A 72,089-nucleotide genomic window follows, 5' to 3' on the forward strand; every position below is an offset into this window, starting at 1 on the left:
CCAGAGGTCAGAAACTACCTTAGTCAGTCGCCTTTGGACCCTTTCCAACATCTCTTCATCCTTCTAAAATCCAGGTGACCAAATCTGGCACAATAGTCCATGTGTGGCCTAATCAAAGCCTTATACAATGGAACAAGAATCTCCCTACTTCTACACGTCAGTGTCCTCCATGTCATTCCCAGAAGTCTTTGTGTTGTCTTCACAATTTTGGCGATGTGTCCCCTAAATTTTAGATCCTTATCCACTATCACCCCAAGATCTCTTATTTCCTCTACTTCCAACAATATATTCTCACCAAGCATAAATTCTGCATCCCATCTTTGTTTTCCAAATTTTAAAACCTTACATTTTGCAACATTGAACTCACATCCCCATTTGCTTGCCCAATCACTCAATTTATTCAAGTCTTCTTGCAAGGCCACAACATCTTCACTACTCTTTATGGTTCATCCCAACTTTGCATCATCTGCAAACAACTGAATATCTCCATCCAAATCTTCGCCAATATCATTAATATACAAGTTAAATAGTAATGGCCCTAAAACAGACCCCTGAGGCACTCCACTAGTGACTTTTCTTTTCCTGGATATTGCACCCCCATACACAACTTGTTGATACCTCTCAGATAGCCAGTCTCCAATCCAATGCACTAATATAATATCCAACCCCATCTGCTCTAGTTTGACTGTCAACTTATCATGAGGTACTCTATCAAAAGCTTTTGCGAAATCCAAGTATATTACTCTGTATCCTTCTCCTCTTTCCAAGAAAGCAGTCACTTTATTGTAATAAGTAAGTAGATTACTAAAACATGACCTCCCTTTAGCAAATCCATGCTGTCCATCAAAGATTATACCATTGTTGTCAACCCAACTCTGGATCCTAGTTCTCACAAGCTTCTCCAACAACTTAACCACAACACCTGACACACAGATAGGCCTATAGTTTGATGCTTGAGTTCGATCACCTCCTTTATGAAGTGGCACAATCTTGCCCTCCTTCCACTCTTTAGGAACTTGACCAAGTGCAAGACTCGTATTAAAAAATATGTCAAGGCAGGTGTCAACTCTCTGGCACATTCCTTCAGAATATGCGGTGATATATTATCAAGTCCCACAGCCTTATTTACATCTAGTTTACTCAACTCCCCAAACACCTCTTGCTCACTTACAGTCAGTCTCTCCTCCCCATCATCAACTGCTCTTAATCTCTCCATGAAGTCACATTAACAAGATTGAAAGAGCTTTATGAACTGCTCATTAAGTATCTCCACCACACATTCTGCAACAGCTGTCTTTATACCATTTCCTCCAATCAATGTCATCCTTCCATAATCATTCTTTCTTTTGCTGGCTACGTATCGAAAGAATTCCCTAGGATTCTTTTTGGCTTCATTAGCTAACTGCTGTTCATACCGCTCTTTAGCTACCCTCACCAACCAAGTCACCCTTCTTGCCTGGTCTTTGTAGACCTCATGAAATTGGTTACTTCCACTTCACTTATGCTGCCTCCACAATGCCCTTTTTCTCTGTATTGCATACTTAATCTCTTTATTCATCCATCTCACACCTACCTTATTTAATGTTCTCACCCATGGTATACATTTGGACATTGTATCTACTAAATAGTTTTTGAAAATCCCCCAAGCTGCATTGATCTCTTTTCCAGCTAACTCCTCATTCCATGCTACACCCGCAAGCTGTCTCCTGAGCCCTTCATAATCACCCCCCCCCTTGTAGTTCCACATATACCCTTTTTTCACAGGAGTCCTTGCACTGCTGGCAACCACCCAGGTAACCACCTCATGGTCACTTTCACCAATTGGTGGATGATTTGACACCTCATTTATAATTACATTCTCTGATGAGATGACCAAATCCAAGACCCTCAATCCTTGTGTGCTTTCTATTACATACTGTCTGAGGTAGTTATCCCTCAAAAACTCAAGAAACTCATTTTCTTTACTTCCAGTTGCTATCTCTTCATTCCAGTCTATATTGCCATAATTAAAATCACCCATGATGATCACCCTTTTCTTATTTGCTTGGCTTATTTGACTATACATTTCACTATCACCACCATCCACATTACCAGGTCTATAACAACATCCCACCAAGTATTTGATTCTATTCACCTCTATCTCACACCATACTGTCTCAAAACCACTGGCCCTATTTCCCTCTTGCATCTCTACCTTGTATGGACATAATTCTTTCTCTATCATCAATAGCACTCCCCCTCCCTTTTTACCCCTCCTATCCTCACGAAACACATCATACCTTTCCATCTCTATTCCTGTCAGGATGTCGTCCTCATCTAACCATGTCTCACTTATTCCGACAATCTCTGGGTGCACAGACGCAATTAGTGCAACCATTTCATCCGCCTTGTTTCTTATACTTCTAGCATTGGTATACAAACACAACTCATTTCTGGATCTACAGCTAGTTCCACTGATACCACTCACTCGATGTGATCTCTCCATGCTAGACTGGGGCCATTTCACTTTCTGCTTCTTCATTTTAGAACCCTTTTCAATTCCAACTGTTTCCTCTTGATCCCTGGTCATCCCATTACTTTCCTGCCTACACATGCTCTCACCTCCTCTTGGAGCATCTACTTTTCTCATGCTGTGTATCCCTGTCCACCCTGAGCCTCCCCATTTCCCTGCTCCTCTTGCACACTCATTCTCTCATTTTCTATACTCTTACTACTCACTTCCCCATTCATTTCCACTTCTTCAATCTCTCTTGTCTTACTCTCCTGCTCTTCCACATCACTCCCCTCTCGATCTGATTCATTTTCTCTATTCACTTCTCTACTTTCCAGCAGCAATCTCTCCAAGCGACTCACACCATAACCACTCAAATGCAGTCCATCGCTCCCATACAGCTCACTTCGTCCCTCAAACTCATTCCACACATTAACAAACTGTACTCCCATCTCCTCACACATTTCAGCCAGAATATCATTCATAATCCTTGCTCTCTGCCTCATTTTACCACAATCATACCTAGGCAACACACTGACTACTCTTCCTGTCACACTATTCTCTTTTATCTTTCCAAGCAGTCTCCTGACATTCATTTTGACATGCTCTTTGTTCTCTCTCAAATCATTTGTACCAATTAATACAATTAACTCTTTTGCTCGCTCCCGCCTCATATTCAATGCCTCAATCACTCTACTCATTTTACTGCCTATTTATTGTCATGTCATATGATTCACAGGTTTTGTTTAGCTTATTGATCAACTTTTGTAGTTCATTTGGGGTTCTTGCAAGAAGGATGAGATCATCTGCATATTTGTTATTATTTATATTTAAACCATTGACATTGATTCCAGGCTCATTGTGTATTGCCTTCTTTACAACTTCTTCTAGATATATGTTGAATAGGCATGGGGATAATGGGCATCCTTGCATTACTCCTTTTTGGATCTCTATGGGTTCTGTTGTGTGTGTGTCCTTTTTAATTATTGCATTTGTCTTAGAGTAATATTTTATCAGAAACTGTATTATATATTTGTCTATTGCTTTTTCTAGTAGAACTTTAAGAAGTAATAATTCACTAATAATAATTGCGATGTGTTTTTTGGATTTTGATTTAATTTTTATTTATTTATTATTGATAATTTAGAACCAGTACTTTTGAGATGGAGTTAATTTGTTCTAGTTTCATTGATTAATTAATTTAAAAAATGCACATGAGTCAATTTTAAATTGCTATTTTTTTTTTCTCTCTTTCTCCAGGTGGACAAGTACTAGTCATTGATTTTCTTTTTTTTTTAAAGTTAAGTTTGCCTGGGAAATTGTGACTCCCTATAAATCTTGGCAGTGTTATTATGAGTTATGCAACCACAGTAATAAAGAAAAAAAACAGAAAAGAAAAAAAACTTATTTTGTAAAAATATTCATTTTGTTCTGAATAACGCACAGTTATCTCTTAATAAACATATTCATTTTGTTATTTGTAGAACTGAGTGGCTTCTGTAGAATATCATAAAAACTTGGGTTTGTTTTCTTTCTGAACTTTTTCAGAACAATAAATATTTTAAAATGACCCCCTTTTTTCCCCCTTTAGATTATAAATATTTACTTCATTTTCCCATCATTTATATTTGCACTTTTATACTTATTAAAATAGCTGAAAACAAATTTAACAAAAGTTGATTTTGTTCCTCCTTTAAGCTGAAATATAATCATTACAGATTGGATGTTGAACATTATCTCATTCTGGTATGTAGAAAAATAAGACACAAAATGAATTCGTAGTATAAAAAAATAGAAAATAAAAGCAACCATTTAATATCATATTATACAAAAATATAACAATCACGAATAAAAAATAAATTCATAATTACAGTAGATAAAAATCTATGCCTGATGTCTGCAATTGACTATTGTTGTCAGTCCAGAGCCAATTTCATGCTTAACTTTTCATCAGTATGTTTTTGGTGAGCAATCTAAATCATCAGAAAAATTAGTTCACGTTGTAGAGCCTTTTTAAGAATAATAAGCTACTTGAAAAATATTAAAATGTGGATAGCAAACATTTTATTTATTTGTTGAGACATATTACTATAATATTGCTAAAAGAAAACTTATTTTAATATAAAAATATTTTTAAGGCAAAGCTAAAATTATTTCATTAGTTTATAATTTGAAAAACCACCATTCTGTTCTGGTATATGATGATGGTTCTACCGCCATAAAATTTTGCTGGTATAATTGAGATAGCAATAGCATTTCTTCTCAAAGTATGGGTTGGCCAAATCTAACTAGGGTTTAAGAATTAAATTTCTGTACTCTTTTTTTTTGTACATCTGCCAAAATGTAAGGTTATTATTTGCCCATATAAATAATCTGTTAAAGTCAAATGGCAGGTGAATATTTCAGCTATCCCTTATCACTGTATCTTTGCATCATCAGCAAATAACTAGATATCACTCTGGAGACTCTCATCCAGCATCACTAATATATAATTAAAGAAGATAGAAAATACAAAAGAGAGATAAGGAGAATAATAAATTTTTAAGTAAACCTTTAACAGAATTAAAAAAACATACTAACATCAAGAGAAATAAACAAAAATATCAGACTTATAAATGCTTTATTTCATGTACTCTTTTCCATAGAACAGAAACATGGACAGTGATTATGGAAGATATATTTTTTTTTATCTGATCCACATACGAAAGGTCACTAGACCTACAGCACATTAGGGCTGTGTGTGTGTGTGTGTGTGTGTGTGTGTGTGTGTGTATGTGTGTGTGTGGGCAAGAGAAATGGAAGAAAGAAGGTGTCTGTTCAAATTTTGCTTGAACAGCTGTAGGTTGTATTTTTTGGGGAAGGCAGAGTGGGGGAAACTGTTCAAAAGGGCAGAAGTAGATGGGATGAAGGAGGAGGCAGTGAAGTTGGTTTGGTGAGTTTCAAGATGGACTGTAAAAGGGTATTGGTTAATAGTGGCTCTTGTTTTAATGATTTTGGAGCAGGATGGAGGAATAATAGTGGCCAATTCAGCAGAGTGCTCTCCATGGAAGTATCTGGAAGAGGGAAATTGAACATCTGTGAGAGAGGGATTGAATTGGGTATGTGAGAGAGGGATCATTAATTAGCTGAATTGCCCTTTTCTGGACAGAATCGAGCAATCTTAGAGAGGATTTTGGCGCTCCATCCCAAATATGGGAGCAATATTCCATGGCTGGGTAGATTTGGGTTTTGTGTAGAGTTAAAAGGTGTGAAGTAGCATCTTGTGCAAAATGTACACCAAATTTTTTTTGTGACTGCAGAAGCTATATTTGAAATGTGGTTGTGCCAGGAAAGATTAGAGGTGCATTAGGAGTGATGCATTCAAGATGTGGACATATAGAAGAGCACTGAAGATCTTGTAAGTCAAAACGAAGTGAAATGATGAAGATTGAAGACTACGAGTGTAAAAATGGAAATAAGAAATATACTGAAAAAAGTAAAATATCATATATACACAATTTTGAAATATTTCATGTAACCTTTAAAGTTTGATAACAGTATGACTAGCTAAGCTTATAAGCTGAATAGAACTACCCATAAAATACCAACAGTAGACTGTTTATTAATTTTTATATACAAATTAAATTATTGTAGATTGAAATTTTAAAATTATGTACTACTGTCATAATATCCTGTACACTACTTCAGGGTATATAATAGGAAATTGATGAAGATGATGAAATTTTTTATTATAAATTTTACAGATTTGAACAGATATGAACTATATCATATCTGTTCAAATCGGTTCAATTCCAATTGAGTTATTGGAAGGAATAGATGGAAAACGAAAATAGGAAGAGTGCTTAAGGGTCAAAGCTGTAAAACTGAGAGGAGACCTACACATAGCCTTTAAAGGAATGCGGAGAACCGACCAGGGCTTCTGACCTAATGTCCAATCCTCACCTTCTCGTGGTGCACCCTGTTGGGTATCTACTTGGATACTGAACGAACGAGGATGGGCTGGCAATTTGGGATTTAGCTGACCAAATTGTATTCAGCTGACCAAACTGTATTCTTATTGGTTAAACCAAAATAAAAAATGATGGTACAACATGACAAAATTTCATGCCGGCTAAGGCGTCGCCCAGTTAAACAAGGCCCCCATTGTTTTCGCCAGGGAACCAGGGCGAACAGCAAAAAGTAAGCTACTGGAACAAATCTGAAAACACACCCCCAACTCAATATCACCGAGTTAAAGATTGATACTATCAACATAAGAAGCCTGAATGGCAAAGAAATGGAGCTAGCTGAGGAATTAGATAAGTACCAGATCGACATAATAGGGGTGACTGAAACAAAAAAGACAAAAACTGGTGAGATCTTTCTGAGCAATAAATACAAAATGTTATATTCAGGCAATAACAATCAAGGAAAAGAAGGAATAGTTATAGTATTCAACACAAAATAAGGCTAATCTTCTTGAATGGCAGTGAGTCTCAAGTAGAGTAAACTGTGCAAATATGAGAATGGGGAACAGGACAATGAGACTTATTTGTGCCTATGGTCCCACAGAAGGTTCTACTAAGGCAGAAGTGGAGGAATTTTTTGAGGCTTTAGAAAAAGCAACTTACACAATGAAAAAGGAAAAGTTGGTCCTTGTTGGGGATCTAAATAGCAGAGTAGAAAATGATTGTGAGACATACAAAAATATTTTGCGAAAATTTCGAGAAAAGAACAAAGCTAATAATAATGGCAAATATCTGTTGGATTTCTGCTCAGGACATGGAGTGGTTATTACTTACACCATAAAAATGTGCACAAATTCACATGGAGAGAAGAGGCAAGAAATAAGAAAAGTCTCATTGATTATGTTATTGTTGATAGTGATGTTTTCTCCCTGGTACAGGACACCAGAGTGTACAGAGGACTTGAAATTGGAAGTGATCGCTATTTAGTCTTCAGCAGGATAAAATTGAATTTCATATTGAAAAGAATAACATGTAAGAAAGTTTTAAAGCGAATAAAAGTTGAGCAGCTCTCAGATGTGAACTGTAGACTAAATTACACAAAGATTATTGAAGAAAAAATGAAAGAGGTTGAGAACAGCAACCAAACCTTGGAGATTTGGTGGCAAGCCTTGAAGAAAACACTGATTGATTCATCCAGAGAGGCGTGTGGTGAGGTTGTCTGCAAGGATAGAAAAATCAGAACTCCATGGTGGACACAGGAAGTTAAAGAGGCAGTGAAGGAAAAGAAGAAAACATATCAAATGTTGGTGGTAAATAAGTCAGCTTGTGCTCTTAGGGAATACAGAGACAAATGTAAGAAAGCTAAACCCTGTGTAAAACTAGCTAAACAAAAGTCATGGGAGGACTTTGGCAAGAACATTGAAAATAAATATCAAGAAGGTGGTAAGATATTCTGGAGTTTGTTGAAGAAGCTTAGAAATGGAGGAAAGAGTGCTGTAAAAGGAGTTAGAGATGATAATGATGACATGAAAACGGGGGGAAAAAGATATCCTTGAAGTATGGAGTAATTACTTCGAAAAATTGCTAAATGAAACAAGCAGTGATAGCACAGTGGTAAAAAACACTCAATAGGCATACAGTCAGGAATACATATCCATACATGAAGTAGAAAGAGCCATCAAAGGCTTGAAATGTGGAAAGGCAGCAAGAGTAGATGATATTCGACCAGAAATGCTGAAGTATGGTGGTATAAAAGTCTTACAGTGGCTGCACTGCATAGTTCAGAAAGCCTGGACAGAGGGACGAATTCCCGATGATTGGAGTAGAGCTTCATAGTACCCATGTATAAAAAGGGAAATAAAACTGAATGTGAGAATTACAGAGGCATTTCATTGCTGAGTGTTCCTGGTAAGATATATGCAAGTATACTTGAGAAACGGTTGAGAAGGATTGCGGAAAAGAAGCTTGGTGAAGAACAAACTGGATTCAGGCCAACCAGAGGCTGTCAGGATCAAATTTTCACTTTACGGCAGATAGTTGAGAAAGCATGGGAATATAAGAAAGATCTGTATTTAAGTTTTGTCGATTTGGAAAAGGCATATGACAAGGTGTCAAGAGAAAAGCTATTCAATATGCTACAGTTATATGGTGTCAATGGGACATTATATCAAAAAATACTTAGTCTTTATTTGAGTTGTAAGTCAGCAGTTAGAATTGAAGGAAGTACAGGAAGATGGTTTAATGTTAAATCTGGTGTGAGACAAGGATGTACATTATCCCCTCTGTTATTCATTATCTATATGGATCACATTATGAAGGAAAGTGGTATTAAACATGATATCAAAATTGGAGATGTTAATGTCAGCTCTTTGCTTTATGCAGAGGATGTTATACTTCTAAATAAATCCATCACAAGTTTGCAAGATTCTCTGACTAAATTGAATAACTGTTGTAATAGATATGGTATGAAGGTCAGCAATAAAAGACAAAGACAATGAAAATAGGCAGAATCATTGAAAATGTCAACTGTGTTGTGAATGGAGAACCTGTGGAACAAGTAAAACATTTCAGCTACTTAGGCACGATTTTTAGTGAAGATGGTAAATTAAATATGGAAATAGACAACAGAATCAACAAAGCTGGTATGGTAGGAAGTCAATTGAATAAATTCATATGGAATAAGAAAGAAATTAGTCGGAAAACTAAATTAGCTGTATACAAGACAGTGTTCAAACCAGTTTTAACTTATGGATCTGAGTTCAGAAGTAAAACACTTGACCAAAGACTAGAGACTGCAGATATGAGAGTCCTGTGAAAGATTTGAGGCATGAACAGATGGCATCAATGGCAATATCATATTAAAAATGAGAATATTAGGAAAGAACTTGACATTGTCAGCATCCAGGAATGCATTAGCAGAGTAAATCTCAGGTGGTATGGTCAGTTAAACAGAATGGGCGAGGAAAGATTAGCAAAACAAGTGTTCTCTGCCAAGTTGGCTGGAAAACGAACCAGAGGAAGACTAAGATATAGGTGGATTGATACAGTACAAAGTGCCTTAGACGATAGAAATATAAGATCTGGTAATGTTGGAGTCTTGACAAATAACAGACTGATTTGGAGGAAAATTGTAGATAGGAAGTTAGTAATGATCTAAATTTTTCATGTAGTACCATCATATCCTGTACACCCCTTGAGGGTACATGGCAGGAATTTGATGATGATGATGTACATGATTTGTAAAGGATCACTGAATCTGAACTATATGGAGGGCAAAAGCCCAAGATAGGACTCACTGAAGATCTGTTATACTTCTCCTGAATAAAGATGACAATTGAAAGGATGCATAGTTTACTATCTTCCTTTACAATAACATGGTGCACATGAGAATTTGTTCAGAACTTTTTGTAGTTTGTTTTAATGGCATTTGCAATAGTCAATCAACTCTACTTGTTTGATATTGACAGCACTGAGTAACAAGAATATGAAAATTGCAAGAGGCAGTGAGTAAAAGAAGAGGTAAGATTTTTTCATGGAGAGTGCTAGGAGCATGGAATGTATTGCCTGAGAGGGTGGTAAAAGTGCAAATGGTGGATGAGTTTAAGGCATGGCATGATGGACTGTGCTGACTCCCAAGAAGTCTTGTAACTCATCTTGGGTGTCAAAAGGTTCAAGAGTTTTAGATTTGGTCATAGCTTTATGGAAGTCAAGAAAATAACATCAACAATAATAATAAAGAATATGTTCCAGAAGACTATCTGTTTTGTGCTAGCTATATACACTTATTTGTTTCTTCATCATTCTTGTAGGAATAAATGTATTACGATATGAAAATTCTGTCAGATGCGGAGAGATTTTTCACGATAAAATGCCAGAGGAGTGTTTGCTTGAAGGAACGATAAATAGTATAACTATGGCATTTAAGCGAAGTGAAAGGGTGAATGAGATGATTGTGATGATGTGCACTAACAACTTCAGAGGTAGTGTGAATCAGGTGGCAAGAGAACTGAGGTTCATGCTTGAGATTGTATGGAAGAAGACAGAGAGGGAAGATATGAGTGTTTTTCCCAGGTATGATAATGCACAACTGTAGAGAAGAGCATCAATAATGAATAGTATGATAGCCAGAATGTGTCAAAAGAAAGGCTTCAATCATGTGGATACTTGAAGGGCATTTGAGAACATAAAGGAACTGTACACAAGAGATGGCTTGCATTTGAATGAAGGACGTAGGCATCTGGAGAGAATGTTGTTCTCTGAACAAGTCTGTCAATGCAAGGAAACTAAACTCAGAGTGGATGGTAGCAGGGAGGGGGAATACATCATGTAATGCTAAAGCCAGTGGAGTCTGGAGGAGATAATGATAGGTATAGAAACAGAAACAACACCTTGATTCTTTATACTGATACTAGGAGTATCCAGAATAAACAAAGTGAATTGGTGGTGCTGATAGTATCAGCCTGTCCAAAGATTATTGGGATCTCTAAGACATGGTTGACGGAAGATGATATACTGGCAGGAATAAAAATAGCAGGATATAGCATTTTTCAGCAGGATAGGAAGGGCAAATGCAGTGTTATAGTACTACTTATGTTAGGTGAAAAGTTACATTCTCTCACAGTGGAGGATTTGGAGAGCAATGGCACTAATAGTTTTAAAAGTATGTGGTGTGAGGTAGAGGTGGGCAGGACTGGATATTTAGTGGGATGTTGCTATAAGCCAGGTAGCATAGAGGGCAAAGAGCAGGAAATGTTTAGGCAGTTGAGTTTAGCGAGTGCAAAAATAATGATTGTTGTGGGAGATTTTACCTATTGCAGTATAAATTGGGAAGAGGAAACTGCATGTAGTTGTAAGGGAATGGAATTTCTGTAATTCTTGAGGGACAAATGTCTTAGAAAACATGTAGTATAAGGAACACAAGGTTCAAGAGTTTTAGATTTGGTCATGGCTTCAGAAGATCTGATTATAACTGAGATGGCATCTCTGCCCCAGTTGGAGAGAGTGATCATGTGGTTTTGACTTGGAAGATGAATAGACATGCAGGAGTATCACAGAGAAAGGAATGCATATGGAATTATAAGATGGGTGAGTATAAGTCTTAAATAGCTCAGGGCAGTTCCATGGATGGAAGAATTGGAAGGATGAGACATCATTAGTGCTTCAGAACTTGGGAAGGAATATTTATTAGCAGCAATAGCAAGTTGTATACCGTGAGTGAAGAATTGGACACAATTTGGTGTAAAGGGGATGACAAACAATATCAAACAGAAATTGTAGGTAAAAATGTGATTATAGAAGTGATATAGGGAGAGGGGTGGAGAGAAGATGCATGAAGAATATAAAACTCAGGCCAGGATAGTGACTAGTATGGTAAGGAAGGCAAAACTGGAATATGAGAAGAGATTGGCCCTGAGATCCGAAGAAAATCCTAAGGAATTCTTTCGTTATGTGGCCAGTAGGAGGAGAAATGATTGTGGGAGAATGACATTGTTGGATAAAAATGGGAATAGAGTGACTGATGAAAAGGACATGGTGGAGTTATTCATTGAACACTTTATTGGGGTATTTTATCCTGGAGAAGTAGGTTTTAATAATAGAGGAATGGGGAAGGTTTAAGGTTTACAAATGCAAGGAGAGTGTGTTTTTCCAGTACTGAATACTCAGGATGCCAATATGGGATTTCACCATGGGTTTTGAAAGAATGTGCTAAAGGACTGACTGCACCATTGACATGGCTTTTCAATGAAAGTCTGGCCACAGGAAAGCTTCCCAAGGAGTGGAAGGAGGGTAAGATAGTGCCATTGCATAAGGGTGGTAGCAGTCTAAAAGTATCAAACTATGGACAAGTTTGTAATTCATCAGTATTTGTTAAGATTTTTGAGAAATTAATGAGGGAATCATTTACAGCAATGGGTAGATGAGAGTAATGCTATCTGTGAGTCAACATGGATTTGTAAGGAGCACTTTTATTTTAGTAATCTGGTTGCCTTTTATAATAAAATGATGAGCAGTTGATGAGAGAAAGGCATATTCTGCCATTATTTTGGATTTTACAAAGGCATTGGAAAAGGTATCACATGATAAGGGATTGGCTGTCTCATAGGATTCAGAGAATTGTGTGTGATGGAGTGATACCAAGGAAGCAGAAGGTTACAAGAGTCCTTGAGGGCTCAGTACTGGTACTTGTATTGTTTAACCTTTATATCAATGACATTGACAATGGATTTCAGGGGGATATTCAATTGCTTGCAGATTATCTGAATCTGGGAAGGGATATTAGTAATAGTGCTGATGTGATAGCCCTATAAGAAGTTTTGAATAAACTGGACAAATTGGAAAATTAATAGGATATCAATTTAATTCAGCTAAATGTAAACTATTGAAGTTTGGGATACATCAATGGGAGGTTGGCATAACTCTGTAGGAGGAAGTGAGGGAGGTAAGGGATGGGGTGATGATTGGTAGAAACCTGAAATTCTGCAGATATATTGCAAAGGTGGCAAAGGTAACCCAGAGGATTGCTGCAATACTGAGAAGGATGCTAACCAGCAGAGAAAAAAGAGTTGTCATTCCATTGTATGAAGCTGTGGACAGATTACACCTGGACTGCTGTGTTCAAATTTGGATTTGAAAGGGATAAATTAACTACGGAAAGTGCAGAGGCAGAGAACAAGAATGATATCAGTACTGTACAATGTTAGTTATAAGGAGAGGCCGAAGGAAAGTGGACTGCAAAATTTGGTGAATAGAAGAAAGAGAGGTTGATGTTTGAGACTTTTAAACTTTTGAGAGATAGCTACACTGGGAAGCTCTCTCGTTTCGTGGAACAGAGTAAAGGAGTGAGGATAAGGGAACCATCCTGGAAGTTGCAAAAGTAAGTGGTGAGCAAGAGGGTAAGGAATAGTTTCTTTGTATGAAATGTTGTTGAACCATGGAATGCATTGCCTGATGGAGTGGTGAGGGCACGAATGGTCAATGTGTTCAAGGAATTGCATGATAGATTGTGTTTTCTAGTGTGGGCCTCCCACAATGGGTCTTGTGACTCCATGAAGGTCCTGAACAATAATAATAATAACAATGAAAACTTGAGGAATATTATTCTGGCTTCTATATTGAGGAAATTCTTAAGGTGCAGCAATGTGTAAGCATCTGCATGAAGGAAGATTTTTTTTTTTTGGTTTTCCCTCCATACACATATGCAAGTTATCAGATACACTCAATGGAGAAAACATTAATGATACAAACCTAGCTAATAGCCCGTCGGTCCTCCTCTAGCGTGAATAACAGCCTGTACTCTCTGAGGCATTGATTCCACCAGATGCTGGAGGTAATTCCAGCCATGCCTGTTGCAGCATTGTCCCAGATGCATGGACCTGATGTCTCACTCTAGCATCCCAATTCAACTGGATTTAAATCCAGGGACCTTGGGAGCAACTAGATGGTCCCACACTCAAATGAATGTTCCTTGAACCATGCCTAGGTGGTTGCAGTCCAGTGAGGAGGAACATTGTCCGTCTAAAACAGACCATCGGCTGTAGGATGAGCAAAGGTCATGAAAATGTGCAAGTGATTAGGCAGCACATTCTGATAGCTTGCAGTGTTTAAGGACCTCTCCAGACACACTAAGGGATCTAATGTGTTACATGAGAAGACTTTCCAAACTATCACAGAGTCACCAACATAGTTGACTTGGCATGACAGAGCCATGGCCTCATGCTGTCGATGCTGCATCCTCCACACCCTCCCATCAGCTCAGTACAACTGATAATGGGATTTATCAGACCATCTGATCCACTCCGACAGAGGTCCATTGTAATAATGAAATACAGAACCTAGAGATTTTTTATGAGTTATGAAAAACCACATCAAGTAAATGCTTTCCATTTTCGACTTCACAAAGACAGGCCCTTTCTGTGATATGTTCCATGATAGCTGGTAACATTTCTGGCTGCAGTGCCCTTATTTCTGCACGAATGCTCTCCTTCAGCTGTTGGATTATCTGGGACTTGTTCACATACACCTTTTCATTTAGCTAACCCCCCACAGGAAGAAGTTGGGAACCATCAGATTTAGAAAACATGTGATGGGCAATTAATTGCAGATCTTTGCAAAATTATTTCCTTGCTAAAAATATGCCTAATCCATCGTGGCTCAATTTTGGTTTGTTTTGGGTTGTGAGCTTTTCCATGATCAACTTCTGAAATGTTCCTTAGAATACACCCAAAAAAAATAAATAAAATTAATAAAATAATAATCACTAAAGCTATTCACATTTGAAATCCTTTTATGACTTATGGGCCACTCTGTACCACCACCACCATATTATCTCAGCTGGGCAACATCCTCCTCAATACAAAAGCAATCATCTATGTTGTTTTCACAACAATTGAAATATGTTCTATGAACTTCAAATTTCTATTGACTATCATACAAAGATCCCTCGTCAAGAGTATGCCGATTGTCAACTATGATCTCAAATTTCCATTTAACTTTATTAAATTTAAAATCCCTACTCATTTATCCATTTTCAGCTCACGAAGAACTATAACATAAAATTAGCACTAAATTAAACTTATCAATAAATTATATTCTTGTTTAATCCTTTATCATAGTGTAAGCAAACAAAAATTTGTGTGGCCTTAATATCCCATAATGCAAAGCAACCATCCTTTTGGGTATGTATAATGATATGCATTATGGAAGGGCCTCCACCCAAACTGGTTTCAACCTTTAGTGAGAGTTTCATTGGTTCAATATCCTTGGGATTCCAAAAACTACTGAGTGACCAAAGAAGGCCACTCTATCATATAAGCTGAAAAGCTCTTAAAAAATTTCAACAGTCTCATAGTTCCTCCTGAGCAAAACCTCAACCTCCACAGCTATATGGGTCTTTTGCCATGGCAGCCACAGCAAAGGTAAAAACCTGGTACATGACAAGCATTGTTTTGCATGACAGCAAACAAGTCTGCAGTGCACAACGGCCTATCACTCTTTCAGATAACCATGGGGGGGTGGGGGTCATATAGGGAGGCTATATCAAAATTGACCATGATGTCAGTGCCTCTGAGGATCATATCTGACAAACAAGATTTGAAGTGCAGAGTTTTTTTTTTTTTTTTGGCTGCATATGGAGCAATACTTATGAAATAAGTATTTCTGCCCAACGCATAAACAGAGCTTCCATGAAAAAGTGACTAGAGAGGTCTGCCTAATTAGACTGCATTCTTCCGCATATAATCAAGAATTCTTACGGAAGTTCCAGGGAGTCCATAGACTCATCGAGGGAGAGTTTACTCTATAACTCTCCAGCACTCAATCCACCAACTACAACGAACCACAACTATACCAACGTCATCTATCACTACCACTAGCAGTATTTTCACAGACAATAACAAACATCCATTCCAACGGTGGGATTCGAACCCAAACCTTTTTTTTTGGGGGGGGGGTGGAAAGCAGATATGCTAACCACTCAGCTAACCAGACAAGATCTATTATTATTATTAGAAGTTGTGTAGGAAAGAAGTAGTGGTTTGAAATGAAAAACAATACCAAGTTTTTTTCGAGCTAGATATGAAAGTTAGGCAAGAAGAGAAAAACTGATCTTGACTGGAAATCAGAACATTATCAAAAATAAGAGAGAGTGAACTGGGATTTCAGTGCTATCACAACACAGTTATTCACTAGAATATCTTAACTCCACTTGAGAATGTTGAAGAGATCAGTGTTTAAAACACTGGCTATGGAACATTTCAAAGCCAGAATCATTTGAGTATTATAAGTATCCTTTCCTTCATGCTTATATGTTGATCAGAATACATCTTAGAAATTATGGAAACTACCATGTTAGAGTGAAACTTCAGTTTAATATAAACCAGAATAATCACTCGACATTTCAACCTTCACATTAAGGTCATCATCTGGAGTATACACATATATACAAAGAAACAAGCTGCATTACAATCTACATGGCATGCTAAAGTTACCGGTCAACTGTTAAAACTATTGGCCTGACCTTGACCTCTGGTGAAAAAAAAAACGTACTACATCAAAGCTAGAGTCCTGTTATTATTATTAAGTTACAAAATTAAATTAAGCCAGAGAGCAACATGTTCACACAAAAAAGTTACTCATATAAGTATACATATAAATTAAAACAAACCAGTATGGATAGTGGCCAATAACTGGTGAAAACTTGCTTAGAGCCTTAAAGTCAGTGTTTGCTGGAAAACTTGAAAAACTAAGTGGGCTGACTGTGGGACATTCAATTTCTTGAGATTTTTATGCTACCAATATTGTTAAGATTAGGGCAGTTAATCAAAATTTCAGATGCTTCTTTAGCAATTTTGGTGAAGCAGACCTCTCAGATCACACTCTTAGCACTCTACACCAAACTGATTGGAAAAGTACTTGTTCTTTACATCATACAAAAACCTGGTATGAATGGAAATTTAAAGAAGCCTTGAAATTTTGATTAACTGCCCTAATCTTAACAATAATGGTGGCATAAAAATCCCAAGAATTTGGATGGCACACATTCAGCCCACTTAGTTCTTCAAGTTTTCTAGCAAATCCTGACTTTAGGACTCTAAGCAATTTTTCATTGGCCACTATCCATACTGGTTTGTTTTAATTTATGTGTATACTTATATGAGTAACTTTTTTGTGTGAATATGTTACTCTCTAGCTTAATTTAATTTTGTAACCTAATAGATGATTATAATAACAGGACTCTAGCCTTGATGTAGTAAGTTTTTTTTTTTTTCACCAGCGGTTCAGGCCAATAGTTTTAACAGTTGGCCAGTGACTTTAGCATACCACGTAGATTGTAGTGTAGCTTTTTTCTTTGTATATATATGTATACTCCAGATGATTACCTTAATGTAAAGGTCAAAACGGCAAATGATTATTTTGGTTTATATTAAACTGAAGTTTTACTCTAACACAGTAGTTGTTTCCTTAATTTCCAAGATGAGAGCTATAAGGTTTGTTGAATAAAGAAGAGAAGTAGAGAGAGCACACTCATCAGCAAAACTATGAATAGAATTTAAAGTTAGAGTGAGAGACACATTGATATATAGAAGAATGAATGTGGATAAGAATACAGAACCCTGTGGTACTCTGGCATTGATAAAGTAATCTAATGAGGAAGCATGGCACACAATGAATGAACAAAGAAGAAACTTGCAGTCCAATCACAAAGGGAAGAAGGGAGACCTATAAGATGGTAACTATAATCTTGTAATTTACATGTTTGGATCACTGCTTGGTTTCTACTAGATCCAAAAATGTTCACCTTCTCCTTGCCATGTGGTAATTTAATATAATCCATTTATGAAATTAACAGCACAGGAGGAATAAAAGTAATTGTTATAGAAAATAATAACAAAACCTTAATAGATTTTGTGCCATAAATCAACTGTGAGTGAATTGAAATTCCAGTTTCCTTGTAATTCAACACTCATTGCACTGCTATCATCTGCATATGTTTTCTTCTTCTTCACTGTGAATGATTCTAAACATCTCTCAAACTGTTTTTCAAATACTGCAGTTAATAGATATTTCTCTCCTTTTTTGGTAGCGATTGGTATTAACTTTTCTATACCAGCTTCAGACCAAACATATCTTACTTCTCTTGTAAACTTGATGAAGGGTTTTACTAAAACTATGCTGCTTTTATATTTCTGATCTTTATCAGTTACACATACTGTTATAAAAGTAATTAGTAAGAAATCATCTAGAATTTCTAATGTGAAGGTAATCTTATTATCAGTAAGCATGGGGCAAATGGGAGAAATCAATTTTTGTATATTGCTAATATTTGAATTTTGAAATGGTTCTGTCAGTGAGCTTTCTTTATGACTGTTTATCTCAACACACAATATTTCATATGGAAGATATGTCCTTATAATTTTTGACTTGCTTCCAATTGATGGTAGAGGGATGAACTTGGTTTCAGGATTTAAAACCTTGCACATTAGAGGACCAATTTCATCAAATGTAAACAATTTTGTTTCTAAAACAAGAGCAAGTTCTTTTGCAGACATTAGGCCAAATCTGATGTTAACCAATACATCCTTCAATACAGTGTATAAGTTTTCTTTTGTTTCATTAACTCCTACCTGTCCCAAATAGTTCAGTCCCCATTTATAAACAGCATCAAAGAGACAGTATTCTGACTGAACCGTTAATGTATTCCTTGTAAGGAAATAATTGATAAGATCTTTGTGACAATCTAAGAAATCAGATGACTTGATGATGGTCTCTGTGTGTCGATCAATCATTTCCAGACATTTGTAAAGTATGTGAGGAAGATCCATACGTTTAGCAAATTCAAAAACTCTACATACACATTTGTTATCAAGAGTTGTATGTTCTAGCAAAAATTCTTCACTCTTCTCTTTAAGGATTGATATTTGATATTTGTCTGCAATATAAAATACCTCCATGGCTGTGTCTATCGAGGGAATGGAAACCTCATCTGTATACAAGTACCTGAAAAAAAAGGAATCAGCTTCAGTGACTCAGGAATGGAGAATTATTTATGAAATATAAAAAAATCTGGAACTTAAATGAAAGTAATAAAAATCAAAAGGGTAATAACATCATTATATAATGTAGAACGCCTTACAGCTATAAAATGAATATCTTTTTTTTTTTTTTTTTTTTTTGTATGGTGGTCTCATCACACCAGGTGATTAAATTCATCTCCCACCCAAAGAAAATCACGAACATCCATGCCCACAGCAGGGATCTGAACCTGCAGCCTGTTGGTTGGAGAGGCAACCAGACTGGAAAACTGATATCATATTCATAATATTGATATTATCAGTTTGATAATATCCATATTATCAATACATAGCCTCACCCAGCCAAGTCAATGCCATCTTCCTGTGGTATAGGTTATTTCCACAAATGAAATTGTGGTAAGGCAGGTGTGGTCACCTTAAAATCATACCTTCGTTAGTTGAAGGAGACGCCAACTAGACCTTTAGGTGGTAGATGACTTGAATCACCCAGTGAAATGCCACTGCCTGTTGACCGGAGTTGTGAAGTGACTATTGCCATTTCATCTCTAGAATAGGGTCTCTGGTTTTTATCCCCTCCCTTTCTTCTTACATGAAGTGTGAGTGCAGGCCTTGCTGGACATGCTCTTTATACTGCAATTATTCAATCAGGGAGCCAGTTCTTTCATTCAAGGATACAGCAGGTTCTACACACTGACAACCACAGTTCATAGAAAGCAACCTGTTGGTAACACTTCAGGAGATATCCTGATTAGCTCATGAATAATCCTACTGCTGCTTACTCAGCCAGGCTGTGCACTTGGAGGGAGTTTGAGTATAGCATCTTGCAGGGGGCACTGTAATGGCTATGCTTGGTTGGGGTCAGTGCACGTGTAATGGAGGAGTCAGGTTCACAAGTCCTTGATGTCTACTGCATGCCTCTACTCTATAAGTTTTCCTAACCTTGCATTAACATGAAAGACACTATAAAAAATTATAGTGTCACCGCATTTAAAAAATCACGAAAAATGTAAAACAAAAAATGCAACAAAAATTTAAAAAAAAAAAATATATATATATATATATATATATATATATATATACACCAACAAGATTCCATTATATAAAAACAATGACATGCACTACTGCTTACAGATATCCAAATCTGATCTGTTATACATTACTGCACTTCAACTGACATCCACTATAACAACAAATCACCCAAACTTTCCATGTTGCATCATGCATGATATCTTGGATAAGAAGGGTGGAATGTGCATTTGTCAAATTATTATTATTATTATTATCTGAGACCTCCAGGGAGTCAAGGACTGATCGAAGGAGGCTATAAATTAAATATCCCCTTAATTTAAATAATAATTATTATTATATATTATAATAAAGATTATGATTATTATTTATATTATTAATTATTACTAATCATTATTACCAATAATTATTATAATATATATATATAATAATGTCCACAGGGTTAGCCTAGTGGTTATGTGCTTCACAACCATATGCCTAAGAAAGGAGTGTCCTGAGTTCGATTCCAGTCGCCAATGTGGGGAATAGCCAAGTTAACCGGTCTTGGGTTTGGACAGCAAGGTTTTTCTCCCCAGTTTATCTGGGGTTTTTCCTCCTGCAAGCAGGCAAACCGACACCTTATCTTCAAGATGGGTATGACTTAGAAGGGCTTAAAATAGCTCTGTAACAGGCCAGTAGGCCTAACACGTAGAAGGGAGAAGAAGAGAGAAGATATTATAATAAAAATAAAGAAAAAGTGAAACTTGAAATAATCAAATAGAAATCCTAGCTGGACTTCCTTCTTCCAAAACTTATGGCATGATAGTAATGAATCTAAAACTGATATAATGCTTACTACTACTAACCATACAGCTTAAGATATAACATTACAAGAAATCCAACAAGCAATACAGCAAAGCAAACCAAGAAAATCCAATGGAGAAGATGGAATAAATATAGAACTTATAAAATGTATAGGCATTCTATTCATCAAACGAATTTTAAAATTATTTAATAATATCTAGCAGCAAAGAAAATCCTAGAAAGTTGGAATAAGGCAATTATCATTCCAATATATAAAAAAGATAAGTGCAACTGCAAAAACTACAGAGGAATAAGTCTTCTAAATACTGGTTGTAAGTTATGTACACAGATATTAACTTCAAAACTTAAATCATATGTAAAAGATAACTTTGCGAAGAACAAAATGGCTTCAAAAATGACAATCGTGCATTGACCCAGCTATTAAAAATCTTAATAGAAAAATATTACGAATACAACATAGAAATGCACATAGCATTTGTAGACTACCAGAAAGCCTTTGACAAAGGAACAAACTGTGGCCCATACTAATACTCTAAACATTCCAAATGCTTGTGCAATAATTAACATGTATCAGAACAACCAAATAGTTCTAAGAATAAATGAAAAAGTTACAGAATGGAAATCAATAAACAGAGGGATCTGTCAAGGATGCCCAATGTCACCACTGTTATTTAATATCTATATAGATTAATTAGTAAAGAAATGAAAGGAAAATATAAAGAAACTGGCATATAAACTGGATCGTGGAAATATACTTAATACCCTTTTGTTTGCAGATGACAAAATAATCTTAGCAAGAAGTGCAGATGAGCTCAAAAAATCAATATATGCCTTAAACATAAGTGCAAAAAAATTTGGAATGCAGATATCAACAGACAAAACAAAAATCACGGCTTTTAAAGGACCATTTCCAGTCAGAAGTAAAATCATGATTGAAAATAAAATTTTAGAACAAATTAATTGCTTCAAATGTGCTATATTGGAGGACTGTATTGAAGCTGACATTGGACATCAAAATTGCAATTCGTGTATAGAGGCTTAAGTGCTGTGAAGACATAATGTTGGAGGTTTAATGGATTTTTTACAACACTCAGAAAGGATTAAAAAGAATTTAATACTTCCTATATTTCGTCCTAGTCACTAGGACATCTACGGGGATTACAAAAATAACTAATGTAACATAACACAAATATCATACAATACTAAGCCCAACCACGTGGGTGACACTAAAGTCCTATCTAGGTGGAGCACCCTCTAAGGGCGGTTGTAGGTGGCCTGGAATATAAAGTAGGATCTCTGGTGATGAGTGTTTCCCAAATTTTCGGAAGCTTAATGCAACCGTATTTATTAAGATTTGGTTGATTTCTAAGAGCTGCTGCTGCTTCTAAGAATAGTCTCTCTTTCTTGAATTTGCTGTGATGGAGCATGGTGGTTTTCTTCCATGATACTCTGTGGGTGGTGTCCAAGACATGGTCAACCAAGCCTGAATGACCATAGTTGTGTTTACAGATGTAAGACTTGTGTTCCTCTAAGCAGATGGATGCTGATCTGCCTGTCTGTCCAAAGTACGCCAGCTTACAGGAACAGGGTACTTTGTAAACTCCAGGCAGAGAGAGAGGAGGGAGCTTATCTTTTGTAGAACGGATAAGGGTAGTAAGTTTGCGGTGGGGTTTATATGCTTCATGACTTATTTTTCACAGTATTAACAACACCACAAACACTTTTATCAACAAAGATGTTTTATTAACGCTAATATTTCGCTGATTTTCAACTCAGTATCATCAGAGCACAACACACATGTAAACGCGACAGTGAGTGAGTGAAACAATATAATTGCAAAAGACAAAAGATCTAAAGTCCTATTTTTGGCGCCCTCTAACGGAAAAAAAAAAAAACAGCAGTTATCCAGGAGTTTTTCTTAGGATAACCGTCTCCCAAATTTTTGGCAAATTAATGCAACCATATTTGTTAAGGTTGGGAGAATTCTTCAAAGCCATTGCTGACTCAAAAAATAATCTTTCAGATCTATAACGACTCCTAAATAGCAAATTCGTTTTCCTCCATCTAATCCTGTGTGAAGGAGTGTCCAAAGCGTGGTCTGCCAGTCCCGACTTGCCATAGTAATAGTAGCGAATGTATCTTTCATGTTCTTCCAGGCAGATGTTCACTGATCTTTCTGTTTGTCCATAATAGGCCAAGTCACAGTCACATGGAACTTCATACACTCCTGGGTGTGCTAAAGGGTGAAGTTTATCCTTTGGCGAGCGGATCAGAGTTGCCAGCTTGACATGAGGATTGAAGGTGGTGCGAAGGTAATGTTTCAACAATACTTTGGCTATCTTTTCCGATGTACCTCTGATATAGGGAATAGAAATGGTCATGTTGTATTCTTGTGTATTAGGGGAGGGCAGAGTAATGGGCCTATGTAGTATTTTATCTATTTTGTAGGGATTGTAGCCGTTGGCTAAGAACGTATGGCGCAGGTACTGGAGTTCAGTGGTCAGAGCTGTATCGTTAGAACAAATGGCTCTGTGTGTGTAAGTGTTTTTAAAATGCCGTACTGTTGGACTGGATGATGATGTGATTGTTTATGTAGGTATCTTCCTGTGTGTGTAGGCTTTCTGTAAATAGAAAAAGATAGTGATCCATCTGAAAGGCGGGTGACTAATGTGTCAAGAAATGGTAAACAGTTATTTGATTCTTTTTCTACTGTGAAGTGAATTTTGGGGTGTTGGCTGTTTAGGTAGGTGATAAAAGCATCCAAAGTGTCTTGTCCATGGGGCCAGATGGCAAACACATCATTTACATAGCGCAACCACACTTGTGGCTTGTATGTAGCTGTGGTAAGTACTTTGTTTTCAAAGTGTTCCATGTAAAAATTTGCTAACGGGGGAGAGAGGGGGGAACCCATATCAGAACCCATATTCTACAAACATATCTGTTTGTAGAATTCCCCCCCCCATGTAAAGTAACCTGCATTCATGGTAAATTGAAATAATTCAAAAATATCTGGGGGAAATTTAGACTTGATTAAATCAAGAGTGTCTATAAGTGGTACATTGGTAAATAGGGAGGTGACATCGAAACTAACCATTATGTCTGAATTTTTTAGGATTAGATTTTTAACCAGTGTTTTGAAATGGATTGAATTTTATACAAAAGTAGAGGAGTTGCCAGTAAGAGGGGCAAGCGACTTAGCTAAATGTCGGGCCAGTTTATATGTGGGACTATCTATGCTATCAACTATGGGGCGTAGGGGAATATTAGTTTTGTGGATTTTTGGTAATCCATAAATACGGGGTGTTTTAACATGAATTGGTTTTATTTTCCTGATGATTTCTTTGGGCTATGATGTCACTTTTTTCAGTAATTTTCGGACTTTTTTCTTTTGCGATATCGTAGGGTCTCGATGTATAATTTGATATGTGGAACTGTCACATATGAGATCTTGCATTTTTCTGTTATACTCTTCTTTATTCATGATAACTGTTGCATTTCCTTTATCGGCTTTTGTAATAATAATATTTTTATTATTATATAACTTTTTTAGGGCAGTTATTTGCTTACGTGGCATATTGCTTTTTGGAGGCTTAGCCTTGTTTATAATACTTGCTATGTCTAGTCGCATGTTATTGGCCATTGCTGGCGGAAGATCGTGGATACCCTGTTCTACTTTCATCATCATTTCGAGTTTAGGAATTTGTTTGGGCACGACGGCAAAGTTATGTCCTAAACTGAGAGCGTTCTTGGCTTCTTCAGTGAGTGTTTCCGACGATAGGTTTACGACCACGTGGTCTCGTCGAAGTTGCGGTCGGGACTTCGTATGTTGGCGCTGTTGTAGTAGTTCAAATTTCTTTAGGTGCTTGCTTTTAACATTTGTGAATTCTTTTTTTCTCCCATTCCCGGTCCTTCTCGTCAACAAGAATTTAAAAATGCCATCACCATATCTTACATCCGTGGCACATCCGAAAAAATAGCCAAGATTCTAAAAAAGTACAACCTACACACAGCATATAAACCCCACCGTAAACTTGCTACCCTTATCCATTCTACAAAAGATCAGCTCCCTCCTCTCTCTCTGCCTGGAGTTTACAAAGTACCCTGTTCCTGTAAGCTGGCGTACTTCGGACAGACAGGCAGATCAGCATCCATCCGCTTAGAGGAACACAAGTCTTACATCTGTAAACACAACTATGGTCATTCAGGCTTGGCTGACCATGTCTTGGACACCACCCACAGAGTATCATGGAAGAAAACCACCATGCTCCATCACAGCAAATTCAAGAAAGAAAGACTATTCTTAGAAGCAGCTCTTAGAAATCAACCAAATCTTAATAAATACGGTTGCATTAAGCTTCCGAAAATTTGGGAAACACTCATCACCAGAGATCCTACTTTATATTCCAGGCCACCTACAACCGCCCTTAGAGGGCGCTCCACCTAGATAGGACTTTAGTGTCACCCACGTGGTTGGGCTTAGTATTGTATGATATTTGTGTTATGTAACATTAGTTATTTTTGTAATCCCCGTAGATGTCCTAGTGACTAGGACGAAATATAGGAAGTATTAAATTCTTTTTAATCCTTTCTGAGTGTTGTAAAAAAATCCATTAAACCTCCAACATTATATCAAAATTGCAAATTTTCTAAAGATAACAGGAATGATCGATAATATTTTCAACTATAACTAAGTTCAAAAGCATATAAGAATAACAGTTTATAAAGTTTTGGCAAGACCTTCTCTACTATATGGAAATGAATTATGAACCATAAAAATTGCAAAAGAAAGAAGATTAGAAACTAGAGAAATAAAATTCCTGAGAAAGAAAGCAGGCTAAGCTCTCTGAGAGAAAAAAAAAATGCAGAATTATATAAAGAACTGAAAACAGACTCAGTATTGGACAAAGTATATGTATACCCAGTGCCGGCGCTAGGCTGGATGTCACCTGCCTGCAAAGCTGAAATGGGCACTCCCAAACAAATGGCAATTTATTTATTTATTTTTATTTTTTCATAATCATGTGGAAAGAATTTACAAGAAAGAAATTAAATTACACATTTGTTCTTGAAAACATTTTATTAATTAAAATTTAAAAATTTCCTAGTTTTGATATTAACAAAATTATTTATAATATTCTTAATGTCTAAGTTTTCACATATATCACTTTCAATAGCTATTAATGCTAGCCTTTCAAGCCTTGTTTGCAACATACTAGTTCTTAAATAAGTCTTAATTAATTCAAGTTTCGAAAATGAACGCTCACCTTGTTCTACTTCCAGCATCCTCCAGCGGCGAAATCAGCGCAGTAGTAAATCATATCTACTACTTATCAACAGTAACCAGAGCAAATGTAACTGAATTTTATTGTTTTCATTTCAAAACAGAAACCACCCCAATGAAACGGGCCATTATAGTTGTCAATCTTAAAATTCTATATCACACTACACCTGGTTAGAATCGTTAGAATGGCTAGAATCGTTAGAATTACTTACATTGGCGACATGACGATTTCACAGAGTTCTGCACCAGTTGAACCGAGCCAAACAACTACTAGTGCTTCAGCAGAATGAGACTCTAAGGTCCCGTAGAAAATACATTACAGGATAGGGTAGTTGCACAGGGCTGCTCTGAGCTGAGCGAAATAGTGTGCTTGCTGCCTAAGAAGGTGCATTCATGACAATCTTAGTGGGAGAAAATCTGATCTATTTTTATGCAGAATATGTAAATTTGCAGCTTATATCTTGATTTACCTAATTATTATTACTTAATTTGTTTACAAAAATTTAAAGAAAGAATGAAACTTCATACTAATACTTCGAAACGGCACCAACCTTGTAGTGGCACCTGCCTTTAATGCAGGCCCACTTCCGCCGACCTTGTGAATACCAAAAGAAGTGGAGTGAACATATCGAAAGAATGGACAATTCAAGACTACTCAAAAAATACTCCAATACCACCCAGTTGGAGAATATAGAAGTCAGGGATGACCAAGGAAAAGATGGAAAGAGACCAGAACAGGCTACTGGGCCTAAAACCCTGAAAGGATGCTGATGGTAATAATAATAATAATAATGAAAAGGTATACCATGCTGAGGTTTTAGAACAAGGTTTAGTGATTATGTAATCCTTAACTCATCCATGTTACTACAACCTTTTGTGGGTGTGATTCACATTAAAAAACAATAAGAATAAACTAAAATATGAAAACCATTAGTGAAACAACTCACGTAACCATAATTTGAAATGCTCCTGGTGTTACATCAGGAACTGTTATATCTCCCTTTTCCTTTAATGGACCATACAGCATGGCTGAGAACACAGGACTTCCAAGGGCAAGCAGCAATTTATGGACCTCTGCAACTCTTTGGTTTTCTCCTTCACCAACTATGAATGTTACATCAGAAAACTGTGGATCCTTCAACAAGGACTGAAGTTTTTTTGGAACTGTTGTCATGACTATCTGAAAAATTAGTGAAACAGATCTATATAACATCATCTCAAAACTTTTAAAAGTTTATTTTGTTAAAACTTATTTTCCTGATATAACACTAGACATTCAGCACACAATCAGAAAAACATATTTCCCACTAATGAATGCTTAAGGATACAGAGAATAGTTATCATAGATAGCTGTATAATAATATAAAATATGATATAATTCGGAGTCTTAAATGTCATTCCTAGTAAATTGGGTGATCTCTGCTGTTGGGCTGAAGATCTGAGAATAAGTACCTCCCAAATTTGGGGCAGTATTATATCAGGTTTGGAAAGTTTCTCAGGGATGAGGCAGATTCAAGTAATAGCTTCTCATATTTGTAAATAATGTAATTTGTAAATAATGATCCAACTAGAATGAGGTATCTTCATTCTTCCTACCCATATTGCCAACAACATCAGATTGGATGTAGCCAGTGTGTTTACCCAAGCAAAAACACCAAAAATCAACCTCTCAAGGAAAGAATATGAAGCTCTGCAAGAAATTAAAAACAATAATAGAATAGTAATTACCAAAGTGGATAAGAGGAATGCCACTGTGGTCTTAAACCAAAAAGATTACACAGGTAAACTTTCCTCCTTGCTCTTATTATCATTATTATTATTATCCTAACACCTCATGGAGTCATAGCTCCCTTTAGTCATACATACAGCTCATCATACAATGCTTTAAATACATTCAAATTATCTGCAGGATGCCACACTATCAGGTAATACATTCAAATCATTCACAACTCTCTATGCAAAAAAACTACTTCTCATTCCCTTGTTCACACCCTCCTTATACAGCTGTTATATCTCCCTTTTATCTACCCCAATCTCCTGCATTTTATGGAAAACTCCTTCAACATTAATCCTATAACAACCTCTTACCAACATGTACATCTCTATCATATCGCCCCTTTTCCTCCTATCCACTAGTCTCTGTAAATTGCATCTTCTCAACCTTTCCTCATATTCAACATTCCAGAGATTAGAAACTACTTTAATTAGTTGCCTCTGAACCCTTTCCAGAGGCAACTAACTCTTCATCCTAAAATTTATATTTCATCCCCTTCTTAATGGCATTCATTCTCAGCTTTCAAGGATGTCCTCTTTTCCCCATCCTCTATAAAAGAAAAAATTTCATCAAATGAAATCCTGTATGATCCTTTCAGAAGTTTGTAAGTCTCAATCATATCACCCCTCTTTCTCCTGTTTTCTAGTGTCTGAAAAAAAAAAAAAAATCTGTGTTCATAATCAGTATTCTACAATCCTGATATCATTTTTAATACTCTCTCCACTGTATCTGAATCACAAAGGACACCAGGAAATCAGACTTGCACACAATAGTCCAAGTGAGGTCTTATCAAGGCCTTGTAAAGAGGCAAAATGACATCCTTATCTTTACATGTCAAAGTTCGTTTCAGCATTTCAATTATCTTTTGAGTTGTCTTTGTGATCTTTGCTGCATGGCCCCTGAACTTCAACTTCCTATATACTACCACTCCAAGATCTCTGGCCTAATCATTTTCTTCTAGCATAATCCCACCAATATAATATGACATTGGGTATCTAATCATGCCAAAGTGCATGACTTTACATTTACTGACATCCATATTCTGATGCCCACAACTCCATCCTATTCAGTACTGCATATCAGCCACATTCCTGATTACCCTACCTATCTTTGCATCATCAGCAAATAGCTGTATATCACTTGTCAAATTCTTCCCAATGTAATTAATGTACAGATTGAATAACAGTCCTCTTAGAATATATTCTTTAGGTTTTAGATCCTTATCCACTATAACCCCAAAATATCTTATTTCCTCTATCGCCACCGTAGCGCAATTGGAAGAACGACGGTATATTGCGCCGTTCGATTGGAATAGGCCTAAGTTCGATTCTCGTCGTGACGGGAGGAATCTTTATCTGGATGATTTCAATCGAAGGTGAGTTAGCCAATCTCATACGGAGGTAGCAGGGTTTTTTCTCCCGAAAACTCGGGTTTTTCATCCCGCATACAGACAAATCAGCCCTTCAGAACACACACAATTTACAGACAAAAAATACTAGTTGTTATGGTGGTGGAGGTGGGCGGTAGATGGCGTTGATGGAAATGATTCGTAGTAGAGGTTCGGTGTAGTGGTTGAGACAGTTGTAGGTGTCCTCCTGCGATGAGTCTTCAGACTTCTTGGAGGTATCAGGAATAATAATAATCTCCTACAATATATCCCCATGAAGAGTAAATTCTAGATCCCATCTTTGTTTTCCAAATTTTAAAACCTTACATTTTTTCACATTGAACTGGTATCCCCATTCTCATACCCATTCACTCGGTCTCTTCAAGTCTTTTTGTAAGGACACCACATTTGCTCTACTACTCATAGGTTGTCCCAACTTTGCATCAAATGCAAAAGGTTGTATATCCCATTCAAATCTTCCCCAATATCATTAACATGCAGGTTAAACAACAATGGCTCTAAAACAGACTCCTGAGGCACACCACTAGTGACTTTTCTCTTCTGGGATATTGCTCTCCCACCCATACACAACTTCTTGATACCTATCAGACAGCGAATCTGCAATTCAATGTAATACTCACATTAAACAAATATGTCAAGGCAGATGTCAACTCCCTGGCACATTCCTTGAAAATATGCAGTGATATATCATCAAGTCCCACAGCCTTATTAATATCAAGTTTGATTAATTCCTCACATACCCCTTTGACACCTCACAGTCAGTCTCTCCTCTTTCTTACTTTGAGATCTCTCTACCTCCATTTAGACTATGATTCCACCACTACACAGATCAGAACACTTCACAGGATCCTTAAAAGGGTTGCCTCTTGGCCTTTGGAAATCACCAACTAAAACCATATAACTCTAGGATATCCCCCCCATCCCCTGGGTATATGGTCAACCAAAAATTCATAAACAAAATGTGCCATTGCTTCCCATTGTGAATGGCAATGATTCACCCACATGCAAATTAGCCAAAGGCAGCACACATTACACATAAAAAATCACTCAGCCCACTTTAAAGCCAGTATAGAAAACCTCACATTCCAACACATCGACATAATGGCCAGTTTTGATGTCACCTCTCTATACACTAATCCCACCCTAGACCTCATATAAGCTATATTTCTTACTGATATCTCGGTCCTGTTTCAGTTGACCATGAATTGAGGCTGTTCCATTTGTAAAGAAAATTCTACAAACAGATAGAGGGGACAGCCACAGGTTCTCCCTGGCCAATTTCTTCATGGAGACCTTTGAAGAAAAGCCTTGAATTCTGCCCACATAAACTCATAGATGATATAAAAAGGCCAATGTCCTAAAGTAAAGTAAAGAAATACCGTCAACAATAATTCCAATACAAATATTCAGAAAAAGATCAAGACAAAAACGAATACTAAAAACAGGAGAAGAATAAAAAAACTGCAAATACCATCAACATTCATAACAGTAACAACACTGAGTGCATGAAAAGAAAAAACTGAATTATTAACTGCACATAATTTATTATGGAAAGCTACAACAGAAAAATAAAATTACAAACATAAAAAAAATAACAGCTATAAAACATAGATAATAAAAGAAAACTGCCACAAATACTGTTACTAAGAATAAAAAATAAACTGCCAATGTGCAGCCATCAAAAGCCATCTTCACGTTTAGAAATGCAGTGACACCAATACATCCTCCTTTCAGAAACAAAAACACTTATAATATTAGAAAACCAATACAGAAATGCTGGTACCAAACACTTCTGGCTTGCGACTCTCAAAAGCTGACCTGACCTTTCTAAAGGCATTAAAACTAACATATCACCACCCTTTACAGAAATAAAAGCCTCCACAAACACAAAAAAGCCAATATCAAAAATGAAGGAACCAAGAACCTAGCATCTCTGGCCTGCAACCTTTGAAAATTAACTTGGCTATGCTATCCTTCCTGACACACCTACCACAATACCAGAAATACTAGCTTTCCACCCTTGAAAGTTTACCTCACTTTTTAAAGGCAGTAAAACCAATAGTATTATCATCCCTTACAGAAACAAAAACAGTCACAAATATGAAAACATCAACATCAGAAATGCAGGTACCAAACACCTCTGGCCTACAGCTATCTTGAAGGATAACTTATTAAAGTCAGTCAAGCCAATATATCAATCCTATGGAAACAAAGACAGGTGAACAGCCTAAATGCAGGCACCAAAAACCTAGCCTGCGACCATCGAAAAAGAAAAAAGGCTAATAGCAGCGTATTCACCTTAAAAATTAATTTCTCCAATTTCTAATCACAAAAAAAGCAGACACCTTAAGAAAAATAAACACAAAAGAACAATTTATCACATACCTCTCAAAAATATAATAATAATAATTAAAATGAACACACAATCACTACAAAACAAAAAGACACACAAACCAGTACAATAAAGAAACACTGCTACCAAAACTACAAAATGAATGCTTAAAAAAAAAAAAAAATCGAAACATAATAAACGCACAACTCATACATAATATATTATGTATGTATACTGAGGTATACATACGTAATATCTGTCATATTAGGATACATGTATTCACAAAATAAGCATGTCCGTAGTGCAGTGGTTAAATTCTAAACGAATAAGTTCCAGGCTCTTAAAATAAGGATCATAAATGTGACTATTATTATTATTATTATTACATGACACTTCCAGGGAGTCCAGGAACACATCATGAGAGGGCACACAACTCTACTTCGCTAAATACATCTCATCCTCTCCACTACTACTTAATTCTCCAACTACGACACCACTACCATCAACTCCATCTATCGCCCATCACCATCAACAAGAATATTTTTTGTCTGTAATTGCATGTGTTCTGAAGGCTGATTTGTCTGTACACGAGATGAAAACCCGAGTTTCTGGGAGAAAAAACCGTGTTACCACTGTATGAGATCGGCTAATTCACCTTCAACTGAAAAAGCCCATATAAGGATTCCCCTTGTCACGACGAGAATCAAACGCAAGTCTTTTTCAATCGAAGGGAGCAATGTTCCACTTCAGACCACCGTTAAGTGTGGTGGCAATCTTAAACCAGATGAAATTCTTCTGTCAACTAAGGATATTCACAAAATATTCAGGTCCACAATGGGATTCCAACCCAGTTTGTCGGTTGTGTGAAGATACACTAACCACTTGGCCAACCAAGCTGGCATAAACTGTAATTTTTCTGAATTTTGTACAAGCATTTCACAGCTTACTACACAACAGGAAGTTGAAATCCATATATTTAGTTAGCAGGGTAGGACTGGACTGCAAGATGGGTATTGCTGTGTCATAGATATCAAAAGAATTATGTATTGGGATTAGTATCAGACAGAAGAGCGCTTGCAAGAGACGTTCCGTAGGACTCAATAGTGGGATCATTACTATTCAACCTCTATATCAATGATATTGTATCTGGGCTGCACGGAGGTATTTAGTTGTTTGCATGTGATGTAAAGCTAGGGATGGTGATTAAGTATATTGCCGATGTCGTGGCTCTTCTCAAAGATATGAATAAGCCAGAAAGATAGAATAAATGGGGATAACAAAAATGTAGCTAGTGTAAGATTTTTCGAAGGAATTTAAGAGAGAGCATGAAGATGGTAGGAGCGACTTAACGAACCATTAAGATTGATCAGATGCAGGGGTGGTTCGTGCATAGGCACTGTGGAACTGCAGCACCCCCAATTTTTCTTGATATATAAAAAAAACAGCTAACGCCTTTTTATTCCCGTATACGGGGAGTAGGCGAGGCCATTTAGCCCTATCTAACTTTTGGAGACTGAGTGGGCAGTTCAATCTCCACTGGTACCAATCAGAGATAGATGGCCCAAGGCTATCACTAATTAAGCAGTACTCAGTGAAGAGAGACGGCTCAAATGTGCCGCCATCTCGTGGTCCCTAACCCTAACACAATATATTTAATGTCTGAAATAATGTGGGGTCTACGGTCAATTTTCTTGAGTTTACAGGACGAAAAACCCGAGTTTCCGGGAGGAAAAACCTGCTTGCCCATGCCAGAGATCGACTAACTCGGGAACCGGTCGAAAAATGTGCCGCCATCTCGTGGTCCCTAACCCTAACACAATATATTTAATGTCTGAAATAATGTGGGGTCTACGGTCAATTTTCTTGAGTTTACAGGACGAAAAACCCGAGTTTCCGGGAGGAAAAACCTGCTTGCCCATGCCAGAGATCGACTAACTCGGGAACCGGTCGAAAAAAGGCTTAGAAAAATTTCCTCTAGTCGCCGACTAGACTCGAAACCAAGTCTTCCTTCATGCGGCCAAGCGCCGTGGTTGGCAAACGTCACATCCACTGAGCTACACAGGCTCTCATTTATTTATGTTTGCTTGTAATATTTAATTTTATCATCAACAATCCTATACAATTCTCTTATTTCATATAAAATATAATAAAAATCCATCTTGTAGCACTTAGGAGTGCTACACAGTGCCATATTGCTATGCATGCAAGCATATGCACGTCATAGTGAGATGTGAGCTATTAGCATAATGCGGTGGTGGGGATTGAGACAGCCTCCCCCCCCGTCATTGGTGTTGCCTTGTGGTACATTGTTGGTGCTTCAGAAAAAAGAAGCCCCAGAGATGAATCACAGGCAACATGCAACTAATGTCTCAAACAATGCATCCAAAGGTTTCCAACCCTCCTGGACTACTTACAATTATGATGAATACAAAACTTAAAAAGTTCCTTGCTGGCTCAATCGTCGCCTGGAAAAACAAGTATCGCATAGCTTGTTTAGGCAGAGGGCAAGCTTCGAAAAATATGTTACAGTCCCCTATTCAACACTACCTCAAGATATGTTCCCTAAACATAGAGAGGGATATCTAAATCCAAAGCCAAAGTCATCGGTAAAATAGCCAAAGATAAAGCAATTGATGTCTCGACTTTCTAGGAAACCCATGTGCCTGACACCACCCTCAGTAGACTAAAGATCCCAGGACTCATTCCCGTGTCTTATAACTGCCACCTACAGCATGGCCTAGCAACCTATATCTGGCCTGGTCTCAAGGATATAACCCAAAGTGTTCCTGATACAGAATATTCCATAGGTATTAAAGTTCAAAATATCACCATCTATAATGTCTACGAACCTCCATTGCAATTCTGGCCTGATCAGATGGACCGACCTCCTCCTCACCCTGCTATCTATGTTGGTGACTTCAATTCCCATCACACCATGTGGGGCTATTCTTCTGACAATTATGATGCCAAGCAGGATGGCACTCTTTACTCAACCAGATGGAACAGAACCTACACCCCAGATCTGTGCATAGTCACTAAAGACTCTGAAGGCCACCCTCTTCCATCAACCAGAACCATGCTTAACAGATTCCCTAATAGTCAACATCATCCTATATTAATAGAGATAGGAACATCAATCCCAGTCATCAGCGGAACACCAATCGTTAGATGGAATCTCCGCAGGTCCAACTGGTCTGCATTTCAGAAACAAATCGAGCAAACCATTAGAGCAATTCCACCCTCTCCTAATTGCTATCCTAGATTTGTTAAACTACTCAAATCTGCAGTAAAAGCCTCTATCCCTAGAAGCTACAGAAAACAATATATCCCATGTTGGAGTAGAGAAAGTGAGGAACTCCTAGCCAAATAGGAGGAAACTGAAGATTCAGCTATTGCTAAGGAGCTCATACAACCCTGGCTAAAAACAGAAAGGAAAGATGGATCTCAACCATCAATGAACTCTATTTCATCACATCTAGTTGGAGAAGCTGGTCACTTTTGAGAAAATTAGCTGGAGCAGAGCCAACGACACACAAACAACAGAGATAACTCCTGATCAAATCTCCAACCATTTATTGAAAACCTCCAAAATTCATCCGAGCTCTACCAGGAAAATTGCTGTACAAGCTTCCATCAGACAAATCCTGAAGAAGGAACCTGAGCTTCCTGAACTCGTACACCCAATATCTCGGGAAGAGGTACAGATAGCCTTAAAACTTACCAAGAATGGCAAAGCTGCAGGAGTGGATGGTATACTCCCTGAATTCCTAAAACATCTTGGTCAACATGGCCAAACATGGCTGGCTGCCCTTTTCTCAGAAATCATCATGTCTGGTAAATTACCAAAGCTGTGGTGGGAAGCCAAAATAATTGCCGTGCCCAAACCAGGAAAAGATCCAAATGAAGTGAAAAACCTACGACCTATCTCCTTGGAAAGAATTCTCCTTAAAAGAATTTCACCACTCATCAAAAGAGTACTCCCGACTGAACAAGCTGGCTTCAGGCCAGGAAGAAGTTGCTGTGACCAGGTCCTGGCCCTGACAACTCAAATTGAAGCAGGCTTCCATAAGAAACTTAAATTTGGAGCCACTTTCATTGACCTAACATCTGCTTATGACACTGTCTGGATCAGGGGCCTCCCCCTAAAACTAGGAAATATTATAAAGTGTAAAAAAACTCTACAACTTTTTGAATCTATTCTCTCCAACAGAAAGATCCGGATTCATATTGGCAGAAAAAAGAGCAGGCCCAGATTTCTTCACAACGGTCTTCCTCAGGGCTCTGTGTTATCCCCTATACTTTTTAACATCTATGTGTATGATCTACCTCATACAGATCAAGCTAGTATATGTATGCTGATGACCTAGCGATCTTACATCAATCCACCTCCTTTACCAACATAGAATCAACCTTGAATACAAACCTGAATACCCTGGAAGAGTACTTCAAGCAGTGGTACTTAAAGCCAAAATCAACGAAAACAGTGTCCTCAGTATTTCACCTGTACAATGCAGAGTCAAATCGACAACTCAACCTTTCCTTCTGTGGAAAAATGGTAGAACATGAGTCTCACCCAAAATACCTTGGAGTGAGCCTGGACAGAAGCCTAACCTATAAAAGGCTTCTGTCCAGGCTCACTAACATCATCAACCTCTCCAATAAAATTAAAACCAGAAATAACATCATTTCAAGGCTTGCTGGAACAACCTGGGGTTGTGGTGCAGAAGTTTTACGGTTGTCTGCACTAGCCCTCACATTCTCTGCAGCAGAATATTGTGCCCCTGTCTGGGAACGAAGTACACACACACACTAACATTATGGAGACCCAGCTGATCTCTACTATGTGCACAATTAGTGGGACAGTGAGAAGCATCCCTCTCTCCTGGCTGCCTGTTCTATCCAACATTGCTCCACCACACATAAGGAGAAAACAAGGCCTCGATTAAGGAATTTAATAAAGCAATGAGCAACCCACTCCTACCCCTACACCCGACTCTCATAAACCCACCTAGTCTCCGCCTCAAATCTAGAAAGCATCTCTGGTCCATGGACGAACTCTCTTCAGCTGCGCTGCCAATATCAATATGTCCATATGTCAGATATTGACATATGCATATGTCAATATCTGACATATGGAGAGAATACTGGTCCAACAATCTCCCAACAAATGGCTTCCTGGTAGAAGATCCCTGTGCTCCGCAGCCTGGTTTTGATCTTCCTAGGAAGATTTGGTCATCCATAAACAGGATCAGAACTAGTCATGGCAGATGTGGCTATCTTCTACATAAATGGGGGTGTCAGATCACTCTTATTGTGATTGTTCTCCCGTGGCTCAAACGATTACTCATATTGTGTACGACTGCACAAAGCGCCAATTTCACAGTGGTGGCCTACAAGACATCCACAAGGTGACGGATGAGGCCTTGAATTGGCTCTCCAGCCTGGACCTTGACCTGTAGTTGGTATGATGGTGGTGGTGGTTATGGAGCAAACAGAAGATCACGGTCCCGTCTCACCACGAAGACGTTATTCTCGTAATTACTCTCATCGTCCTCGTCACAGTATCAGCAGAACTCCTCCTCATGTTAGAAGATGATGATACAGGGTGAAATGGGCCTCCTCTAATAGATCAAGTTTTCTCACAACTGCTCTCTACTTAAACCTCGGATACAGCTACCTTTATGTTGTGAAGTGTTGTGAGAATATGCAGCCTTGTTATACTTGGTGCAGCAGGACGATAATTGTACCTGGCTGAATTATGACAAGTTACTTTTGCTTTATAATTTTTTTTTTGAGGTTGTGCCTTTTATGTAATGAACTTTTATACGTTAGTTTTCCTCATTTGTTTCTGGAAATTGTGATTGTACTTTTCACTTACCAGTTTTCATGTAGCCATAAGCTTAAAGCGTAATGCGGTACTGTTCGTCACGCAGTTCCACTGTTGTTTATATGCAGTTTACGCCAATAGTAGTGTTCGTAGTGCTTATCGTGTTTACTCCGTCTCTTTAAATATTTGGACATTACAATTAAAGACATAACATTTGTTATAGTTTTTATTTTAGAATATTATTGGGGTTATTGACAATTATGACCTCAGAAATACAACCTCAAGAAATAAAAAGTTATTTACCTTTTCGCTCGAAACAAAACAAGAATGGATTTTATTTTTAAGTAATTTTGAATTGTACTAAACTGTATAATTTTATCGATAATAAACAATATTTTTTCATGAAACAAAACAAGAAGAATGGATTTTATTTTTATGTAATTTTGAATTATATGAAATTGCATAATTTTATCAATAATAAACAATATTTTTTCATGTTTATTTTTTTTTTAATTTTTACCATAATTTTGATATTTTATCCAAACACGTATACACTGTACTTACCGTGTGTATTTTGAAAGTTGCAGCATCCCCACGATTTCAAGCCAGGAGCTGCCATGATCAGATGAGTGCCGATACGCTGACCATAAAAATAAAACACGATTGAAATCTGGTGTAATATGGAAGTGCAAAGGAAAAGTACAACATACCGGCTCGGACGATGCCCGGAATAACAAGGTTTGTGTACCCAACTGAGCGATCGGGGTCGGATCGACACGTTAGCTACCGAAAGAAGTGCAATAAAATTAAAACCAGCAAGAGACAAGCTATCAGTAGTAACATGAAATGTTCGTACTTGATGGACTTCGGGAAAGCTAGACTTACTTTGCAAGGAAATGGAACAATACTGGTGGGACATCCTTGGATTAGGGGAGGTGCACTGGACAGAGTCAAGGGAGATGAGAGGTGGAAGAATCATATGGTCTGGTAATAGTGTTAAACATGAAGCAGGAGTTGGATTTCTTCTCAGTAAAAGATGAAGAAAAACGTTTTTATGATACAAACAGTAAATGCCAGAATAATAATGGCAAGATTTGCAGGAAGACCATTTACCATCACAGCAGTTAAGGTCTATTCACCCACTTCAAAAAGCACTGAAGAAGAAATACAGTTATTCTATAATAATGTCTACCTATGGACCTGGTACGTGGAAACAACCTTGAAATCAGTACCAGAGAAAGATATAATAATTATTGAAGGAGTTTGGAATGTGCAGATTGGAAAGGATAACAAAGGATGGGAAAGAATAATGTTCAAATATGGATATGCAGAAAGCAATGAAAGAGGAAAAGGAATGCTTGAGTTGACTCGAAGCATGACATGGTAATTTGTAACACACATTTCCAGCAAAAAAAAAAAAAAAACACTGCAGGAAGTGGAGGTGACGGTCACCAGATGGAAGAACTAAGACTATACTAGACATGATTCTCACAATGGGAAAAATTAGAGACGCCAAAGAAGAGGTGGATTCATAGGAGACATTAATGATAATTCAAGAAAAAAAAACTTTTAAAGATTAGGAGAGGGATCTCGGTGAAAAAAGGAAGAACAGTATAGAGCAAAATGCAATGAAGTGAAGAAAGCAGTTAGAAGAGACAAATCAAAGTGTTTAAACAGAGCGAGGATATCAATAATACCACGGTAAATACAGAACAAAAGAAGTATATAAGATGATCAGAAATATTAACAATAAATGAAATGCAAAGCGGAGAGCCATAAATAATGAAAATGGTGAAATCTTGAATACGAGAAATAGGAGGTAGAGAGATGGACAAGATACTGCTCAAAGTTATATAAGAAGAGACATGTTGAAGTCCAGAAGTTGACTGATTAATTGAGGGAAATATCACTACTAAGCACGTGTGGAGAAAGAGATATACTGAGTGAAGAGGTTGTAAAAGGCAGTAAAACATCTGAACAACTATAAAAGTCGTGGGAAAGATGATTTCACATGGTGACGAGGTGATAATAGATTAACTGTACCAGTTGTGTAACATGGTATGGGAGGAAGGCAGACACCAAAATAATGGACAACATCAATCCTAATACTCATTTGCTTTAAAAAAAAAAAAAAAAAAAAGGATGCAAGATGGACTGCAAAAACTATATAACAATATCTCTAGCTATGTGGGAAAGTACTTATGATATTAATGGAAAGAATAATGAAAGTAATGGAAGAAAATCTGGAAGATGAGCATGCAGGATTTAGAAGAGGCAGAAGTACCGTGAGCCAAACATTAATGTTAAGATTAATTAATTAAGACAGGAACCTGATATGTATCTTGCAGAACATCAATGACAATGAAGAGGCAGGTGTGAGAAACTGTGGAGAAATAGGAAGATGGTTCCAGACAACAAGAAGCACAAGACAAGGAGATGCAATATCTCCATGTATCTTTATAATGCTTTTAGAAAGAACAAAGGATAATAAGGGGAATTTCAATTCAAGGTACTAAAATACATAATTTACGATTTTCAGATGACATAGTCATTATTCCAGAATACGAGTATAAAGAGCAACTAGAAAGAGATTTGCTAAATTAAAGAAGGAAAGAGATATGGGATGATGATGAACATTGATAAAAAAAATGATATTCGGAGAGAAGATCAAGAAAAAAGCAAACGAAGATGAACAGACAACAGCTGGAAGAGGTTAGGAACTTCACATACCTAGGAAGCAATATGAGGAGTGATTTAGACTGTAAAAAAGAAATAAGATCCTGGATAACAAAAGTACACATTGAAGGCATGTGATCTACAGAGCGTGGCGATCGGATACAAAGGGATGGTATAATTGAGACGTTTAAGCTCTCCACAGATAATTAGCATCTGGATACGGGATACAGTTTTCAAACAATAAAACAAGGAGAAAGGATAAGGATAACGGCCATCCTGAAACTTGCATAATTTTTTTTTGTCTCGAAAATGTTGTGTATGTCCAGAGAGGATTGTGGGAATGCAGACGTCGGAAAGGAGTTAAGGGATGGGGGAATAATAGACTTTGTGGTATATAAAGCTGACTTTCTATAACGAGTGTCTTGACTTTATGGAGATTATTATTCATGTGTACCTCATTTGAAATGGCGTTTGCATTTCATAGGCTGCACGTAAGAATGATCTATCAATAGGTTTGATTCTAGTTGCCGACTAGAGGAACTTTCTCTAAGCCTTTTTTCGACAGGTTCTCAAGTTAGTCGATCTCTGACATTTGCAAGTGGGTTTTCTCCACGGAAATTTGAGTTTTTCTCTCCTTAAAAAAAAAAAAAAAAAAAAAAAAAAAAAATTCAGATAATAAATATATAGTATTATTATTGGAGATCACGGAATGGCAGCACTTAGCTATCTCCTCGCTGGCCATGGTGAGCTGTGTATAGTGGTGATCAGTCTTTGGATCCCTTGCAGGTGACGTAATAATAATAATAATAATCTACTATCGTTACTACCACCAAAAGCATTTTGCCTGTAAATTGCGTGCGTTCTCAAGGCCAATTTGCCTATATATATATATATTTTTTTTTTTTACTCCCAGTTTCCGGGAGTAAAAAAAAAAAAAAACCTACTATTTTCGTACGTATGGGATCGGCTAACTCACCTTCAACCATACATACATACATACATCTTCAAGGCCCACCTTTCTTTCCTAATTGGATTGTGGGGGACAACAGCTGCAAGACGAACTTCCAATGGTCACGATCCTCTGCCACCAATCTCAGTTGTTCTGGTGGGATTCCCAATCGTGTCCACCCAAGGTTTTGGATATAATCTATCCAGCGAGTCCTTGGCTTTCCACGTGGTCTCCCATCCTCTGGCTTCGCAAAGAGGGCCTGCTGAGGGAGCCTCTCTTGTGGCATTCTGACCAGGTGCCCGTACCAACGTAACTGTGATCTCCCAACACGGAGAAGCAGCGGTTGAGTATTGAGGGTTTCCCGAATTGCAGAGCTTCTGACTCTGTCGAGTCTTGTCAGCCTCGCAACTCCTCGAAGGAACCTCATTTCAGCCGCTTGGATTCGTGTCCGCATTCTTTCGGTCATTACCCAACTCTCATGACCATAGGTGAGGATGGGGACAGAGACTGTATTGAAGACAGCCAGCTTTGCCTTCTGGCTTAACTCCCACTTCAATACTACCGAACGGCCAAGCTCCCGCAATATTGAGCTTGCTGAACCAATCCGACGTCCCATTTTCCATCATTCGTGAATATGGATCGAAGGTATTTAAACTTCTCCACCTGCCTCATTGGTACTCCACTTACATGTAGAGTGCACAGGGATGGTTGTCTTGAGACCACAAATGTTTCAGTTTTGGCAACACTGATCTTCATTCCGGCGTCTGCACAAACAGCTACAAACCTATCCTGGGTCCGCTGGAGGTCATCTGTGGAAGAGCTAAGCAGAACTAGGTCATCTGCAAAAAAGCAGACGTCCAATGCTACATCTTCCAATTCTGACACACTCGCTGCCTCGGCTGTGCCTATCAATCCAGTCCATGAACTTCAATTAAAAATAAAAACCATACTGATTAATAATAATAATAACAACAACAACAATAATAATAGAGGTTCTTAAATTGCTTTCTATGGAGTGATATGCAAGTATCTGTCGATTTCATGTACAACTTGTACATGAAATCGGGCCTGTACAACTTCCTAAATGAAGCTTTGAAGGAAATGATGGCAATCAGATTGTATGGATAAAAGACAGCTTGCAGCATTTCTTTGCTATCACTCATATAACCTTAGCAATAGAAACATTATTATGCTAGTCACTCCTGAGTATATATATAAACAAGCTAATTGTTCCTGCTTTACATAATATATTGTAATATTATTATGTAAAATGTCATTAAATTTACTTTTAAAATTTTCGAAAATATTTTAAAATATTTCAAATGCAATTTTAAAATTTATTGTTTCATGTGCTATAAGTCACACCAACTCAGACTAACAAAGCATTTTGTTATTCGCGAGTATTTTCATATCTTTCAATTCACGTGGTAAGATATGTAGATTGCAATTAATAATCAACATTTATTTATTTTAAATATTTAAATTTACATTTAGTTTAAATCTTTAATAAAGCAAATAACATTAACCAATTTTTGAATTTAAAATATTTTACCTGGCGAAAGTTTGGTATCAAATATCAAGATATCTGAGGTGCAGAAGAATTTAAGTTTTATCCGAATAATGAACTGATACTTTAAAAAAGTAAGTAAGTAGACTTGATAGTTTGGCATTTAATAATATTTGTTTGCGAAAACTGCACTTATCAACTACAGAAACTGTGACGTTGAAAAAATTAAATATATAAAAATAAAAGTAAAAATATGCTTTAATCGATTTCAATTGGATGGTAAAAGGTCTGTTTCCCTTTCCGGACTCCGCCTAGAACGACTTCCACGTGCTAGTTGAAGGAAACACGAAAAAAACTATTTCGGTAAAGGACAAACAGGAAATACAACAAAATGAACTGTTTATGACGAAAAGTGGAGTATCGCAGTAAACAATAAGTCTTATGCAATATATATTAAAAAAAAATTATGTGACAAATATAATCTGAGTTTTTCTACAGTATTATTATTATTATTATTATATAAGGTGCCTCCATGGAGTCAAAAGACTTATCGCGGGAGACCATTATTAATAAAGTTGTGCTTTGGACTGTATTTAACATGTCGAATATCAGCAAAGAAAACCTATTTATAAAAGTTCGCCCACCGATTAGAGATCCCTCGACACTTCTGCGCATGTCAGAAAAAGGAGAATCCATTCCGATAATAGGGTAATCAATCTGTCTTCTGGAATGAGTTTTTTTATTATTACACGTCGGAAAATTTAGCTTTTCTTTTACGAACATTGTAGTTTTTAAAGTGTAACTATTTTGCTTGTATAACAGTTGGAAAAATGTACGTATAGTATTAACAAAATTAAAAAAGATATAGCATAAAACAAAAATGTAACTAAGCCTATTTTTAAGAAAGTTTTCTATAAAATAAAAATAATTATACAGAAAAACAGAAATTTTTTCAAATGAACTTAGATATTCTAAACTTACAGTTGAGAGAAATGAGACACTTTAATGTCATAAACTGATTAATTATTTATGACTTATTGTGACTCTTTTAACAAACCCATGCAAAAAAAAATGTTGGTAAAAAATACCATTATCAAATCCTTTTAATCTTCAGAGTCATCTGAATCGGTGTCCGAATCGCTATCACTTTCACTTACACTGATCACCAAAGGTTCGCATAATTCTTCGATAATTCCGTTTCTGTCCCAATACATATTTTACAATGAGGTGACATGAGAGCAATATTTTCCCCAGTTTTGAACTGTAATATTTTCAATCGCCTGTTCTGAAAGCTTAAAAAGTTTCGACATGTCAATATCCCCAGTTACGTTGCGATGGCGAATGAAACTTTTCACTTCTGCGCAAACATACTCAATAGTATTAATATCGCAATGATATGGTGGTAGCCTCAAAGCTAGAAATCCATGCTCTTTGAGCATCGTGTCGAATTTAAATAGTTTAGTTGTGGGCGAGTTTCTTTTGACCAAATTAAGCAATTCAATCTTTCGCATATCTGGGGAATGAGAAATGTTATTTGCAGAGAGCCAATCCATAAGAACTTGCTTCTTATTAGACCAATTTGGAACTTTGTTTAATCGAATAGAGTGATATGAAGCGTTATCAATTATAACAACAGCATTTTTAGGAAGGTTTGGAATCAGTTTTTCTTCTGCCCACTTTTCGAAGATCGTAGAATTCATTTGCCCATGGTAATCTCCAGTAGTTGAATTGACTTTGTATAATAAGTTTGAATTCGGTAAAAAAAAAAAAAAAAAAACATTTCTCCACCCACACACAAAATTATTATGCACCGCGAGACATTTCCGGTTTGTAGCACTCCCCATTCTTCTTTAGACTGCCAACATTTTCCATAAGTTAAATTACTATCAATTCAAGTTTCATCTAGATATACAATCGGTCTTTTCTCCTCCCTGAAACGTCTTATTGCTCTCAAATACTGCGTTCTAGATAAAACAATGTCACTTCGCTGCACGATAAGTTTCCTTTTATTCTGTGACTTTTTAAAACAAAATCCGATTTCATGAAGTATTTTCCTTAAAGTTTCTCTTTACCAAGAAAAATTATTTTTTTTCTTTAAGCACAGGAATCAATTTCCGAACAGTTGGCACTCTTTTCTCGACCACGTAAAATTCGTGAATAGCTCTTATAACGTCTACATCAAAATCATTCAAAGCTATGGTTTCGATGGTTTTCTTTCTCTGGCGCTTTTTTTTTTTTTTTTTTTTTAGGAGATTTAAATTTTGGCTTACCTTCGCCTTTTGATTCCCTACAAATTCTTTTAACAGTCGACCCCGATACGCCCGTAATTGCACTTGCACGTTTTATGACTTGAGAAAGGGGAACAAGGAGACTGCCTTTTAGCGATTGTTTTTCGCAGAATGTCAGCACATTGTTCAATATTCTTTTGCAAGAGCTACTGAAACGTTTAACAACAGAACTTGTTGACTGTACTGGATCCATCATACAAATTAATAATAAAAAAATAAAAGCGACAACAAAAATCAAGCTAGTACTAGTACAGCGACAGACAAGAAAGCACGTGATTTCGCATGTTGGCGACCAATTCGTACATCCTTCATTTCTTCGGCATGAATCGACTATTCTTGGCAAAATTCCAAGGATAGACCTACAAACGGTGGAGAACAAAGTTATTTTGTTACCTCACTAGTCTAAAAGGAAGTGCTGTATTAACCTTGATGATTGAAAGATAGCTTCAAGAAAATTGAACAGCTTACAAAATTAAGCAACTTAATGTTCTCGAGTCCATTTAGTGCATTTTTGAACATTTGTTAACATTCTGTATATAAGCAATGTAATAGGCATGATTCAACAAAAGGCTACGGTCATTGTATAAAGATGCACTGTCTATTCAGCATTATTTAGTAGTTTTAAACATCATGCAAAGGAATTCGAACTGTATTTACAAAATTATCATGCCTAAAAAAAAAAAAAATAAATAAATAAAAAGATAATTGCCATTGCGTGGTTAAATTTTCGAACATAACTATTTTTTTTGTCCCCTCACAGTACTATTAATTATCATATTGGTTTGCACAAATGTGGATAAGTGATTTTTCAGTGATCATATATTTTTCGTGAAAGCTACCAAGACAGATTCAGCCTCAACAAATAAAATGATTACAAGTTTAAAAAAATAAAAATAAATAAAATTAAAAATAAATTACACGATAACCACAGCAATTAACTTTAATGAAATCAACAGTATTTCTTACTGAAAATAACAGTACATCATCAGTGTGTAGAAACAAACAAATCAAAGGAACGGGAATACAAGGTACATACAGCAGTTGGTGGTTTACCAATTAAAAACTGTTGCCGAGAGATAAAAGTTAATATTAATAAATAATATCATTAAAATATTATTAAAACCTATTTCTGATGGTTACATAAAATAAGAATCTCCCAAACTTTGGGAAAGAGATGCAGTCGTTCCGATTCAGATTTGGCCGATGTAAAAGGGCTTCGCAACTTTCTTTGAAAGGCGTTTGTATCGTGTAATTTATTGTTTATAATCATGCCACAGGTACCTTTAAAGATTTTTTTTTTTTAAACTTTTGTCAACTTTTAAAACAAAATGTATGCATCAATATACGTTCGCCTTTAAAACTCAGTATAAAATACCTTTAAATGTTAAACTTTTTCTTCTTCTCTTCCATCTAAGACGGGCTGAGTCTTCTTTTGAGCAGGATTTTTCAGTCTTCTCTATTCCTTGCTATTCGAAAAAGTTCCTTATATGTTCTGCATCCCGAGATGTTCTTTATTAATTTCAGCCAGGTAATTCTTGGTCTTCTGGGTGTTCTTTTTTTCAGTTGGAAAAGCATTGATTAGGACGTTAGGAAGTCTGTCTGCGTCTATGCGTACAGTGTGGCCAAAAACCATCTCAGTTGTTGTTTTCTGATTTTTTCTATTATTGTCTTTTTATACAATAATTCTTGTCTGACTGTGCTGTTTCTTTCATTTTCTATCCAACTTGTTCTATTTATTTTTTTAAGTATTTCATCTCAAATGCCACCAGTTTTTTCTCCTCACTTTTCTTAACTGTCCACGCTTCTGCTCCATAGATGACTGTTGGTATAATTATCGATTCATATAATTTGATTTTGGCTTGTGTAGATATCTTGTTTGTTTTCCAGATTTTCTGAAATTTTCCCATGGTGCTCAATCGTATCGTTATTTTGTGTTTGATTGTTTTGAGTTCATCTATTGTTTCTGTTAGTTTTGATCCAAGGTATATGAAGTTGTCTACTTGTTCTATTTGTTGTCCATTTAGGGTGGCTGAGATGGTTGTTCTGTTCCTCCCTAATTTCATCACTTTTGTCTTTCGTATATTTATTATCATGTCATATGTTTTACATGTTTCGTTTAGCTTGATTATCAACCTTTGTAGTTCATTTAGGGTTCTTGCAATAAGGACGAGATCATCCGCATATTTGATATTATTTATATTTAAAACATTGACATTGATTCCAGGCTCATTGTCTATTGCTTTCTTTACAACTTCGTGTAGATATATGTTGAATAAGCAGAGGATAATGGGCATCCTTGCATTACTCCTTTTTGGATCTCTATGGATTCTGTTGTAAGTGTGTCCTTTTTAATTATTGCATTTGTCTTAGAGTAATATTTTATCAGAAACCGTATTATATATTTGTCTATTGCTTTTTCTAGTAGAACTTTAAGAAGGATTTCTCTGTTGATGCTGTCGAAAGCTTGTTTAAAATCCACAAAATAACAATATAGTTCTTTATGGTCTTCCCAGCTGAGCTCTGCTAGTTGGTGCAATGTGCAAATTTGGTCTATTGTTGAATAGTTTCCTCGGAAGCCAGCTTGTTCTATGCCTATCAATTCTTCATAGGTGTGTTTTAATCTATTTTGTATAATTCTTACGAATATTTTGTAGGTGTGGGAGAGTAAATTGATTGGTCTGTAATTTCTGCAGCCTCTTTTGTCTCCTTTCTTGTATATTGGGATGATCTTTCCAGTTCTCCAGTCATCTGGGATCTTTCCTGTTTGTAGTATTTTATTGAATAGAGTTGTTAAATATTCTATTGATGTGCTGCCTCCATATGACTACAGTTCAGTAGGATAATATCAATGCCTGGTGCTTTATTATTTTTCATCTGTTTTATTGCATATCTAACTTCTTCTTGTCAAATTTTTGGGTGGTCGTTATTTTCTTCTATTGTTGGCATTATAGTTTTGTTTCCTTGGTGAAAGATAGTCTTAAAATGGTTTCACCAGATTTTTCTTATATCTTCAATATCCCCGGTTTCAGTCATCTTGTTGTTTATCATTGTTACTGATTTTGCTGAGAATTCCTTTGTAATTTCTCTTATAGTGTAATGGAAGACTTTTAGGTTGTTTTGTTGGTATGCTTCTTGGCATTTCTTAGCTTTTTTTTTCTAACCATTTTTCTTTAGCCTTTTTTGCATAGGTTATCAACTTTATTTTTTTAGTGCTCTGTATTTTTCTCTATTCTCTTCATTGTTTTGTAGGTTTCCAAGTATCTTAGCTTCTCTTTTATTGTAGCTACGATTTCTTGGTTTATCCACTGTTTGTTTATTTTGGGTTTGGTACCTAGAGTGTCTTTTGCAATTGATAACACTGTTTCTTTTCCTTCTTCCCAGTATTTTCGCTGTTCTAGAAGATGGAGAGTTTTAATTTCAAGCACATCTGTTCTAAAAATCGACTTCTGCTTGAGCTATCTTTTAGTTTTGATAGGTTGATGTTTTCTTCTTTTCTGATATTGTTTTTCCTGTTGAATTTTACTTCACTTTGACAGTTAATATTTCGCGGTCAGTATCGAAATCAGAGCATCTTAATTTTCGTACATTATTTACTGATCTTTTCCATGTTCGTTTATGATAATATAGTCTATGCAGTTCTTTATATTACCATCTGGGGATATCCACGTATATTTATTATTAGGGCGTTGATAGAACAATGTGTTTGCAATCATTAGATCGTTTGTTTTACAGAAGTGGAGTAATTGTTCTACTCTGTCGTTAAGCTCTCCGTATCCAAATTTCCCCATCACATCTTTTTTGTCTGCTGTGAACTGTCCTATTTTAGCGTTAAAATCTCCCATCACTATCATGAGTTCTCTATTATTGGAATTATCTATTTCCTGTTGTAGTTCTTCATAGAAATGTTCTATTTCTTCCTCTGAATGGTTACTGTCTGGTGCATATATTTGGATTATTTTAATTGTTTGACCTTTTTCTTTTGCTTTAAGTTTGGCTGTGATTATTCTAGGAGACACTGGTTTTATTTCAATTACTGAGTGTGTAAGTTTCTTCTCAGTTAATAATGCAACTCCTTTTCTGTGTATGTTACTTTTCTTCCTAAGAAGTATAGTCTTCCTCCTAGTAAATCCATGAATCCATCTCCGCACCAATGTGTCTTTAATAAACCTAAAAATACTCCATTTCAATCTTTTTAAATTTTCCTGGAATAATTGTAATTTTCCAGGTCAGTATAATGATCTTATGCTGAGGGTGGCCACGTGTTTCACGTCCTTGGCTGACCACGTTGCTCATTTCTCACCTACTCTGTGTGTAGACGTGTAGGCACGTCGGCTGTCCCGTACGCAGTAGCACCATCTCGGTTTGTAGACTTTCTCCGGCTCATGGAAGTTACCGGCATAATAATGTAGCCAGCTACATTATTACATAAAACGTGTAGGATATATCTTTCATGAAGAATTGCAAATGAAAAAGCTTTGCGCAAGATCGGGTGCCGCGCTTGCTCACAGCAGATCAAAAACGCACTCGCATGAAAATCTCTGAACAGTGCTTGGAGCGTTTTAACAAGAATAAAACTGATTTTGTGCGTCGATTTATTACTATGGATGATACTTGGATTCACCATTCACAATCCAAACAGCAGTCAACAGCTAAAGGCATTTTGTTTATTAATTATCTTGAAAAGGGTTAAAACAATAACCGGAGAATATTATTCCGATCTTTTAACCAGACTAGACGAAAAAATTCGTGAGAAAAAACTCGGTTTGCAGAAGAAAAAAATCATCTTTCATCAGAACAATGCATCTGCCCACAAAGGTGTTTTGGCAATGGGAAAATTAAGGGATCTGCACTATGAATTGTTGGAACATCCACCCTATTCCCCAGCTTTGGCTCCCTCTGACTTCTGTCTCTTCCCCAAACTAAAACTCTTCCTCGCTGGTCAGCGTTTTTCTTCGAATCAAGAAGTGATTGCAGCTGTAGAGGGGTATTTTGCAGATCTTACTGAGAAACACTACTGGGACGGGATAGTGGCGCTGGAATAAATGTATTAGTTTTAAGGGAGACTATGTTGAAAAATAAAAATAATTTTGAAATTATAAATTCGTTTTTTCATTGTTAGGAAAGAAATTTTCAGACCACCCTCGTATATTGTTTTATAGCAGCAGACATGGGATGCCATGTAATGTTCTGTACTTTATTATTGGCATTCACATTCTGTGTAAAGTTTTTTTTTTTTTTAATTTCAGTTCTGTATTTACATGTTAAGTTATTTTTAATTCATATCCTATTACGCATTATTCATATTATCTAGACGTATCTGCCATTACAGTATTTTGTATGCTTACCGGCATATTACTTTAAATTTGAAACTCAAACTAAGAACTATAAAACAAGCTAGCATAGCTTCTTTCAAATCCTGATAGGTTTTATAATGCGGATGTCAGCAGCTTTCTTTACACTTGTGTAATACCAATAGATGTATTTGTTCCTCATTCGAAGTTATTTAAGGACTTAGTTCCTTTTCCATGGCTCATTACACGAACAAGGAAATGCTGTTTTTTAATAGTTTCGGATTCTATTTTTATTTTGCAGTTTTAAGAACAGAAACCACAATAAAAATTGCCTGAAATCAAATATTTCAAAACAAAACAAAACAACAACAACAAAAAAAAAATCTAAAAGAACTGTCATGAGTTTAATGTCTACGAAGAAACAATATGTAAAGATATCTTTAAGGAATTCTGCTGGTATGATGCTAACAGAACACGAAGAATTACCGATTGATTATTTTGTGAGGGTTTATCATCAGGATGATGGTAAATCAGTGCATGATTGTCCATCATGATTTACAGGCAATTGTGAACTTTGATGGAGACAAACTCAAAGATGTTTTGGGATATTGCAAAATTTCAATGTAAATTTTGCATTGAAAATTTTCTGGCATATCGAATAAATATCCCAGAAATGGGATATCGGAGCTTGAGTTACGATAATGTGCAAGGGTTTACTTTGATCAAGTTGTTAATTTAAGTCTCAGCTCAGGTAGAGTCCCAATAGAGTGAAAGGAGGGTAAGATAGTGCAGTTACATTAAAGTGAATACAAAGCGGAAGCTGAATAATACGTACCTATTATTATCTCAGCAATGGCAGTCAAGGTTTTGGAAAAGTTGATTGAAGCCATTATTCAAGAATGGATGGAAAGAGATACGATTTACTCTTTTTCTGTTATTATAGAAAACGAGTAAATTGTTATGGCAAGACTTCCCCTTACCAAAGCCACTGTAGACATGGATAAAGGCAATGCCCACAGCGAAGGGGAATGGATATGAAGTTGGTAAGATTGATAGGATGTCAAACAGACACCAAAAAGTAGTGCATGGCAGAGAAGCAGCTAAGATTTGATAAGATTGATTAGTGATATGTCCAGTAGCGCACTCAGGATTTAATCTTGGGGGAAGGGAGGAGAGGAGTTGAGTAGACGATTTGAGAATACGCGCATTTCTTGGGTTAATGTAAACATCGATCTATTTCAGATTTGTCAAATCTCCAGAATAAGTGATGCCATCCGTATGAATGAAAACTCGAAATATTTTATAACGAAGTTTTTGTTGTTGTTTGGTTAAATGAATAAGTATTTGTTTATTTTAGTTTTCTTGAAATGATACACTCTGGGTTGTGTTTAATAAGAATGGGTTTTGATTTAAATCTTAAAGACTATTTAGGAATGCTATCATTTTTAATTTTATTTTTTAAACAAGTGTTAACAAGTAGTAACAATTTATAGAAACTGTAACTTATATATATAAAAGTCATCCCAAACACCAGGATCACAAGTCCTCAACTATGCAACCAGTTTTATGCGCACTGACGTCATAATTAAAACTGTTTGTTTATAAACAGACTCTTAGCTTGCTTACAAACCCTTCTTAAGTGCTATAGTAATAATAATAATAATAATAATAATAATAATAATAATAATAATAATAATAATAGGATAATAAAACCAAGCACTTATTTTAATTTTGAGACATTTTAATAAGTATACGAATGAAATAAAAATTCCAACCTGAAAAAATTAGTCCTAATTTATCGTTTCCAAGAGTATGTGCATGCGTAGTCGTTAGCTAAAAGTAAAAGCATACGATGATTAATTCTCTTATCGGTGTGTGGTTAAATGTACTATCACGTGATCCTGATATCTAGCGAATTAGCGTTTTGCAGAGTAAACGTTAACCACGACTCTTAGATGCACGGTTAAAATAAGATTCAGTGAGACTCTGTTACCTTTTTATGTAGCAAAACAAATGCGTCTTTACTAACGATGTTCTGCCGATGCAAAGTTCAGTTCTCCGCACAGTTCCCTTATAATTTACTGGCTGTCATTGACTGTTCGGTGTTGCTTCCGAGAGTTCATGGCTAACAACCACGTGGTTTCTTCTGATCACGTGACAGTGCAAGAGAAAGCGCAAACGTTTTAAGTGCGTAACTGCAATTACTGTTCACGTGTTTATTGAAAAGCATTGCAGGCTGTTTCACTGAAGGTCAACTTATAAAGATACAGTACTTTGTGTTGAATGATACATTGATACCACAAGTGTTAACATGCCCGCATCCAAAACGGAAGTCTAAAAGTCTAAGTGCCTACCATAATATGTTCATTAGAATGAAAGCAATATTATTTAGAACGCAATAACATCTTTGGATATAAAATATTATCAACACACAATAAAGACTGCACTACAAGAGGCATTTCGTATGTATTAAAAAAAGGAAAAGAGAAAATAAGATTTCTCATAGTGTGATTAACATTTGACTCTATTTAAGATAAAAAGTAAGAATACATTTATGAATTTCGTTGTTGATTATCATAAAAAATCCAATGATTAATAATTGATCATTGGAAGTGCTAATCTTGTGTTGTAGTCTTCTGGTTACCAGGTTATCTGGTTATAATTTGGCCAACAAAACAATTGCTAAGTTACTGAAGAGCTAAAACAAAGAATTACAGCGACCGCACAGAAAATTAAAAGATATGAAACAAGAGAAAATCAATATGTGCAAAATATGCAATTTCGACACATTTCTTTCAGTCTCTCCAGTGAAATACAAATGCAAACAATCATTCACCAGAAAAAGAAGAAATACTCAAATTTTGGAAGACAATCTGGGATAATCCTATTGAACACAATAAACATGTGTCATAGATTAAAGAAATAGAATCAGAAATGAAACAAAAACAAATGCAGAATATCATTATCACTAAAGAAAGGGAGTAGTATGGGTGGCGGTTTGAACCAAATGCTACCGGTGGGCGTGGCTTCATGAGTCACCAATTACCCTCCGGGCATATGTGTCAATGGCTTCAGTTCTTGTGTTTTGGTTCGCGTATGGAATTATGGGTGATTTTTTTTTGGTTCGCGTATGGAATTATGGGTGATTTTTTTGGTTCGCGTATGGAATTATGGGTGATGGTAGAGATAAGGATTCGTGTTGTGATTGGTGGGACACTTTAAACCAAATGCTTCCGGTGTGCGTGGCTTCATGGGTGTGGAATGTTTGGAATTTCCCTGGGAGCATATGTGGTCAATGGCTTCAGTTCTTGTGTTTTGGTTCGCGTATGGCATTATGGGTGATGGTAGAGATAAGGATTCGTGTTGTGATTGGTGGTGCACTAGTGACAAGATGAAGATCAAGATAAGATAAGAATCGTGACGTGAATGTTTGTTGTTATGAGATGTAGATAAGTGACGTCATTTGTTAGTTGTAAATAAGTGACGTTATTGTTTTGAATGGAAAGGGAGATATATTAGTGTATAAGTAATCGCATTGTCATTGGTGGACACTTCTGACAAGATCAAGATCAAGATAAGATAAGGAATCGTGACGCGAATGTTTGTTGTTGTTATTGATTTTGGAATTTCGCTGGGGCCCTTGTCTGTCAGAAATATCACGTGATGTTTTTGGTTCGTTTATTGCCTTGTGGGTGATATTTAGAGATAAGAATCGTGACGTTATGTGTTTGGAAATTCACAGTTTCGAGGTTTTCTGAATAATTTAATTATATGCTATGTCACTCAAACATACAGTTTTTTTTTTTTTCCATACCTCATCTGTATTTTCTTCTATATTCATATTCTAATCAAGTTCATATTTTATTCATAATTCATCGGGATATTTTGATTTGTCTAAAAGTAAGATCTTAAAGTTCAATAAATAAATAAATAAACAAATCTTGTGTGAATTCACGGTGATTTCAAAAGTGTTCTTACTTAAACATACATAAGACATCAAAGACACTGTTTGTTCTTTTAAGTTTACATATTTATTTCACAGATATTATTTACATTGCAATATGCAGAAATAGGAATTTACATATATCACCAATGCACATGGTGTTTTTCTTGGAGTAACATTTCTTTGATGAGGCAAGTTTGATTGCCTGATTTTGATACCACTTCCCAAATGATTATGGAAATTTCTGAAGTCACTAATATTAGCAGTACTGCTATAAAAGCAAGTAACTGCCACTTTTGCGATGGTTCTTGATTTTCACCTGCAAAGAAAAAAAATCATTGATAGCAATGGAAAAGTTAGCAGATTACTATAATCCTAATACATTAGTTAGTTTTGGAAGTGTCAAAGCTTTACAGAAACATACAAATTTGCCACATGAAACCGTGAAAAGTTGGTTAGCAACACAACCTACTTATGTGAGACATAAACCCATTAGAAGAAAGTTTAAACGCAATCAAATCAAAGTCCCGACAATTTTACATACTTTTCAATGTGATTTGGCAGATATGTCATCCCTTGCAAAAGAGAATGGGGGTGTGTGTTTCCTTCTTGTATGCATTGATTGTTTTTCCCGATTTGCGTGGGTTCGAACACTGAAGAAGAAATCAGCAGACGATGTTGTTAAGGCTTTCGAGTCTATTTTTAAAGAGGAAGTGCCATGTTACATAAACACTGATCAAGGAAAAGAGTTTTGCAACAAGAAAGTTCGGGAACCAGGAGTGAAATGAAAGCACCCATTGCAGAAAGATTTATCAGAACATTGAAAACAAAGATCTACAAATGGATGACGTATACTAAAAGTAAAAGTTATACGAAAGTTTTGCCGACCCTTGTACATACTTATAACCTCACACCACACCGCACTATCGGTATGGCTCCTTCGCAAGTTAACCTTCACAACGAGGATCGTGTTTGGAAATATTTGTACGGAACCCAAGAAGAGACTACCAAACCAAAATTTCAAGTAGGTGATAGTGTAGTTTTAAGCGATGATACCCACAAATTTAGAAAAGGGTATTGGGGTAACTGGACACGAGAATTGTTCACTATTGCTCAGGTTATTAATAGAAACCCTGTAGTATATAGAGTTCGCAGTCGGGACGGAGAGATAGTGGAGGGAACTTTCTATGAACCTCAGCTGCAAAACGCTAATATACCCAATGAACTTCCTGAAGACGTGTATCTAATCGAAAAAGTACTTAAGCAAACAGAAAGGAAAACTTCAGTATTTTGTTAAGTGGCTCGGTTATCCCTCATCGTATAATTCTTGGGTTCATAGCGAAGATGTTTTACTTAACCCTTCCCAGTAATGCCAGTATGAAAATGTTTCCTACAAACACGCAAACGAAATTTCAAGTGGAATTACCACACGAGATCAGACTTAAAGGTAAATGGGAAGTTGCTCTTGCCGAAATTCATCTTCCGGGAGAATTTAATAACATCGATTCCGGTTACGATGAGTTTCATATGATACGTGCAATTGGTGGAGGAGTCAACAATATCGACAACAACAACATCACAGGAAATAAAGTTTTCGAAAAGTCTAAAGAAGGATTTTACAAAGTGTACAAGATTCCCCATGGCAGTTACAATTCACCCTCTGAAGTTCTTCAAGCAGTGTTTGATGTGAGTTCTGTGATTACTGGAAAAAAGAACCCAAACAACACCATTTCTCTGACAGTCCCAAAAGATTACAACCTGTTGTTTCCCAAGGAGACCTCGGGTTTGGTGCTTCTACTGGGTTTTAATCAGACTGGTGTTAAACTGATCACAGGGAAATATCCAATTGATATAAAGAGGGGTGTAGCCGCATATTTTGTTTATTCTGATTTAATCCAAAAACAGATAGTTGGTGATACATGTGCACCATTGTTACGAGTTGTTCAGTGCAGCACTAAGTGTTCCTTCGTTTTTGCTCAACCTGATTATTATCCGTTACGAAAACAAACATTTCAGTCAATTAGCATTGAAATTCGTTCTGACAGCAGCGAGTTGTTCCACTTTCGTGGTGGCAAGACAATAGTTAAATTACAGTTCCGACAAGTGAAGGATGACTGATTATCTCAGATATTACACATTGCAGGCAGGTGGGGCTCAAATGTTTACGTGGCCCCCAATACAGCGTGGGTACGGATTAGGTAGCATTTTCAGAAGTGCCTTCTCCTTTCTAAGTCCACTTTTAAAACCTGCAGCTCAATTTGTCGGTCGTCAAGCCTTAAAAGCCGGTCAGCATATGATAGGAGATGTATTGGAAGGGGTACCTGTACGTCGAGCCTTTATAAACAGAGCATCAGAAGCTTGGAAAACCATTGCTGAAAAGGCTCAGAGTCGATTACTTCAGAGAGGTCAAGGAAGCAAGAAGAAAAAAACGAATACTAAAAAGCGCAAGCGAGATGACATCTTTTGCTGAGGATATGATGTCAGAGTTAGAGCTTTTTTCCCACCCTCGTGTCAACATGTGTGTGGAAAGAACTTCTTATGTCACCTACCAACCAATATCCAGTACTGACAGTGGAGGTCCTGTGGAATTTTGCATATCAGGTACATCTGAAGAATACCTGGATTTGGGAACCTCATACCTACGTGTTCGTGTGCGCATCACTGACAATGATAATAAACCTATCGAAGATTCTTCAGTTGGTGTTGTGAATAATTTTTTCCATTCCCTGTTCAAATTGACGTTTTTCTCCAAGATAAACTAGTGAATGTGGCATCAGACACGTATCCTTATAGGGCTTATATTGAAAACCTACTAAATTATGACAGAGATGTAAAAAACAGTCAACTCACAAATGAACTATTTGTTAAAGATGATGTGGCTAATGTTAGTGATATGTTTACCAAAAGTGAATGTGGGATGCGTAGACGACAAGCTCGAATTAACCAATCGAAAAGTGTCGAGATGCTTGGGCGAATACACGCTGACATCATGCATCAAGACCGGTACTTGATCAATAACGTTACTGTTCGTATTCGTATGGTTCGCAGTTCTCCCGAATTTTGTTTACTGACTGCAAATGATGATTCTAAGGCTAAAGTGCAAATTGAAGAGGCTACACTTTTTGTCCGCAAAGTCAAAATAAATTCAAAGATTCAACTGGCTCACCTGTCTGTGTTGGACAAGTCAAATATGATATACCCCATCAATCGTGTGCAAGTGTCTTATTTTTCAATTCCCAAGGGTATTTCAGATGCCACACGAGACAATCTGTATCTAGGTGAAATACCATCTAGATTAATTATTGGACTGGTCGCTAGTGATGGATTTAATGGCACTTTCAACAGAAATCCATTTAATTTTCATCATTTCAATCTGAATTTTCTTGTAGTGACAGCTGACGGTATTCAGTATCCCTCACAACCTTTGACTCCGAACTTCAAAGAAAGGCATTACAGCAGTTGTTACATGTCACTGTTCACATCACTAGGTAAATGGAACAGAGACTGTGGTAATGACATTTCTTATGAAGAATACGTAAAGGGAAACGTTCTCTATGGATTTGACTTATCTCCAGATCAAAATGCCGTTGCCCCCATGTCAGCCTGTTAAGAAGAGGAAGTGTGCGACTCGAAGTTAAATTTGCTCAACCTCTTCCTGAAAACATCACAGTGGTTCTTTATGCAGAAGTTGAGTGTACGTTATCCGTAACAAAGGATCGTTCTGTGTTACTAGACTATGAACACTGAACAATTAGTAAGCATAGTAGAGTTAGAACCCACCACGAGTAAAGTGGGTTTAGGAGTTTGTGCTCGTGATGAATTGCCACAATATCCGATCAGAAAACAACAGTCGATGTTCGTAGTAAACACAGATCCGACCTGGTTGCCAGGACAACATTGGCAAGCTATCTATATTAAAGACAAACACGGTGATTTTTTCGATAGCTACGGTCGTCCACCCGAAAACGATATTGTTAACTTTCTGAATATTAACACTAATAAATGGCATTATAATTCTGTAGTTGTACAAGCTAAAGAATCTGTCGCGTGTGGTTTGCATTGTGTGTTTTTTTAATATTGAGATGTCGTGGTCTTTCTATGCAAAATATTATTAACAAATGTTATTCTAAGGATTTATGGTTAAATGATATTGTAGTAACTAATGCTGTTATAGATCATTTACTAAAAATAAAAAATAATTAAAAAAAAAATTGTTTTTCACTTACCATTTTTTCCAAACCAGTTTCTTATTCCCACGCAGCTTTCGGGGAGATAGAGAGATGAATTTGGTACTTCTTCTTCGAGCTCTTTTGCGGGGAGGGATTGGAGTGGAAGCATTTTCTTCACTGGGAGTGGCTGATGTGGATGGTTGATGGGAATGGTTATGGGTATTTGGTTTGTTCAGTAAAGGTTCTGGACGTGGTAGTCTATGTTCCTGTTGCTCTCCTTCTGTGAGAGCCAATTGGTTTTTCAACCCTAAATACTTTTGCAGAACATTTAAATATGCTTTTACTTTTTCATCTGCATGTTTATTTCTTATTTTTTAAATGGCACTCATTTCGTCATCGAGTGTGTACAATTCCCGCTCCTCTGGTGATTGGAGAAGCGTAAATTTTTTACACATATTCATTTTCTAATAAGTGAAGTCAATAAAGGAACGATGATACTGCCTAATAATGGGAACAGTGCTCCCCCGTGCTGTAAAACCAGTTTTCTTCTGGTTATGAAGGGAAGCGATTTGTTACTTTGTGCTCTTATAATTTTTTTTTTTCCTTCGTAGGCGTGACTTTTGCTTGTTTTTTAGTGGAATATTTCCACATAAAACATTTTTGCAAATTTCACAGAGTGTGGTGATTTGGCTGGAGGTGCAATGTTTTAAAGCATCATTTGCTTGTTTGGGAGAGGAATGAGATAAGTACTTGATGAGATATTCATAGCGTTTGAGTCTATCAGCCATTCAGGGATAAATACTGTATTGGGTTCTTCTCCTGGCAAAATCCGTGACCTCAAGCGTAAAATATCAGGTGTTTCCTGTCTAAAGTCTAAAACTAAATATGAGTGGGGTTCCCGTGTTGCATTTTTATAAATCTGAACTAAAACGTTCGTTTGTCCTGGAAATACTTGGGAAGCTAAATGAGTAAACTGCAAAGAGTCTCGGGGATTTTTAAAAGCAATAACATAATGGCTATTGAGAGAAATTGTACGAAAATGTGTACCTTTACAGAATAAATTTTGTGTCAGTAGAATGACACTAAGGTTACGGTGATGTGAACCTTTTATGAATACATCAGCTATTTCCGTGCTGTCCTTAGCCTGGTGAACCAAATCATCGATTATGAGTAAATTTCTCACATTAGAATCAAATTCAGGTAACTTCAAACCCTTCACGAATTCTATATTGGTAAATTTTTTAAATTTATCTTGATTTTCACTGTAACAGTAAACGATTCCCTCCGGTGATGGTTTGATTAGTTGATTACAATGTTCTATGAGAGACAACACGAATGTTGTTTTTCCTGACTGAGTAGCTCCCGAAATTATACATGTAAATGGATGTATGAACATATCGAAAGTGATAACATAATAAGACTGTGATTATTTTTATATAATCAGAGATCCTGTAAAAACAAATAGATATATTTTTTTTTTAATATCAAAAAATCTCCTTGTCAATTTTTTTTTTTTTTTTTTATCACAGTCACCATGTAATCATGCCAAGACGAAATTTTTCTTTTTTAATTCTAAGAAGAAAAAAAAAGCTATTGTGGAATAATAGTAACAATAACATTGATGTAAAAATGTACAAGAGAAGGGCGACACTGCAAATTATCATGTTGGGAAAACCATGGATTTTTACCTACCAGGTAGAATGTTGTTTAGTTTTCTGTCCCATAGATGGCATCTTTTGCTTATGGGGTATGTGAGTGTAAGGAATTATCCTTTAAAATACCCATAGGGAAAAGTGCATGTGTCTGTTGACACTATGCGCTTCTCAAAGGTGTATCCAAATCTTTTTGTTACTGAGGTCGTTTTGAGTTGACAGCTCCATTTGTATCTGTGGGCAGAAAATGGTACAGGAATTTGGATGTTTTGTGGCTCACCCCTTACTGCTGCAATCATAGATTCCAGATTAATCTCAGTGGCCGCGCGAGAATTTAAAGTAATGCCTTTGCATTTGGTCACAATCTTACCCCCCCGCGTTCTGTAGGAATAAGATTTGGGGCCTGTGGTAACAAACTCAACAATAAAGTCACCATCGAGTTCGTCACCTAGCTCCCCAAGGTAGTGACCAATGGACGGTGAGTAATTGCCCGGTTTTTCACTGAAAATGACAGAATCAGTATCTGTGTATAAAAGCCGTCTTTGCAAAGGTTCCATGACCTCGTATAACTTTATCCTACCGTAGACAGCTAAAAATGAGGAGATGACAGCATTCCCTTTCCTATTTTCAGGTTCAGTGCCTTCAATAGGAGAGTAGGCAACCATCATCTGCTCTTCTGAACTAACCTGGCATCTTGGATAACTTTACTGTTATCTAAAAAAAGTTCTACGAGGTCTTCATAAGAGGAAATCACCTGGGTCTGAGTTCTTAACATTCTCATGCCAAGCCTTCCCCATAGAGAATTCAAACAAAGCTTAGCAAGTGAACGTTTACCAGGGTTTTTACTAATGTGTTCACTATTTAACATAACACCTTCCCTTAGCAAAAACTCGTCCAGATAAGCCTGTCGGTTTTGACCTTCAGGCCATCCAGATGCTTCCTGTTTCAGCTTCAGAAAGGTATCAATATAGTGAGCAAAGAAGTTTTCTTCCCCTTCAAATTTTTGAGAAAAATGCCTCACCTTGTAAAATTCAATAACTTTATAACCACGAGAACGTGCTAAATCTAACTCTGGACTGCACCAATAACCTGTAAATGATCGATCCGTATGAGAGCATAATGGGGCCATTTCGGAAGCACACTTTCCACACAGGGGGAAGATTACTTTTTCGTTAACTGTGATGGGCAAAACCGGTAAAAAGAGATCTGTAGGTGCTTCCACTTTTGCATGGCAAATACCAAAGTATACCACAGGAGAATAGTCGAAATTATCGATAATAACTTCGGGATGCCCCATAGGAAATACCTGGTATTTCATTACCCATGGATAAAGGCTATTGAAGTCCAAATAGCGAATAACTTCCCCTTCTGACTGAATTTTGTGATACATTTTGTAGCAGTCGGTTCTGCCACCATGCAGAGCACTACGAGGTAATATGGGATCTGGAATATTAAGAGCAGCAATAAAGGTTTTCAAGGCTGTGTTTTCAGAAATTTCTGCATTAAACTGACATTCCCAAATTGAGATAACTTCGAATCCTTGGCTACGAGAGTAGTTTTCGCGATCCTTCGTTTGCTCAAAAAGGGTTATCATGTTTGTATTTCTGTATGGTTGGAATGTATTTGGCTTGTAACAAAATTGACAACCGTGGAAGAAGCAACCGTAAAAATCATATAAAATGCTTCCACATTTCCCATCGTCAAAATACGGTCCGATGCGGACTCCCCCACCCCCACAGAACGTGCATATTGTATGGTTATGTTGTTCTGTTGTTCTTGCCATTTGAGCTAAGCCAATGCCTTTCGACTTTGTACGTTTGCCCCTATGTAACCCGAGCAGGAAGTATGGCCAATGTGTTAGGTTTCAAAAAGTTTTGGAGAAATACTCTCAAACATACTCCTGCAATTGTAATGTCATGGAGAAAGGGATCAATCTGGGTGAGCTGTATGAAGAGAGTGCGAAAAGTGTTGCAACTGTCTCGCAAAACATGCACGTCATCTTTCGTATAAGCTAAAAGTTCTGCTTTTAGACAGTATTCAGTGTCTAGCCGATTTTCGTACCAACTCTCGAACTCTGTACGAGTTTCTTTATTCATAAATTCCAGCTGGAAATATGATTTTTCGGGGATGACTCCACGATAATCCAGAGAATCGGATGTGTGAAACTTATGAGGAAAGAAACCCTTATGAACTTCTGGGAGATCAAACATAGCAGGCAGTTTCCTAAGAGCGACACTAATGTAGGAAAAACTGTCAAGAAATATGATGTTTAATTGGTCATAATAGATAGCAAGTATCTTCGATCCGTCAAGCACTACACGGGGTTGGAAATTTTTTGAAAAAACATATATTCCAAAATAAAATACCCATCAAAACCACGAAAATTGTGTGCAATTACACGGACATTTTCGTATTTTGGTTTGACAGTCCGAAGGATCCTGTCATCTTCTCCCCGTTTCATGATATTCTTGACAGAAAACAGCTCGTCTAGGAATTGACCCACACAGTTTTCACCCCAGAACTCGCGTTCGTGACTACCAAAATCAGCTATACATAATACTGGTACATGACGATGATTTTTAGCTATAGTTTCTGTGTCAAAAAAAACCATAGAAACTTGTTTATTTGAGACCTCAGATTTTTGCACAAAGCATTTCTGTTTTGGGTGAACTGATTTGCAGTGAGTGCAGAAATTTTCAGGTGGACAGACGTGACTTTTATCTGTAGAGAAAGTAGTCAAACACTGTCTCTGCAACGATGGAATTTTGAACAAATATTATTTTGTATGTGCAAATTCAGACATTCGTTGCCGTATAAAAACCTATTGCATAACTTACACCAAAGAAGGTTCTGCACACTATGATTGGCGTTTGTGTGGCAGCAGGTGCACACATTTTGACATCTATGCATTTGCAATTTGATAGAAGTGCTGTATTTCCGAAAGCAACTGGGGAAAGCAATTCAGAACTCCCACAAAGAAATTTTTGTGGGAGTTCTGAATTTTTTTTTTCTTTTCTTTTTGCCATTCCATTGTTCGGTTTATTTCTGATGTCCTCATTTGTTTTTATAATTCAATGGAATGCGTCCTTGTTCATGCATTTCTGTGGAAAATCCATATAATTCCTGAGGCATATTGTATTCATAATTATTCTGTCATAATAGAATTAATTTCGATGACAATTTTTGTTCAAAAGAATATTTATGTATGCATTCATATTTTTGTATAAGTGAAAAAAATGTTTCATCTGAATTATTATTGTAATATTGTTTGTTATCAATAATGACATAAGTTGTCAATGAGAGATATCACATCAACTTAGCCTCAATTCTAAAGTCATAGATTATGTTCCTCGAGATCCTCAGAGTTACACAATTTCGATCCAGAAGCAAACTTGGTTCGGAAATGCTAAAAGATTCGCCAGTCAGCGAAATTTCTTTCTTCTAAAGGATATTATGAATCATTAAAGATATCTTATAGCGAAATGTAGAAAAAAATCTGAGAAGTTTGGAATTGATTAGCAAGCTCTGAGAATATTTCCTTCCGCATAGGAGTTGCGTTGGTTTGCACTAGTTGATAGACACAGATTCTACTCAGGATCCTGGATTTCGGTTTCTTATTAGCATTTGGATGAGGTTTCAGAGCGGAGGCTATATTCTAAAAAATTACTTGGTAAATTTCGGAACTTTGAACTTCTTTTCTAACTTTGGATATAAAATATGGGTGAATAATGAATTTCGTTTATACAAATAATTCACAAGAAAATTTTCATCATTCCTTAAAATTCCTTTGGACTTTTATTATTATTATTATTATTATTATTATTATTATTATTATTATTATTATTATTATTATTATTATTATTATTATTATTATTATTATTATTATAAGGAAAAATCCATGGAGTCAGAAGACTCATAGCGGGAGACCCAAACTATCCACACAATATCTATCGTACCTCTCCTCGAGCCCATTAACAGACACAGCACTCACAACTGACTCTGGAAACAACCCATTCGGCTCCTCCATAAATTTCCAAGCAAAAAATCCAGTCTTCAACATTAATCAGAACTAAAAACAAATACAGGAAGATATACCACAACACAAAAGCTCCCACAAGACAAACAAGTTCTAAACAACATGAACAGCCAGGTGAGAAAAGCACTTCAAAAACACAGAAATCAAGAATGGGAAAACAAATCAACAGCACTCAACCCGGAGGATCATGCAATCTAGAAATTCCTGAGAACCCTTCGTACTAAACGTATATCGCTCCACTCCATCCCATGCAGGTCAAGCACGGAATTGCACACACGGATATGGAAAATGCTGAAGCACTATTGGACAATCTGGAGAAACAATGCAGCCCATCGTATGAAAGCATAAACATTAATCTCATTCATAAAGTTCATCAACAGGTTAAGCGCTCCTTAAGACAGGCAAATCCCAACTCAGAACGCATCACTCCCACTACTCCGGCAGAAATAATCAACATCATCAAGCATCTTAACTACGAAAAATCAACAGGTCCAGATGGCATCGCCAATAAAATTATAAAGCTGCTCTCACGAAAGGCCATACTACATCTAGTCAATGTAACTAATGCAATACTAGGAATTCAGCACTTTCCCACAGCATGGAAAACTGCTGATATCATACCTATAAAAATGCCAGGAAATAACCCCTAACCCCCAAAGTTACCGACCCGTCAGTTTACTATCCAATCTAGGAGAAGTGACAGAAAAAAAAAAAGAAAAAAAAAGTTATTTTCTCAAGATTACAAGAAACAGCAGATAAACTAGGAATCACACGAAATGAACAGTTCGGCTTCCGACGAGAGCACAGTACAGCAAATCCACCGACTAGTAGAATGCATCACAAAACGATATAATTGGAACCACACCGGCACGGCGTGGTTCCAATTATATCCATCCAGTTGCGTCATTCAGACGCAAAATCCTAGCAGGAATGCCGCAGGGCTCCCTGCTAACCTCTCTACTATTCGCAATATACGTAGCTGACATTCTATAAAACCAAAGGATAACCATTGCAGCCCTATACGCAGACGATACGGCAATACTAGGAATCCGTCCCCGTCTGGCAATCCGAGGACTCCAGGACAGCATCACTACGCTGGAAAAATGGTTTTCGGACTAGACGATCCACGTAACTACTCACAAAAATCTCAGTAATATTAATCTCCGAAGTGAAAGCCCCCATTAAAGATGACATCCAGCTCTTCAGAAAAAATATTTCATGGCAGAGAGAAACTTAATATATCCGAGTACAACTAGGAAAAAACGTTGATTTAACAGCCACATCAAACTCATTGGTTCAAAGATATCCATTGCCATCGCTCAACTCTACTCCATGATCAACCGCAGCCGCAAACTAGACACACGAAACAACATACTACTATATGTGATGGTGATACACCCTGTAATCATATACGCTTCCCCAGCATGGAGCCATACCTCAAAATCAAATCACCTTGCGGATAATTCTGGACTCCCCTCGGTTTCATTAGAGACACCCAGATCCATCGAGAGACCAGAACTCCATACATCCCTTCCCTCCAAAACGATCTAGCAGAAAAGTTCTTCACCAAGGCAAGCACGCACCCAAACACACTAATCAAACAAGACTCCACTACAATGAATCCGAACACTGCAAACACAAAAGAAAGACCCAAGACAATCCTACTCCCAGCTGAACACAGCTAAACCCCACTGCACCCACGAAGGGCGAAAGAAAAGCTCACAATCCCCCATTCCCAAGTATATACTTACACTGATAAAGGGGAATATGAAAAGCAAGTTTGCTTCCCGCATCTAGCTAGTAAAGTTGTTGTAATTACAAGATTAAGTGAATTTCATTGATATTAATTAAACTCTAGAAAACTCTTGTAAAAGCAATATGTAAATTTTTTAAAATATTTAAAATATTTATTAGTACGCTTATTTTTGGTGTCTTATTATTACATAAAGAATTATTTTAAAAAGTATTTTATTGTGTTTCTTAGTTCGATGATGAAATGAAAGACAGCCTGGTAATAGAACAGTGTGTTGAAATTGTCTCATGATATACGTCTATTTAGAGCTATTTGCTGATAATTCTCTCTCTCTCTCATTGAAAGGGTTCACTATTTGCTGATGATATAATGCGTTTTGTCGGGAGACTTTAAAAAAAAAAATAGTATTCAATGAAACTTAACATACACTTCCAAAATTGTTTAACTATCTATAATATAGCATGACGAATTTATTATTACATTAATTAATATTTTTATTAATTTATTAATAAATTTATTTATGTGTTATTATAGAAATAATAACTACTATATTAACCTTTATTAATTTATTAAAAATGTTAATTTAATATTTTTATTTTAATAATAATTTCAAAATTGTATTAGCTTTTTAGAATCATAGAAAAGCAGCTTTTGATTATATGTGAGCTTTGTTAAAATAAAGAAGTTGCTATCGTATTCACATTAAGAAACGATTATGTACACACCATCACGTTCAATTCACTCAGTTCATTGCTCCCTGCTCTTCTTAAAGCGTCCGCGTGAGAAGCATTGCTATCCATGATGGAACTGCTTGGCCACCTGAATTACCTGAACTTGATCATCTTTTCCTGACATTAGCAAAGGCATTTCAATAAACCCAAGCATGTTTCCGTGACATTTTTAGTAATAAACAATACAGATTTGGCAGGTTTTTCCTCATCCCGCCCACCATAATATCGAATCTCATAAGAGTTCACGCATTCGCAAACTGTTTACGGACAAAATATATTCGGTAGCATCTGGGAACGGTATATTACCTATCCTAAAAGGAGATGAAATCATTACGATGGACCGAACAAGTTGTGAGATGTATATGATACACTGATAATAGAACTCTTTTTCGTCTCATGCGGAGTTTCATTTGTTATGGAGTTTTCCTACATTTCGATTGTTAGTTTCTTTCGTATATTTAATGTACTTTGTTTTTAATTCTTTTATATTAAAAATAACACAGTAATTAAAATATTCTTTTGATTTTTCAAACTTTCTAATAAAATAAATTTGCAAATGTAATAATACAAGAAATTTACTTTTAGAAATTTTAGTATATAGTAAAAAATATTATTAAATTAGTATTTATTATATAACTTTTATTTCTGTTAATAATAGATAAATAAAATGTTATCGAGAATAGAGACAGAGAGAAAGTCCTTTTTAGGACTTCCAGGATAACAAATGGCAATGCTGTAGCCAATGAAGTTTTAACTGAAGCTCGGCTATTGCCGTTACCCAGCCATGACTAGAGCTTTTTAGCTCAATAACACTCCATCCACACAGATTTTCTTCATTCAGATGACGGGATAAAGAGTCAAGGACTCAGTCCATCGCCCAGTTCTTATAAGAATTACAAGAAATTTTATCGACCGTGAGATGCGGTGATTGATTCATTCAATTCAATACCCTTGGAGGGTAATGGATGGCAATGCTGTAGCTAATGAAGTTCTAACTGAGACTCGGCTATTGCTGCTACCCTCCTGCCATGATCAGAGCTTTAATTGCTCAATAACACCTTATTCCTACACTGTCCTCTACAGATAACGGGGAAGATGAAAAGCATTCTTGCTTCGTCCCTTTAAGCCAGTCCTTATAAGGAATAAGGAAATTTTCTACAGGTAATATTTACCTGTAAAATTTGAAATTTAATGTGTGGTGGCCAACAGATCTACCGTGAGATGCAGTGATTAATACCTTTGGAGGGTAATGGATGGGAATGCTGCAGCCAATGAAGTTTTAACTGAGACTCGGCTATTGCTGTTACCCTCCTGCCATGATCAGAGCCTTCATAGCTCAATAACACCTTATCCCTACACTGTCCTCTACAGGTACAGGGAAGACGTAAAGCATTCTTGCTTCTCCCCTTTAAGCCAGTCCTTATACAGGGTGTTCGGGATAAATTTGACATATTTATAATTAATTATATTTTTCCGTAAGTTACATGTATTAACACACACTTCTCTTCATTTAAAAGTTTGGACCCTTCTTCATTCATATACAAGATGTCAGAAAGGATGGATAGCTGGAACCCACCTGAATCATGGAAGAGAATAACTTGTATCATGATGATTCGTGCCCGCCATCAAAATAAGGATATTACGACTGCTGACCAATGCTCCCTGAATACAGTAAAAACAATCAGGCATGAACTAGAGACTTGCAATGGTGACTACGAGGATGTAGCAAGAAGAAAGATCCCTAGCAGACGATCTGATTGCGTTCGTACAGCAGAATTCCTCGCAAATCTGCAGGAACAGGTGTTGAAGAACCCTGGCATTGGAATTCGGGCTTTGTTCGTGGAGTTGCTAACTGTAGTCAAGCCCTGGATAACAAGGGTAGCCAATGGTAGGCCGTATGTATGGCAGCAGGATTCGGCCCCTTGCCACACCTCTGGGAAAAGTCAAAAATGGTTGTCTGAAAATTTCTACGACTTCACCAGTCCAAATGTTTGGCCTCCAAACTCCCCAGACCTTAACCCCATGGATTATTTTGTATGGGGCGCAGTTGAAAAAGACACCAATCGCACTTCCAGTAATACAAAAGCCCAGTTAATGGATAAAATTAAAACAGTTTTTGCGGCCCTTCCCAGGGAGACTGTAGCATCAGCTTGTTCGAGGTTCCGAAGCAGAATTGAAGCTGTGATCGTTGCTAATGGTGGTTATTTTGAGTAAATCTTGTTGATAGTATTGTAATTAACTCTGCCTGTAATGTTTTTTTGTCAATTCATTAAATTTAATAGATACAAAGAAGATTTTCTTTTTCCTTACGAAACTGTCAAATTTATCCCGAACACCCTGTATATATATATATATATATATATATATATATAAGGATAAGGAAATTTAATGTAATGAGGTGAGATACGGTGATTGATTCATTCAATCCAATACCCTTGGAGGGTAATAGATGGCAATGCTGTAGCTAATGAAGTTCTAACTGAGGATTGGTTATTGCTGTTACCCTCCTGCCATGATCAGAGTTTTAATAGCTCAATAACACCTTATCCCTACACTGTCCTCTACAAATAACGGGGAAGATGAAAAGCATTCTTGCTTCGCCCCTTTAAGCCAGTCCTTATAAGGACTATAAGGAAATTTAATGCTTCGAATGACCCACCCGAGGCGGTGATTAATACCCTTGGAGGGTAATGGATAGCAATACTGTAGCTAATGAAGTTCTAACTGAGTATTGGTTATTGCTGTCATGATCAGAGCTTTAATAGCGCAATAACACCTTATCCCTACACTGTCACCTACAGATAATGGGGAAGATAAAAAGCATTCTTGCTTCGCCCCTTTAAGCCAGTCCTTATAAGGACTTTAAAAAATAAAAAGAAATTTAATGCTTGTAACAGAAACTTGAGTTTTGGAGAGGATGACTCTTTCAGCGATTTTGCCCAAATTGGAAATAAGTCTGATGGGGTGATAACTTTGCGGCAGCTCTGGGTCCTTACCAGGCTTATAAATAAGGACCACATCTACCAACTTCCAAGCATAGGAAAAGTATTTTAATCTAAGCATGGCATTTGTTATTATTGTAAGATGTACAATGGTCTTTCGGGGTAGCAATTTAATAACTTTATGTGGGATGCCGTCATGTCCAGGAACTATTTTATTTTTTAAATTTTGTATGATGTCGTAGATTTCGGCTGGAAAAAGCAGGTGTGAGTTGGCTGGTACAAGTATCACACTGTTTTAGTACGTATCTGACGTGGCGGTGGATTTTATAAATATGATTGAAGTTCAGGTTATCATAAGATGGACTGCACTGTTTTTCTAAGTTTTTGACTATAGTTTCAACTTTTTCAGCATCTGAGTGAACTATGCCTAAATCCGATTTGACAGGAGGAAGAGTTTTATTTTTATTTTTGATATTTCTTAACAGTTTCCAAACGGTTTGATCACTGGTTGAAATGGAAGCTAATTTATCTTCCCATAGTTTGTTTCTGTGGACCTTCAGTGTATCTCTCACTGCACTATTCAACCTGTTGAGTAACGTTTTATCCTGTGGAGCCCTGCTATTAAAGTATCTTTTTCTTGCCTTATTTTTTTCCCTGATTAAGTTCATAATATCTTCTGGAAGTATTTTAGGCTTAGAAGTAAGCGTATTTGAAGTGATAGATGATAAGACTGCATTGATTTGTTGACTAAATTTATTGATTGCAGAATCAATTTCTTCTTTAGAGTTAATATGAGGAACAGGACCGAAGTAGATTGGGAGCACATTGGATAGTTTTTCCCAAGGTATGAAGGTGTGAGGTGGGGGGAACAGTCCCTTCTGATTGCCTAATTGGAGCAGAATAGGGTTGTGGTCAGAGGTTAATTCGTCAAGTGAATCCAAGTTGTACTGCAATTTGACATATTGGAGGTCAGCTATATCTAGGACGTCGGAGGAGCCAATTGGATTGATATGAGTTGGTATAGAAGGACCATCCACAGCTATGCAATTGGAACTTGAGCAATTGAAACAACATTTGGCCATTTTTATTGGTAGATTTACTGTTCCAGGCAGGATGTTTTGCATTGAAGTCTCCAGTGATGATGACCGGTCCTTTTACTCCAAGGATGGCATCCATATCTGAAGTCAACAATGTTTTTGATGGAGGGTTGTAAGCAGCAAAAAATTTTAGGTTTCCAATTGAGTTTGTGAGGAAAACTCAATCGAAAACACAGGTATTAACGAGGTTAGTGGTTGTAGGGTAGAGCAGTTTGTTTTTCGCAAACTCCACAGCACTACTCAACAGATCCATAGACTAGTTGAATACATTAGCACCAGCTTCAACTGGAATCAATACACCGGAACAGTCTTTCTTGACTTAGAAAAGGCCTTCGATAAATTGTAGCACTTTGGACTCCTATACAAGTTGATTTTAGCCGGCATTCCACTGGATCTAATCCACCTCAATAAGTCCTTTCTTTCTGGAAGACGCATGCAAGTTAAACTAAATGGGGCGGTTTCTACCCAGCGGTGGATCTTGGCTGGAGTGCCTCAAAGATCCTTCCTGGCGCCGATACTTTTCCGATTTACATGGCGGACATCCCGCATAAGCCGACGTCACCTATCATTGCTCTCTATGCCGACGATACAGCAATACTGGCAAGATCTCTTAAACCGCATCTTGTTTCAAAGAAACTACAAGACAACCTACAGAAACTGGTTCTCCAATTGGAGACTGCAAGTAAATCCTCAAAAAAGCAGTGCTCTTCTGTTCACAAAAAATTCAACATCTCCCAAAGAAGACATCTTTCTATTTAACATCAAGATTCCCTGGAAAACAGTAGCCAAATATCTAGGCGTTCTGCTAGATGGAAAACTAACCTTCAGCCCGCATACAAAATCATTATGTGCAAAGGCATCAAAAGTCATAGCACAGCTTTACCCTCTTATCAATAGGCACAGCAAACTAGATATTAAAATCAAATTGCTCCTCTATCAGTTGATGATTCATCCCATTATCACTTATGCGTCCTCCGCTTGGAGCCATACTTCAATTTTGCCCAAATATCCTTAAACTGCAAAGACTGAAAAACAAATGCTTACGCATGATCTTAAACGCACCATGGTACATTAAAAATGTTCAACTTCATCGAGACACAAATATCCCTTATATCATCTACTCTTTCCTGCAATCTCTCGCAGTAAAGTACTTCTCAAAATCGTTCTCACATCCAAATGAACTAGTTCAACAAGCAGAAAATTATGATGAATCGCAATTATGCAAAATATAAACGACCTAAGACCATTCTAGTTCCCTTCCAAATCTATGATTTGCCCAACTCGGGCTGAGCACGTAGCTCATAAATTTTTCCCTACACAGTAACCTATCAGATAGCAAGGATTAAAAGCATTACGCTTCACCCTTATAGACAGTAGCGTTCTGCGAAATTTAATGCCCCTTGGTTCATGAGAAACCTCCAGTTACACCAGGAGGACAACCTTCCAGATATCAAGAGCTACATGACAGGTATTGCAGAAATATTTTTCACAGACACAGATAATCAGCTAATTCAACACGCAGCAGACTACAAACCCTCAGATCATTTCAAACATAAAAAGCCAAAATCCTCCATCGCAAGATTAAAGTTAATACAGCTTACAATGCTCACAATGAGCGGGTAATTTACCCAAAAT

General features: G+C 36.8%; 1 protein-coding gene across 5 annotated transcripts; it reads right to left on the bottom strand.

Annotated features, from left to right (window-relative positions):
- Nucleotides 1-4,283: 4,283 nt before the first annotated feature.
- On the bottom strand, nt 4,284-52,264 carry LOC150106017 (BTB/POZ domain-containing protein 6-A-like). Of its 5 annotated transcripts, none has more exons than XM_090394469.1 (4): nt 52,125-52,264; nt 27,027-27,259; nt 18,789-18,933; nt 4,284-4,464 (listed from the first exon to the last, which is right to left on the bottom strand). In XM_090394469.1, the coding sequence occupies exons 2-4, from the start codon at nt 27,251-27,253 to the stop codon at nt 4,408-4,410; spliced, it is 429 nt and encodes a 142-aa protein (XP_090250595.1). In that variant the 5' UTR covers nt 27,254-27,259; nt 52,125-52,264; the 3' UTR covers nt 4,284-4,407. The 5 variants fall into 5 exon arrangements, with proteins under 5 accessions (XP_090250595.1, XP_090250598.1, XP_090250594.1 ...); XM_090394472.1 differs by lacking the exon at nt 52,125-52,264 and adding an exon at nt 51,907-52,063 and having other exon boundaries at nt 18,882-18,933; XM_090394468.1 differs by lacking the exon at nt 52,125-52,264 and adding an exon at nt 51,907-52,063.
- Nucleotides 52,265-72,089: the final 19,825 nt, after the last annotated feature.

The sequence above is a fragment of the Typopeltis vanoorti genome, chromosome 6, assembly GCF_054136105.1.
Source record: "Typopeltis vanoorti isolate ZY-2024b chromosome 6, IOZ_Tvanoo_1.0, whole genome shotgun sequence".
In the NCBI taxonomy this organism is placed as follows: domain Eukaryota; kingdom Metazoa; phylum Arthropoda; class Arachnida; order Uropygi; family Thelyphonidae; genus Typopeltis; species Typopeltis vanoorti.

Excerpts from the sequence above, each read along its gene's own strand:
- LOC150106017 (XM_090394469.1), bottom strand. The coding sequence starts at position 27,253 with ATGACAACAGTTCCAAAAAAACTTCAGTCCTTGTTGAAGGATCCACAG. Across the intron at positions 18,934-27,026 it reads GCATTTCAAATTATGGTTAC|GTACTTGTATACAGATGAGG; the intron begins GTGAGTTGTTTC and ends CTTTTTTTTCAG. Across the intron at positions 4,465-18,788 it reads CAACTCTTGATAACAAATGT|ATTGCTCACCAAAAACATAC; the intron begins GTATGTAGAGTT and ends CTGATGATTTAG.